General features: G+C 36.4%; 3 protein-coding genes and 1 pseudogene across 4 annotated transcripts in view; all 4 read left to right on the forward strand.

Moving 5' to 3' along the window:
• f (espin protein forked) overlaps positions 1 to 2,029 on the forward strand; it is a 15,495-nt gene extending 13,466 nt beyond the window's left edge. For both annotated transcript variants that reach the window (XM_018445243.1, XM_018445244.1), the window contains exons 10-12: positions 1 to 139; positions 406 to 596; positions 1,325 to 2,029. The exon at positions 1 to 139 is cut by the window's left edge and continues 37 nt beyond it. In XM_018445243.1, coding sequence (XP_018300745.1) covers positions 1 to 139; positions 406 to 596; positions 1,325 to 1,568 — 574 coding nt within the window. In that variant the 3' untranslated portion in view covers positions 1,569 to 2,029. The remainder of the gene's footprint in view (positions 140 to 405; positions 597 to 1,324) is intronic.
• Positions 2,030 to 4,698: 2,669 nt separating this feature from the next.
• LOC108720973 (putative inorganic phosphate cotransporter) lies at positions 4,699 to 17,221 on the forward strand. Its single transcript, XM_018445267.1, has 8 exons — positions 4,699 to 5,222; positions 13,160 to 13,461; positions 13,923 to 14,168; positions 14,378 to 14,462; positions 14,660 to 14,877; positions 15,099 to 15,248; positions 15,438 to 15,570; positions 16,462 to 17,221. Exons 1-8 carry the CDS (start codon positions 5,198 to 5,200, stop codon positions 16,902 to 16,904), a joined length of 1,602 nt encoding a protein of 533 aa, XP_018300769.1. The 5' UTR covers positions 4,699 to 5,197; the 3' UTR covers positions 16,905 to 17,221.
• Positions 17,222 to 34,225: 17,004 nt separating this feature from the next.
• LOC108720879 (uncharacterized) lies at positions 34,226 to 36,305 on the forward strand (annotated as a pseudogene).
• Positions 36,306 to 71,623: 35,318 nt separating this feature from the next.
• net (atonal bHLH transcription factor 8-like protein net) overlaps positions 71,624 to 72,089 on the forward strand; it is an 18,967-nt gene continuing 18,501 nt past the window's right edge. The window contains exon 1 of the mRNA XM_018445169.1: positions 71,624 to 71,960. Coding sequence (XP_018300671.1) covers positions 71,909 to 71,960 — 52 coding nt within the window. The 5' untranslated portion in view covers positions 71,624 to 71,908. The remainder of the gene's footprint in view (positions 71,961 to 72,089) is intronic.

Here is a 72,089-nt window from a genome sequence, read left to right on the forward strand (position 1 = left end):
TGCCGAATTGAAGCGCACGAAGGATATACCCGGAATCAAAAAGCTAAAGGTGGAGAGGGCACAGGTAGAGAAGACTCAAGAGCAGAATCTCATGTCGGAAATTAGCAAAGCGTTCAACGTTACGAATTTTGTTGATCAAGTAAGAGCATTTTATTTTTTATTCCTTGTAAAGATCCTTATAGAAATCTAATACTGGCCAATTTAACACTGAAAGACAGTAATTAATTACTTACTTGATGTAGGTACTAAAAACACCAAACAACATGCTTTTAATATACTTGAAATTAGATTTAGAGCGTACATTCTATTACTCTTTCTAATGTTCTCTATTAAATGTTTCTTTCTTCTTTTGGATACTCTTATAGCTCAGCTTCGAAATCTTGAATTATGGTTCTTTTTCAATAGATCCCCGAGAAGGACAGCTCAGGAAATGTAATACCAATCTGGAAGCGACAGATGCTAGCTCGAAAAGCAGCTGAACGTGCGAAAAAAGAGCTCGAGGAGCAAATAGCGCGAGAGAACGAGGAGAGGCGCCAGAAGGCAATTCCGCCATGGAAGCGACAGCTTCTCGCTAAGAAGGACACCGAGGAAAAGAGGTACGGAGATTAATGGATCTGTATCAATCAATCATCAGTGCAATGGAATGCTAGTTCTCGGCGATTGGAAAAAGCCATTAATTAGAATGGATTTTGCACTAGTAGAGAATGTTTTAACTGCTCGTACAATCAACAGTTGCTCACAAAATCGTGCTTGGATTGTATTTTTCAAAAGAGATTTCTCTCGTTCTATTTTACGAGATTTAACTCCGCGTGTTTTTAACGTACGCAGGCAGAAAGGGGAAGAGAGGCTAAGTACTCCAATTATTACGAGTATTACAATTGCCCCTTGTTGCAATTGGCTTCAAGTTCCTTCGTTTCGCGTTATATGCAAAATTACGCGATAAGTAGGATAATATTATGCATATTTTATGCGTGTATACTTATATTAAAAGATTAGCGTATCCAATTTGAAGATTGATACTCGGCGTTTCCAGATAAAAAGTCGTTAGTCAGAACATTTTAAATTTTCTCAAGTTTTCAAGTAGAGCAGAATAAAGCAAAAGCGAAAAAATGTTTAAAAGCAAGAAGAAGAGAATCTTTTATGTTTTATATTTTTCTCGATATTTTGTTACGTAATCTTTTTTGGTATTCTATTTCCTTTATTACGTCAATCATTACAATATGATTTTATCAATTAATTTTCTTTATTCCTTAATTAACAAAATATTAATATAAAAATTTTCACGTGCAAAAATTCAAGCATCAAATTATCGATTTGATTACAGACTGAATCAGACGCAGGTATCCGCATCGACGAGCACATCGAAATTTGAGGCAACGTCGGCAAACCCGAAGAGGGACGCCTCGCCGGCGGCGACGCAGGCGTCGTGCGTCATCAAGAAGGAAGAAAAATCCGAGGTCGAGGAGAAACGGGACGATCCTGTCAAGGACGATTCTGATGATGGTCAGATTATACCCTGGCGAGCGCAATTAAGGAAGACCAACAGCAAACTTAATATCCTCGATTAATCACTGCGCACCATTGCTTTATCTGTTTGTCGAAAGAGACGCGTTATATAAGTATCGTGTTTAATCGTTAAACGCGTGGGATTACGTACCATAAAATCTTTCCGAACTTAACGAAACTTACGCAACACGGAAAAATGCGAGGAAAACATATCTCGCTAGTTGAGATAATAAACGACCATATAAGATAACTCATGGAATTATACAGTGCGAAGCGTGTTCAATATTCTCTAAAAGTTATATGTACTGATGCTCTAAAAAAGTAAAAAAAATATTTTTATATGTTTCATAGAATGTCCTCGCAAACCTTCATAATTAACATTGTAATATACATATATACATCTTGTTCTTTATTTTTACGGAAACTATCCTGGAGCAAAGTGGAATTTAATGGTTATTTCAAGGTTGCAGGAATTCAGAAAAATAGAAAACTCAAAGGTAACTCGTCCGCTTTTTCTCAAATAAAACGTGACAAGAAAAAACTCTTGAGGATAAAAACTAAAATACTGTTCGCAAAAAGTATGATAATTGTTGAAACCAGGAAAAACAACTGAGCAGCTGAAACTGTGAAAAATGTTAATTATCACGTGTTTCGAAGTATACGTATAGCACTTTGCGATATATGTACATACAAATGTCTTATAATTCATTTGCATCGTAAAGCTTGAGATAATGCTATTCGTTTGTCGATCAGTTTATTACTACGAAGTTGAAGAAGTAGAAAAATTTTGTTCTTCACTTCAATTTTACTGTTTTCGGTTATATTTATTGAACTCAATGCCGTTCTGAAATCGTTTACTTCTTTAAATTGGTTACTTCAATGGAAATTTTATTTAATCTCGGAAAGTGTCCGGACAGACAGTTGGTGATTCTAGGTCTAATTAATCGTGTTAAAGAGAGCATCAGCAGTGTAGTGAATATGCCTGATAACTTCCAATTACAGTCATTAGAACGCTAAAGCAACAGATCAGTGAATTAATGTTGACGTTGATTAATCACTACTACGTCACGATAATGTCTGGCGTGTTACAACGTATTGCTCGAACAACAGTTATCTTCCGCTGAGAGATTTATCTCTTTGTGAAATAACGGAGTAAGGAATGAACACGAGATATTTTCAGCGTGGAATTATACTAACCTCTTAACTGCGATATCACTCAACACGAATCCACGATGTATTACCTAAGGAAAAATTGTATGTATATAACAATTGATATTTCTATATAATACTTGTATAATTAATAACATTTTGTGAAATTGTATATTATGACCGTCTAATTATTTTCTCACATATTACTTAAATTAAAAGTTCACGAAATCTAAAATATTAGGTGTACAAATAAATAATCCGCTATTTTTTATGAACTTTAATATTTACATCAAAACGTATCAACATGATTCAATCATCCGGTTCAATAAAAAAGATTGATCTATATTTGCGTTAAATTCATCAAGCTTTCTTCATTTCTTCGATATTTCTAAATTTGTTGTCATACAAAGCATGCATCGATCAGAACAAAGAATAATCTGGAAGGAAGATGCTAAGGTAGATCATAAATGTAATAAGAATAGACTACGCATTTCTATAATGTCACTATCAATTTAAAAAAGAGTAAAGTGGCGCCTACAATGAAATTTTAAAACTTAACCTTTAAACTCTAAGCCATAAGAAATTGACCAATTACAATCGAATGTCAGGAGAACACTTGACTATGATTGGTCGAGTTCTTCCGGTTTAGTGCTTAAAACTTAAGTTTTACACCTTAAAATCTCATTGTAGACGCCGCTTAAGGTAGCTTAAATCATATCTCTCTCTCTCTTTCTCTCATATCGAGTTAAAGAGAGATACTGATAGAGTCGAAAAGAAATGCTGATATGTTCAGTCTTTCTAACGGAACACAGATGTTAAGAGCCATGACGCACAGAAAAACGTAAGGCAGTAAAACGTAAGCAATAAGCGAATCGACCAATCACAGTAAAGATAATACAATAACGTAAATAACAAGTAAAAAATGATGATTTATTTACATCTTACATGTTTTGTCTGCAAACTTTAAGATCGGGAAATACGAAGTCTATATCTATTACGTCTATAGAGTAGAAGCAATAGACAATCAGACCGAAATGAGAATTTGCTCGACCTCATGGCAATAAATCGAGGCGAATCATATAGTGAATCAAAGCAATATAAGCTTTGAGATAAACAGAATTGTTATCTATTATGTTTTATAAAGAAAACGAAGAAGTAACGAGCATAATAACAGCTTATTTTGAAACAACAAACTTAAGAACTGTCTCAAAGCTTATATTGATTCGATTCACTCTGTAATTCGTTTCACTTCAATCTATCCTAACACCTTTAGATTTGTTTCGATCGATTGGTTGTGCAGCACACTTTATCTGACAAACAATTTAGAAACGTCGAAGAAAGAAAGTGAATTGATAGATTCAACGCAAGTAAAGACCAGTCTTTCTATCAAGTCCGAAATGTGTAATTTGGCTGAAAAATGCATTAAAAAGTAATGAGAGTTACTTTTATAATTAAACTATTCGATTTATTACGATAATCAATATTAAATTTTATAAAAAGTAATTGATTATTTGCACACTTAATTGCAAGAAGAAATAATTTCGATATATGCATTCGATATAATAATAGAAAATTAGTTTATAATTCATCTGTAAGTTAAGTAGAAAAAAAAAACCTGAAGATAAAAAATGTCATATTTTACAAAAAAAAAAAAAAAACAAAACTACAGGAACTGAAATGTATAGGATCATGTTACGCATCCGAAGGTTAATTTTTCAATCCCAAAACGTCTATATATTTCTTTTAATATTAAGAAAAACATATAATAATAATATGGCTAACTTAAGAATAACGTTTCTTTTTGGTTCACCAATATCTGAACCCTTGAATTTCGCCTCTCTCTGAATAGCAGACAAGGGTAGGAAAAACCATTCGATAGGGTACATCTTTCCATTCGCAACAGGGTACATTCATCTTCTCTTCGACGCGGTGAACAAAGCACGTCATTGTATATAACTGCGGACGCTTGTGACGTGCGTGGTCGTGCCCCTCTTTCTTTCTCTCTTTCCCTCTACTACCTCGTCATTTCATCGCACGCAGCCTTCGTTACGACATCGAAGAACGTTACGATGGAACGAAGCGAAACGCGAAGCGGGAGAACGACGCAGCCCGCGGAAGACGCCGGTGTCGCAAGCAACGCTGACGCTATTGTCGAGCCTCTTCCTTGCCTTTCGTTTCCGAGCAGCCAGCGCCACAATTTAGATGAGATTTTTGGCAGCGTTTAGATCAGAGCACAGTTAAAGCGCGGCAAGTGAATAAGGAAGTTGCGCTGCCCATAAAGCGTTAGTACGAAAAGCAAGTTTTCTAAAATCTTTAAAAAGGGTTGAAAGTTTTTTTCCTGTGTCAAGCATCGTTCGAGTGACATGATGATTTACACGTGAAGAGCTGTATTCAATTGGAAGAAATATAAGTCAATTCGTGCAAACGTAATTTAAAAAAGATAAATTAAAACTGAGTTTTAAAAAGTGCATTGAAATTAAGAAAAAGAAATACCGGTGAGGAACGTTTGCAATCATCATTACATCTGTCATCTACCGGCGAAATGGCATCCAATCGTAGTATGCTAGGTAAGTGACGGTGATTGACAAGACAAGAGATTAGAAGAATAAAAATAATTTGTTCTCTACTATCATGAATGATTTTGAATAAAATAAATGAAAATTAGCAAATGAAAATGAGATGTATATATTAACATGGCTATATTTAATATAATTATAAATATAAATATATAGTTATAAATATAAAGAATAAATACAATGAGGAAAGGTTAAACGTTACGTTATCGTAAATATCATTGAACATCATCATAATTATTTGAAATATTTATAATAGAATAAACGTAATAATTAATGCCTCACAATAGGAAACGTAAGACTTAAGACAGAATTAAAGCACACAATTTGTGTGATGTTTATCTTGCTCTAATCCTAATTTTATTGAGAACTGAAATACAAGTTTACATACATTGGATTATCAAGTTGCACAGTTACAAGGTTAACATATTCTAAACACATAACAAATGTCATTATCGTATTTATCGAATGTTTGAATTCGTGGAAGTTCAAGTTCCATACCGGTTTTATTAGATTTTTCATTATTAGCACGATGATATAACATAAAAGTCATAATTAGTTTAGGCGATTATGTTTGTTTCACACATCTCGTATTTTACTTGCACGCGTTTAGCTTTCCGATTTTAAACAAATACAACTATAAAATTGAATTCAATAATTTTAAGATAATTAATTAATACAATTCAACATCTACGAACACCGATCAAAATTAATTGATGATAAATTAACCGATTAAATTACTTAATGATAAATCGAACCATATTGTCCTATTCTAGAGCCAAAAGATCATTTAACTTTAATTTTTAACATCATATTATATTTCTTTAAATATAATTTTTTGTTTCTGAAAAAATCTACAGAGACATAACTTTCTTAAAAGAAAACGAACGGATATATACAAACTTGAGTTATACGGGTGTCTCGCGACGGACGGCAACGAACGCGGCTTCCGCTTAGACGTTAATATATTCTTTATTACGGGAAGGGATGATGATTCGTCAAGAAGCCGGCGCGTAATTCGATAAGCTGACGGTCAATTAAAGTAATAGAAACGTCAGCTTCCTGTATTTCCTATATTTATAATATGTAAATTATATTATATTATATATATAGGGGATGCCATTTTAATAATAAAATTTTATAAAATTTTATAAAATTATAATAAAATATTTACTACTAAGAAACATGCATGTACTATATAAGGTATGTTATATTTTCTGATGACTTAATGATTGTAGAAATGTGAAATATGCATTAAATAAATCAATCTGAGGCCAATAAAGAATAATTTTAAAGAATAATTTAAGAAAATATAAGTAAATTCTATATATACGTAAATAAATAATATTAATTTTACATACTTCAAATATAAAATAACGTAAGATGTAAAATATAAAGCACAAGATATTAAAATGTATAAACGGCTCATTTAATGCATATGTATAGAGGAAATGATCGTTCGTGTAATCTATGATCTCTTTCCGAATAAAGTTTACATGAAATATAAGTATAGTCTATTGCGATTGAAAACTCCCTATCGTCGTTTGTGCCTCACCTCCACATTGCTGAGGTTAATACGTATATCGTCGACGACTGTTGAACATCATATTTGTATATGATGTTCAACAGAATGCGATGCGTGTTGATAGTTCAATGCTTGTAGTCCACGCGACGACGCGCCACGCACCAGCCTCTAATCTTCGACCAATTAAACGCGAATGCATGCAACGACGAATCCGATAGATAATAATGCCATCGTTACTCGTATATTGACCCGAATCAATACTTCTTACTCTCAAATCTGCAAGTCATCAAACTCGACTTAAGAAAAGCACACAGGTGTTATTTCGGGACTTTGCGAAACGACGAAATCGCTATGAATAACTCATAGGAGAACGTGCACAGAGTTCTGGGTGAAGGTCATGATAGTGTTTGATCTACGACACAAACGATGACGCACAAAATGTCATGCATTTCAATGCGAGAATGCATCTCCACGAGATCGTGAAATGAAACAAAGATCTCGTTGCATACATCTACTAATGACATTTTTTCATACGTTTGAATGAATGGCTTATGTATCGTTTGCAATATCAATCATTTGTATTCAAAAAATAGGTCGTACGATATTTCGTGCACTATTCTGTTTAGCAAACACAAAGTTACAAGTAGCACACCTGTTAATTGTAATTTTCTACTCAACAATACAACTGTAATATGTATATTATATAACAGTTATATTGTTGAATAAGAAATTACAACTAATAAATACGTTACATGTAATTTAGTATTTGCTGAATGTGTTAATTTTTTATATCATGAATATGAAGGGAAAGGCGAAAGTATTTAATGTTTAAATAATATACTCGTTGCTTATGCGATTTCGAAACTTTTATTTTCGAGAATGTAAAGGTCATTCTGTACCGATTGTATTATATCGTACAGTCAAGTTTTCCGGCTGTAAAAACCAGTATCATGTTATCGAGGTCATTGACGATACAACCCTGTTCAAGTGAAACCGGCTTGATAATCAAGTATAAAAGCCGCCATAAAAATCGTGATTAGCGGCACTCAGTACTAGTCAAATTAACTTGCAATGATGTGTAATTGACAGATATTAACATTCTATACAAATTTACACAGAAATATGAAATTGACAAAATATGATGAAAAAATTATATCTTCCTGCAATAATATATTTTATCAATTTTATATTGCTTTTTGATTTAGTATGATCCGATTATATTATGTGAGTACAAAAGTTTACTTTTACTGTGTGTGCACATATAAAGTGGAATTAAAATAGAATAAACTGTCTTTTTCATGTATTACATGGGAAAAGAGCTATTTTCAAATTGCTACATCTAGAAAATGAAAAATCATACTAAAATAAAACAAGATGCATTTTAAAACTAAAAGTCGATACTTTCGCATAGCATTAATGAAATTTAGAAAAAATTTGCTGCTAGTGCTACAATAGCTCAAACATATTTTTGAAATCTTCAAAATCACCGTTTTTAGCTTCTTTGATGCTATTTTCTCAAGATTGTGTCGTGACAGCAAAATTGGCCAACGAATTCAGCTGGCGAAAATACATTGGAAATGACTATTCACACTCGTATCGCAAGAAAGGTCAAACTTTATCAAACAGTGTAATTAATAAAACAGTGTAGTTAATAAAATAATTCAATCAAACATATTATTTCTTGTTATATTAATATTTAATGTCGCTTTAATCAATTTAATAATGCGACGTACTACACAGTATTCATTAGAATTAAAAATAGCAACAGCTATTAAAGTTGATAGCATCTGTGAATTGACTAAACTATGTTAAATTGTAATCGACCTCAAACGATTTCTCTTCACTGATTTATTTATCTTCTTCGTCTATTTGTTTATCTTCTTCATCTACGCATATCAATCTCGCTATTTCGTTTGATAATCAAAATTTTTCGCTTTAACATAAAACTCGGATTAAATCGCATATTGTGCATTATTAATGCGTCGCTCTTATCAGCGAATGTTCAAAGTCGAATACTGATACAAATTTTAAATACTAAAAATGCGATTCATATTTCTCGCATTTAAAGTACCAAGTCCCATTGCTACAGATCGGGGAGCGTAATAGTCGCAATAGCGGTTAAGTGGATAGCACGACACGCGTGGCGGACAAGCTCTCGATTTACGAACGTCATTATTATATCGGTCAGATTGGACTTTTAAATAGACACTCCTCTCTAATAGTCCGAATTGCATCCACGGGGATCTCATCCTCTCCAAGGTAATCCCATGGATAATATGCATGGATAATATACGCGAATACTGATACGTTGAAATAAAAAGTACGATGTCGAATAGTATAACTGCTAATGCTACAATGTTAATTTGGTAATTTAGAGCAAACGTGAAGAAAGGATTTATGTAACATAAATATAAAATATAATAAATATGTCACAAAGTAAACATGTAAATACACAGATCATTTTTAATCGGTTTGATTATTGTCGTCACACTAGTGACGACGTTTCTTTGGCTACGTTTTATTTAACGCTCACAACGCTCGCGAGCATCATTTGTCCTTGTTTAACATTTGATAAATGACAAGATTGAAATGATTCCACGAGCGTTGTGAGCGTTAAATGGAACGCAGCCTTTGTATGACGTAGAGAGAGACAATATACACTCAAAAAAGAAATGTTTAATTTTAAGATATTAAAATGTTTTATTCTTGTTTCTGTTTACAAACACTCAAAAAGGAAGTGTTTTTAAATATTTGAAAATGTCGAACTTTTTCAATAAACAAAATATTATGTATTTGAATTTAAAACACTAAAACATTTAAAATTGAAATATCTTCTATTATTAAACATTTTTGTTTCCCAAAGATGTTTCAAACGTAAATATTTTACACACTGTACTTTTTACAGTGAAGTAAAACAATTTTTATCTTTTTCAGTTTAAAAATATTTTTTAAAACTAAACGTTTTTAAGCATTTCCAAATAATATACTTTAAAAAATTTAACATTTTTTAAAATATTTTTTAAAACTAAACGTCTTTGAGTGTTTCCAAATAATGTACTTTAAAAAATTGAATACTTCTTTATGTATTTTATAAAATAAAACATTTTACTATCTTAAAATTAAACACCTTTTATAAATGTAATGCATCAACGCAAATCAAATTTCCTCAGTTAAAAAGAACTAAGATTGAGTTTAGAAAACTAAGTTAATTTCGAAATTTTATTATATTATATATAAATAAAATTACAATTAAGTATTAAAAAGATTGAAACTACAAACCAACATATAAAAAAAATATATTCGTATTAAATGTAGATAGAAGAAATACTTTATTTACTATTGTACAAAATATATGTACATTTCTTTTCATATCTTTTATTAGTTAAGAAGCCAGCTAAGTGATAATAATAAAAATAATTAATACTTATTAACCAGCAAGTTAAAAAGTATTAATTATTTTTATATTAACTTGAGTTATTTTTATACACAAAGTCGGAAGAAAAATACGAAAATAACTTTAATGCACGAAATCGCTAAAATCTAAATAAATGTTATTTCCTCGCGATAAGAATGCACCTGCCTGCAGTTTCATTCGACCTTACTCACGGTTTCGGTTACGTCAGATACGATGGTTAAAGCACAACTTTGCACCGGCAACGCTGACATAGGTCCGCGTCGACGAACGTTTAACTCGTAAATTATCCGTGTCGCCTCTTTATTGCGATACTGCGACTATATACCTTTTCTGTTCAGGAAATCCTAATTGTACACGTATTGATGATTATTCCCTTTCGTCGTCGAAAACAGACACATACAATGCAATTATGCAACGAGACACAACTTATTTGTCGTTCCGCACGTGCTTCTCTGTTGTAATAACTGAATGCGTCAAAGACGAAAATAATTAAGGACAGAGTAAATTGATATTTGCTGACTTAACACCATCGAAGTAAATATGAAGTAAACTGTTATTTCTCGTAGATAAATAAAATAAAATTCTGTTGAAGAAAAGTTCACATGAAATCAACTTGCCTGCGATTACAATCTTATTGGCTATCTTATTTATTTATATCGCAGTAAATAAACTTTATTTCCAATTAATTCATTTTCAAAAATTATTTTCAGTAATTATTTGAAAATTACATGTTACTTTTAGTTTCAATTTCAATTCATATTTTCAGAAAAAATAGATGATAAACAGATCAAGGAAATTTGTCATTTGTTTCTATATCGGTTGGAATTTGATACTTGTAAAGCCTGATTTATTATGTGTAACATCGAATGTTTCTACGATAACCTCGGACGCAAATTCGCGATAAGCAAATTAACTAGTCGACTTTGCGAATACGATCATGTAGTGCATGCAAAGCGTAAACGACGCAAGGCGACCTAATGCTGACTATTAATATCGGGAACGAGGTGCGTCTGTTTGTGCTCTGCGATTAAATGTGCGAGCTTGTCCGTTTCTTCTCTCTGTAAGCTTCTTTCTTTGATATATATTGACGTAAAGCTTTGCGAAATTTGGAACTTTCGTAATTGAACGTATTTCCTGATTTGCGAAATTGCATGACGTGCGCGTGAATGAGGAAAGGAAAGGGAAAATAATTGGCTCGCTCATGTCGTTCTTGAAATAATTTTGGCGGTCTGCCAATAAATGAAGAAATTGTCAAAACGATCATGATTGAATAGTCTAATAACATTTATACGCGACTTATTAAAGCAAAACAAACGCAATCGGTCGAGTTATGAATTGGCACAATCGCGCTTTTAATTAATATGTTTCACCTAATTTACGTTCAAAGCGGAAGATATTTCAATTTTCAATCACGTAACTATATGGCAATTCGGACATTCCATTTATGATGTGGCGTTCAATAACCGAAATAAAGTATTCGGTTGAAACAAAAGTTCGTAATGTCATTCAATATTCAAGTAGCTGTATCTTCGTTAAAAATGAACGAAATTAAATTAAAAAAAAAAAGGTTTTAGAGGCTAAAATCACTATTTTCGAAAGGTCACTAAATCTTTAAGTTTCTATGACTTTAATAATTTTTATATGTACTTAGAAAATTATGATTGGATAAAATGAAAAATGTTCTTCTCACTTTGTGAATTTGTCACATGCCCAAAAAAAACTTGTGATAATTTTCGACTTTCCAATGTGAAAGCTTAAAGTTTTCCCTAATAAAATATATAAAATCGTTTTCAAAAATGTCCCTACGAAGAGTTATCATGGATAAAAGGAGCATTTTGACTTTGATTTTATACTTATGAAATCCATTGTAAATACTTAAAAATCATTGTAACGTAATTTAAAAAAAAACAGATTCTTCAACCTGATATTTTATTCTATCGAGTGATATAATTGCTAAATTTTTTAAAATGCGTATTAGACATGATACAAATAAAGTACCGCTATGAACTTTTGTTCCAGCCTAATGTGATAACTCATACGTTGGAAAACTTTTAAGATCCCCAATAACCCCGAGATGAATCGCGGTTGTCTACAACTACTACAATAGCACATACTACAATAGCACTGAGATCAATAATGGACCAAAGCTATAAGTATAAGTCGCGTGTATTGCATGCTAATGTTACGTAAAAATTGTTTACTACACTTGGAACATGTGACACAGACACTCGTCAGTTGACGCTCGCGTATATAAGTATAGGCATATAAGTACGCATATAAGTACGTCCTGTTTTCGACACACATACTGTCGACAGTAATCATATAAAAGAAATCTTGGAACCAGACAAAACAATGTCAATATAAATAAAACTGGCTGACGTCACTCGTGTACATAAGACGGAAATCGAAAAGGATGTGGTTTTTCTCAGATTTCAACAAACACATTCATCATGAGTTTTCAAATATATCTACATTATAGAAAACAGCTTAGAAAATTAAAACTTTAAATTTTAAACAAGATATGTATTTAGAGACTACATTAAACTACAGAAAAAATCGTAGAAACGTAACACAAATGATCATAAGAAAATGATAATATTAAAATATAACGTAATATTTTTTCTATATAATTATTTTATAAAATAAATATTTTTTTTTAATATATTAATTTTAAGAGCCAATAATTTTAAGGATTATTAGTACAATTCTTCTAAAATAATTGACTTTGTTAGATACTTTTTCCTTTCTCTTGTATATGTATAATTTAAACAACTTATATTTTATTTCATGTTATCAAAAATATAAATACTATAATTAATAAATAATAAATAATAAATAATAAATAATAAACCTTATTTTATAATTTTTTTAAATAATAAAAAAGAAACAAATAAAAACATTAAAATCAACCATTAATAAGTATCAGTTTAATAATCAACTGACTGTTTGAGCCATAGATCGTAAAATAAATGATCGCATATGTTTTTTCAGATCGCTTGACATGCAGTCAGGTACTGAATATTATGGTGATTCTCGGCTTCATGTTAAACTATATGCTACGTATAAATCTAACGATAGCGATTGTTTCAATGGTGATACCGAACAATAATAGCGGTCAACATTTACATTCCAACGGATCGGCGTTGGTGTCGGATGAGTGCGGTATCCAGGCGACGATGATGAACAACTTCACCCCGATGGACACCAGGACCCCAGCGATCGACGGCGATGTTAATAGAGTCAACGAGATGAACAATGGCAGCACGAATGTAGTGTTCCCACATTGGTACCGGGTTCGTTGAAACTCACGTAAAGTATCGAACTTGCATGGTGAATGACCTCGTCCATAATCGTCGACCATAACGAATACATCGAGATTTCATTTAAATACAAAATACGAAATTTAAACGATCGCGATAGTAACAGAAAATTATTATCATCCGTACAGCACAGATTATTCCAGCAATATTGCAGGAACATTGCAACGTTCCAGCGATATTGCAGTAACATTGCAAACGTTCTGCTTCTGTGCTGTATAGGTAGAGTCAATAATCGTTTTACTTTTATCAATCGTCAAAACTATTTAGATTCATTCAAATTCGTGTTTCATTGATCAAAGCGAGAAACATCTTAATCGGGATTAAACAATCTTTTTAACTCTTAATTTACCTCTCCTTATTACGGGATTTTTTTTCTTTGCTCATTTTCCCCGAGTCCTGCAACATTCTACGAATTCTTCGATTTTTTATCTCAGGAGGAACGAGTCCAGACGAAATATCCATGGAACGAATATGAGGTGAATATGATCATCGGCGGTTTTTTCTGGGGTTACATCTGCACGGAGTTTCCCGGCGGCCGGCTTGCGGAGATAATTGGTACCAAACGAGTTTTTGGTTACAGTATGTTGGTATCGAGCTTTATCACTCTATTAACACCACTGTCGGCCACTTTCGGTTACACCGTAGTCGTCGCATTGAGGGTCGTCCTAGGATTTATGATGGTACGTCATTTATTTCATCTAGGAATCATTCTAATTATAATAAATGTACACACCTCCGCCTCGTGAGAAACGATCTAACAAACGAAAATCTGAATCTATCGAGCATCTTTCTCTGCACGTAATCTAATTGCGCTCATCGATCGAGTTTCACGTGACTGCAAACGATCATTATTGACAATCTCTCAAAATTGATTCGTCTCGCAAATCAGGGTGCCACCTGGCCTGCCATCCAGCCAATGACTGCTCGATGGATTCCACCGACGGAGCGTAGCAAGTTCGTCTCTCACATGATGGGTAAATGATCATGATCTAATTCGCCACGCGATCGCGAAATCGAGGCCAATCGATGCCATAATCGTTTATCGCCCTCGTTCTTGAGAAACTACGAAACGTATACGCAAGAGAGACATAGCCGCGATGATTTTATAGTCGCGATGAAAATACGCGATTGCGTCAATTCCCGCGTCGTAAACTTGTATCATTACTTGCAGCCTCATCGCTTGGTGCCGCGGTAACTATGTTGATGTGCGGATTCCTCATTGCCTCACTTGGCTGGGAGTCAGTATTCTATGTAACCGGCGTGATCGGGATTATCTGGAGCGTGGCGTGGTTCTTGCTGATATTCGATTCACCGTCGCAACATCCGCGCATCAGTGCGGAGGAGCGGCATGCTATCGAGAGCGCGATTGGAACGACCACCACCTCCAAGGTTGTAGTAATACAAAGCGTTCATTTTAGTCCTAGAGTGCATTTTATTCTATTTCATTTTTTTCATTATTAATTTATTTTACCTTATTTAATTTTTTGAAGTAATGACATAAATCGAGACGAATTTATTTATTAGTCTCGTTTGAAAAATCTTCTGTTTTATTTCTTATATTCTGCGAGATCTTAATCAATGTTTAACATATTAATGCAATATTTTAACAGCATCTGCCGGTACCATGGCGCGCACTTATTACTTCAAGGCCTGTTTGGGCTATTATAATAACGCATGCATGCAGCGTCTATGGTTACCATACCCTTGTCAGTCAGCTTCCGACTTACATGAAGTACATTTTGCACTTCAATATTAAAGAGGTACATATCGTCGATTACATTAATAGATAACATTTTTTCATGTTGTTTTTGTGTCACTAATATACTATTCGATGAAAATGTATTTATTAATAGAATTTTATATACATATATATATATTTATATACTCTCTAATAGAATAGGGATATATACTAATGATAGAAATATATATAATGAAAATAATGTTTACAGAACGGCCTGTTATCCTCGTTACCCTATTTAGGCAAATACATATTTGCCTTATCAACGTCTACCTTGGCTGATTACTTGCGCCGTAATAATAAGTTATCCGTGACGGCAATACGTAAAATTTTCACGATATTCGGTGAGTAAAATGTTTGCGAACGATTGTAGAATTTTTTTATGTTTCTTATTTTACGATAATTATGACGCTAAGATCAGATTTTTTTAACTAACCAGGCAGTCTATATAAACTTTTCGTAAATATGCAAATCATCATGTTGTTTGTTCAGCAAACAACGTGTTAATTTATATATTTAAAAAATTTTACATATAAATAAAGAAAGAACGATTTTACTAAAGTATTTAAAAATTTAGCATAGATATAGATCTGAAAATAATTTTATTAAACTATCTATATAGAATAATTATATAGGACTCTCTCAAACTGATTGCTAGAATGTCAAAACATTTGCAGTATTGTTCATCATGCTTTAGTTCCTTACATAATTATTTTGATGATCCAAATTATTTTCAGATCCGTATTTACTTAAATTTTTACATACTTCAGCAAAATTATTCGTTCCGTGTAGATGTATCTTACTATATTATATCAGTAACCCACAGTAGAATTTTTATTATCATAAATATATAATGATTAAATGAGATTATCTTTATGAAAAATATGTTGAATAGAGCGCACATTTTATTTTATATTTCCAATAAACAAACTAACGTTATTTATTGTCAAGTTGTTTGTTGGGTTATTATATCCAAGTAATAAGACGACGTCAAATGACATATTTAACGTTAATAACACAGATCAATACATTACCTTGTTACTTGGGTAGCTACATATCATTAAAAATTTTATATTAAATGACATTTATTTTTTCAACAAGCGTTTGAAAAAAATTCAATAGCATTAATCATTATAATGATTAAAATAGTAATCAGCGTGTTGATAAAGTATCGATTGTTATAATTAGGCTAAAAAATCTTATTTTCGGCTAATGAAAAAAACTCTAATTTTTAGCTCTATTAGTACCCAGCGTCCTCATGGTGGTCCAAGCATACTATGGTTGCGATCGTACGGCGTCAGTCATTGTATTTACCATTGCTCTGACAATAAACGGTGCTGTGACAGCCGGTTACCTCGGGAATGGCCTCGATATCGCACCTAATTTCTCCGGAACCATATTCGGCATCGCCAACACCTTCAGCTCGATAGGCGGTTTCCTTAGCACCTTTATGGTCGGCAACATCACGTATCAAAATCAGATCTACAAGCAATGGGCCATCATTTTCTGGATTCTAGCAGTCATCTATTTCTGCGGTGCAGTGATGTTCGCTGTTTTTGGCACTGGCGAGTTACAGAGTTGGAACAATCCAACCAGTAATCACACGAAGGAAAACGGTGCCACCGTAGAAGATGGCATCCCGGAATCGGTTCCTCTCAAAACTAAAACGATTTCATAGTAGTTCGAACGAGAACGTTTAGACTCTGATAAGAGATTGCACATCAAACGTGGCGACGAAGGTTGCAACACAATATATTCCAAACGGGACAGTATTTTTTTTATTACGATGAGTCTCTCAACTTGGCAATAGTTTGCAACAAATTTTTCTTTTAACACGTTCTATGTCGTGTGGATCAAGTTATTTAAAATTGGTTCGACATGGAACATGTTATTACTTAGTAATTCCTGGATCAAAGATTGAAATGAGGCTTTTAATTCTCTAAATCGATATAATTTATTATAACTTAATGTTTTGCGTTTTTAAAAATAGAATTAAAAATTTGTTTGTAATTTGTAAAATTGATGATATTTTATTAGCTTTATCACAATTATCAAGTTAAGATTGCTTCTTTAGTTTTGCCAAGTTTAGGATTGAATGATGTAGAGAATAATTGAGTGCGTTTTTACACTCATTTTCTATTATAAGATAGTATAAGTTCGCACAGATACCAAAAGAAAAAAGAAAGGCACATTGCTAGAAGTATCTAACAAACTCAGTGTTCACTCGATGACAAGTTTATATATAAATAAATATACAATTTTTAGCAAAATCAAATCAAATGTTTTTAAAAAATAATGACTATGATATCAGCCTAGGGTAAGAATTTACATAAGAAAAAGCTTTATTAAAATGTAAATTCCTATTAAATATATTATGTATATTATTATCATAATTGATACAATTATTATCATAAATGACATCAACGTATAAGTCATAATAATTGTTAATATCATGATATGATAAGTTAATAACATTCAACTTAATTTCTATGGATTAGATCAAAAGAAGAATAAAATTTTTACAATAGGCTACATATTTAGTTATCGACGTTAGTAAAATTCTGATCAATGATACTAATGACGATAACAGAATCTTAATGATTCTTGTTATTATATCAGCACAGTATTTAACTAATCAGCAAGTAAAATTTTTAGAATGTATGTTGGTAAAGAGTCCTAACTTCATCAGTATCGCCATCTGCCATGAAAACATCTTATTGATTGTTGTGTCAGTATGCAGGTTGTTGCTGCAGAATGACTTCTTCGTATGTTCTTTGACCAAGAGGTGGCGTCGGATGTTGGATAAATACAGCAACGTAACTGCCCTTTAAATCAGGCATCAGATATAAAAAGCAGCTTTTTATTTTATTGTTAGCAATAAAATTTAAAAAAATTACTAAAATTTTTATATTAAACTAATAAGATAAAATTTAATAAGATAAAATTTGTAGATGTTCTCGATCGACTCTTATTCGACTATCACGCTCTAAGGTTTAAATAAAAATCCTATTAAAATAAAATCCACCTCGCTAAACCAAGAATAAATTTATCTCTCAAACGCAACTTTTTTCTCGCTCAAAAATGTCCCATTGATTTTTAAAGTACCTACATTTTAAATTTTCAATTCGCGCGTACTTTTAATTGCATCAGAAGAGTCGCCGAATGCAAAAACAAAATTTTTTAAAAGTTTTTATCGAAACTAATCGACTTTTGTATTTACTTCTAATAAATATTTGTACCTGCTCAAAACGCTGTTTGAATCTATTAGTAAATATTGGCTGAACAAGCTTCCGGATACTAGGAAGTTTGGTTTTCCTTCTGCTAAATAAGGTGGAGAAGAAATATCAGGATAGAATTCTATTAGGTATAATTTCATACCATATGCTGTATATTTGATCATTTTAACACATATTTTTTCTATATACATATATCCTAATAATTTTTCATATTACACCACATAAAATAGAATTTCATCCTGAGTTTTGATGCGAATAATAAATCGTCCAAAGCGGATTTTGCGTAACGCAAGATTGTGATTTTTGGCTGAGGAAAAAACCAGCTTCAAAATTGTTGTAAGATTCTTTAATATAATTGGTTTATACATTTAAATCCAGCGAGGAAATAAAAGCGGGATCAATATTACAGAATTTTATAATAATCGCAAAGCTACTTTTTTCTGTAGAACGCAGTCTTTGCTTCTCGTACTAGAGTTTTCAGACCAGTTGGCTTAAGGTGCTCGATCGTCTTGGCACACTGCTGCCCATCGTGATTCGCATGCCAAACGTTGCTGGACGCTCGATTCAGGGAGGGCGTCAGCGTCGTCGCAGCATCGCGACGATGGTCGCAGGAAGGAGTCAAAGCGCCACGGCATAGCCGCGTCGCGGTGGCCGGCGTAAGGGCGCCGCGCGTTGCGATGGTGCTCGCCGTGACGCGTGGCGCTGCGGCGCTGCGCCGATGTATCAGGAGATCAGCTATCCGAGAAGGTTCTCCTCGTATTTTCGTCTCTGTCATTTCTCTGTCCGTAATCGCTCGTTCTCCGTCAAACCTCCGTTATCCGCTCGCAAGTCAAAACGCCGGGAGAGTAGCCAGCTGCTGTTAGATATGACGGTAGAATCTACGGAATTCATGGACTGCAGCACCGAATTCAGTTGCTATGTCGCGTGTGGCCGGCGAACATGAGCGGCACGGAGCGCGCATCGCGCGCGCCAGTTTGCCGCGCGGGACCGCCCGCTCGCACGAGCCGTTACCGGGAGAACACGTGCCGGAGGAGTCGGATTCGTCGCGAGCGGACAGGGCAGGGGAGCACCGAAAGAAAACAGGGACATGCGCGCGTACGAGAGGAGTGGGATAAAACATCTGGAGCGGGAGACGGTGAACGCCTCTATCGCGAGAGCGGGACGACGACCTCCAGCCATCTCATGCTGGCCTGCTCGGTTGTGATTAACTAAGGTTTAATCAGCTTTACAAGCTAAACTTCCTTTGTCGACATGCACGCGCATGATAATCCGCCGGACTATCTCGCCGGGTCGGCCGGCGACGAAAACACCTCCGATGCGTCGGAGGATCCTACTAATATGAATACGACGTCGTGCGCGTCAACGAGAGATGCGCGTTGTTCCGGTCGCCGGCTTCGGGGACGAACCTCGTGGTCGTCGTCACTCTCGAGCACCCGTCGACCACTCGGCTGGGCTTCATACAGTCCTAATACCGAAATTCGCGGGATGTTGGATGCAGAGTTAAATTTGACTTGGGCATTGCGTGGCCAGCGCGCATCCGAAATAGACGAGCGGCAACGCGTCGTCTGGGGGAATCGATAACTGGCGACAGCACGCTCCGATAAACGTTAGACACGAGAGCGAGAGAAAGAGAAAGGGAGATATTATCTCTATTCATTTTTATTTTTATATTATATAAAATTGCTATTTTTATTTATGTTGCAACCTTTACTCCTTTATTCGATCACATGGCCTAGTTTACATCGTGCGCTTGATACGGGTATTAAAATTATATAACTAATGACTTTCTATTAAATTATCTTAATTGCAGCGATACATCTAAACATCATATGCATGATATGTGTATTTAATTAATCATTTTGATGCATATTATATCAACTTAGTATACATCATTTTTTAAATACTTCGCTAAAATAATTTAATAGAAAATTACTCTAGCTAGTATTATATCAAGTGCTCGATGTAAAAAGGGGTCAGTGACAGATTTTGTCAAATCGATATCAAATTTAGTCGTTAACATTTAATATTTATTTTCAAATATCAGAAAATATAAAATTACATTATCCATTCGACGATACATTCAATTGTCGACAAGTGTTGTCGAGAATGTATCATTAAAGTATATCGACAGAACAGTTGTTATAAATGATAACAATTTATCATTTTGAGCTTCATCTTGCGGAAACGTTACGAGTAACAAACGATACCTTCTGTCGACATTGATCTGGTGACGTGAATACCAAGAACCTCTTGCTTCACATTGCTTCCTGATTCATCCCATCGCGACATCGTCGCTCAATATTCGTCGAGGCGAATCGTACGCGGCGAGATGCAGTCAACGATGAAATTATTTACATTCCCTGTAACATCTGTTACCTTGATCATCCAAGAGAAACATTTTATAAGATAATTCTTTAAAGAATATCTTTCAACAATCGAGACTGTGAAATAAAAGTATTACGTGCTTCATAAATTAATATCCACCGTCGTTTGAAGCAGTTTTTTAAATTTATGAAAAAGACAAATGCTAAGTTTGATGATCTACAATCATACATTTATGATTCTTCGTTTTAAGAAAAATTTTTCTACTACATAATTTATTATACTTGTTTAAAATGGTATATTATAATTGTCGAAACTCTTCTAAAATCGAAAATTATTTATACGAGTATTGCCTATTGCTAAATTTTTTTATGAAAACATTGAAGCATAATAGGCTTAATTTAGTAGATTGTATTGAGAAGAACTCGAAACGAAGAGTCTTGTTTACATTGTTTCTTTTTTCAAGTATATCATTAGACAAAAAAAGTTATGTACACACTTTCATCCAGTGTCGATTCATATTGGCATTTTTATTTAATTTAATATTTATTTAATTATATATATTTGATTTAATTAAGTAGATCATTTTTTCTTTATCTTTCTTTTCTAATACGAATCAAACTTCATTACTGCTGGTGACTGTCGATGAAGTCTCAAGGTATGTCAGAGATTGCATTCGGACAACTGGCTACCGTGCACGTTGCTGGAGAAACAGCTAATCCGATAGTTGGGATCGAAGCGAGGAAGAAGAAGTGAAAGAAAGTGGAAGTCTCCTCGAAGGAGAGAGAGAGAGAGAGAAAGAAAGAGAGGGAGAGAGAGAAAAAGAGGCAGAGGTTAACTTTCGTACTCGGTTATTAAGGATTCGCGTAATAACGTGTTTGCGAGAGCGCGCGGTTGCACGCACCGCTCACGAGGTGGAACATGGCATGGCCCCCGGGTGCTCTCTCGGACCCAGCATCTTCCAGAGCCTACGAAAGCGTCGGCGTGGCCGCCCCCGACTCATGGGAACGTCCTCGGGGCAGCATAGGGTCGACGGGATCGGGCACAGCTATACAGCCGCCGTCGGAATTTTTCTTAGGAACTTATTAAAATCTAAAGCTGCCTCATATTAGAATTGCGTCGGAGTCGATCAGGACGATTGCGAGTCATTTACAATCCCCTAGATAGTTTCTGCGAAATCATTATAAACAGATTGCAATAACAGCCACGAAATGTAATAATAGTAATTACAGGAAGAATAATTGCCATGAAAAAAATTGGCGATTATTCATGGAATATTCTTCGCATGGAAATTTCACGGATGACAACTCAAGAATAAAAAAATTTTATCTGCGTGTACATCTTTGAAGAATTATCGCTCCAATTTAATTAGCTCCGTTCATGATTTTAACTGTACTTATTGTAAAGAATAAATAAAATTTACATTTAAAAAATGTTACTGAAAAGTCTTTTAATTATTGCCACTTATAATTAGAATTTCTCTGCTCATGGATACCAAATAAGGGATACATTATGCCCTACGTGTGCCTCTCACGGTGCTCATGCGAACATTCTCAACACCTCTGTTTCCCACTGTAGGACCAGAGTTCCATCCCGCTTTTTCTTGAGATCTCTTCTCTATAAGATTCTAATTCCAAAACACCCGGCATCGGCCGACGGAAGGTCCGAGAGTTTACCGGTAGGCAATAATTTCGCGGGAATGCGGCGGCGTCGGCGGCGGCACCGCGGCTTTCGTGTCTATGGAAAAGAATCCCGAACGACTCGATAACGGATCTCACGCCGGATTCCGCGCCATGAACAAATTGGACTCTCCCGTGCTCCGCTGGACTCCGCTATTCCCGGATAGAACGGTCGCTGCGAAAATTAACCCTCATCAAAGCACGGTGGCTCTCGCGCTTATCTCGCTAGAATGCGCATAAAATATACGAGACACGAACACGAAGATAAATTCATATAATTAAGCGTCCAATTTCATGGGTCCAGCGTAATGGCATTTCTATTATATCTACGCATCGCGCGGTATTTCATATTCCTACTTTCCCTCGTATATTATATTTCCGATACTTTCTTCTTATCCCATCTTAGAGAATCATCAAGTATAACAGAGATAAAAAAGCTTGCCTTATCAAGAATTCTTATCTCGTACAAGCACGAGCGCGCTAAGTAATTCCTAAGCGAAAAAAGAGAGAGGATGATGACGATCTAAAAAGAAGACGAAGAAACGGAAGGAACGGGAGAATCAAGAAGCCGAATGGTAATGGAATGAACGAGAGGAACAGAAAGAGCCGAAGTACCAGAAGAAGGGAGGGAGGAGAAGGTGGCTGGCACGTACATCAGGTATGCGGGTGAGAAACACCCCGGGGGCGCCCCTGCCGTTCCGCCCACGTTTAAGGTGCCGGTTGCGAGCGGGCCCCGCGTGCCCCCGGGGGCTCCGCGATAAACTCCTGGCTCGGACTCTCTCTCTCTCTCTCTCTCTTCTCTCCAGCTGCGAGACTCGCACGCGATCCACGACTCTCGAGGAATCGAACGCCCCCGCGGGCACACGCCATCATCACGCGAACCTGCAGGTAGAAAAGAAAGAGGGGCACAACAGGCCCTCTTCGCGCTTATTTCTGCGTTTCAGGCATCACGGGTAATCTCGTGCCTCGCCGCGGCCTTCTGTAATTTCCACGGGCCCGTTCCTTCTCTTTTTCTTTTGGAGTCTCAGACATTCCTCAATCTGTTCTCCGGAAAATGAAAATTTCTTGCATACATCGTTACGTTGCGAGAAAACGTGTGAAATCGTTAAAGTGCTTCGCAAAACCGTGAATTCTTTATACGACGAGCAATTAGCATAATAATAAATCATCAAAATTCGGTCGTAATTTGAAAGTCATTATTATAAAAAAACGATATTCTAATTTGTTTCCTAAAATACAGTTTCCTGAATTTTCTGTACGATATTCTTCGTCCTAAAATATACTGCTACTGAATATATTGCTACAACGAAGAGGAACAACGCCGTGCAACTGGCAACCCTACCATCGTCTATGTATTAGAACGCTCGTAGTTCCTATTACTTCTTCTAGATTAGAAATCCTACACTGAAAAAAATCTATTAAATCTTAATACATATATTTGACAATCTTGCGTTTCGCGGGTTTTCTCCGTGTTCAGATCCATTCTTGGAATGCCAACGTTTCGTGAACCTTGCAGTTCACTTCATCAGGGCGAGGAGCAGCCTGAACGTGAAAGCCTCAAGAATATTACATATATTTCTTTGAATAGTACTAAGCATTTATTTATAATAAATAAATATTTACTCAATAAAAAATAATAGTTAAATCAAATTAATGGTTTTTGTATCAAATAAATATATGTTTACATTTAGTAAACATTTATTTAGAACACTATTCATAGAAATATTTATGCGAGCGATTTTCATTTTAACTTATACTGTCTCACTCTACAATTTTAATTAAGATTATAAAGTGAAATAGTATACATATACAGGGAGAAAATATATTTTTTCTTTCTTGTAGGATTTTGACAATAATATAATCTTAATCATATGTATATAAAAAAAATTTCTTATCACGATATGTGAAAATGATCCAGGATATTTAAAGACAATAAACCTATTTTTTTTTAGCTGAACTTGCGCGGTTCATCTTTTCTCTTTTCTCTCCAATGCGAAGAGAAAAGAAAGAAAGATACACCGTGCAAGAACTTTAGCTAAAAAGAACAGTCCTAATATCGAGAAGGAATTGTTAGGACAAATATTATTTGTTATATCTTGCCACTATTATACGTCTCGCAAGATAATAAGATAGATCCTCTATAATTCCTCGTATCGGATGCAAAAAGTCCTCATGCCGATCTCGGGAGGCGGACCAACCACGCAGTAGCGCTACGCGCGATCTCATCCGCGAAGAAGAGTGCATTTTTTCCGCATAGCGGTCCCACGCTCTCCGGTGCATTACAGGTTCATCTCCGCCTACCGACCGCTCGCGGGGATACGGTGCATGTTGGCGATCGATATGCACGACTAAACCGAATCGATCGTACGTGTAACTTGTACTACCAAACGATCGCGCCACGAAAATGAAAAAAAAAGCACTCGGTCAATTACAAATATTGCCCGGAGATATGGAAGATCGATCAAACTGGATATGTGATGATTAAAGGATCGTAGAAATTGAAAAGTGAAACGCGCGCGCGCATTCATCGCGCAGACATCAGCTCTTTTTTCTAATTTTTCTTCAATAACGAAATAAAAGTCAAAATTAAACAAATCAAAACCCAATAACACTCAAATGGGAGGTTCATTAAAATTAATTCCCTTATTAATTTAATTTAATTTCTACACAAATGTTTCGAATTTTTTCTTGTTTTCTACTTCTTTTTAATTTGATTCAACTCGAGAATTGTCTTTCTTCATTGAATTCTAACGTGAACTCCAACACGCTCCCGCAATTTTCATGTAAAGTGCGCAATGTAATCCTTACGCGTGGCACGCGTCTCTTTCTCTAGGGACGGCCAATTGGGCCGATATCTCGCAACATCGGCGAGATCGATAAGCCGGACCCGGGCATTACCGGCTACGTGCACAGCCCGGCAAATTGCGCGCGTATATATGAATAGAATCGGCGGTTCTCGCTCGCACACGGCGATTGTCATTAATTAGACAGTTGGCACGCGCCAGGTGAAGCTCGCTCGTGTTCACCTGCGACGAGTCACACACGCGTTCGTGTATATTATTATATATATATAACACGAGCGACACGGCTTTTCGGCCTGCCGCCGCGCCGCCGCATTGTGGCTTTTGTGCGACGGCCGGCGTCGTTTATAGGGGTCGCCCACATGACATCTGACCCACATCCGGCCGATGTTCACCAGGCGTCGATATCGTCCGGGCCGTGCCATTAAGATGTCGAATAATTTTGAGAGCGCGACGTATGCGGGGGATTTACGGCGGATCGATACGTGCGATACCACGTTATCGCTGTGAGTGTCGCGCAACTTGCTGTTCCTATTATATCAACGAGAAAACGAGATTATTTTTGTTTTAAACGTATTTAGAATTTTTTATTTTAAACGTATATGTGATGAATACGAATGTGATGGTCAAATGCAATTTAATTATCTTATCTGTAAAATTAGTGAACTACTTTTATGACATAATTTATTAAGTCATTTATCTTTATTAAAAACGATTGCCCAGTTACAGTCGCACAAACTGTATCGTTTTAATACATTTTACATATTTTATAGCATACTTTAAATGCTTCTACACTGTTAAATTTATAGCGTCAGATTTAATCTAATTTAAGTCGCCACTGCTTCTATACTAAATATACCGTTATTTAATATTAAAACGGTAATTAATTTGACACTATATAATGTCAATTTGATACTGTATAGTATTAAATTTAATTCTTATTTTAGTATAAAATAACGATATATTTAATAGTAGAAACAGTGGTGACTTAGATTAAATTTAACACTATAAATTTAACAGTGATACCTTTTATAATTATGTACAGTGATAATAATAAAATAATATATAATTACAATTTTTACATAAAATAGTAAAATTAGCAAGTCCCAATCTCGCACACACCAGGTATTTTCTATATTTATTAATAAAATACTCGTATTTATGTATTTCATTTATATTTAAAATATTCTTTTTTCCTTTATGTCTATATTTGTATATTTTTGTGTAAAAAAGAAAAGTACTCCTGAAGCGAAAACAACTTCCGCGTAAACGATACCTGCTTCTGTGCACCTTCTGGAAATTAAAAGGCAACACCTGTACCACGTACACTCACACGCTGCCGCTCTCGCGGGCGATGTAACATAATGAGGCGAGACGAGGAGAGTGAACGCGCAAAGAAAGCGACCGGGGCCCGCCCAGCGCTCGATAATCGCCAGAAATTCCCGATTATATATTAAGCGTACAGGTGTTTACACCGGGAACCAATTCCGGATCTGCCCGAGACGCCTCCGAGGAAGAACGCCGCGCGCGTACACGTTCTCGCGCGTGAACGATTCATGAGGAGCACCCAACGCTGATCGAGTACGCGTTGCCGTTGGTTCTTGCAGAAAGAAATTCGCTTGAGTTGCAGCTGGTACTTTTTGCACCGTCCAAACTTTAAGATGACTGCGCGATAATTATGCAATGTTGATTTTATGACAAAGATGCATTACGTTCACCTCGTCTGTACAATTATATGTCAATTATAAAATGTTATATGTCAGTCTAAGATGATCGATTGATAATTCCGAATATCAATTAAAATTTACGTATGAATTCAGTGATGGTAAAATATCACTCTCATTATTTAACTTCGAGTGGACTTTCTTTAACAAGTCTACCTCGAGATTTATTCGGTATTTAATATTAGCGTTATTTAAAAATCTAATAGATATCAAATTGCGAAAAGACTCAGTCAGATAAACCAAAAATTGCATCCCAGTTTTATACGAAAAATATAACTATATACTTTGCACTTAAATACATTGGGGATGAGGAGCGCTTAGATGCAATTCGTTTCAGTAACATTTTATCGAATAAACTATAATTACCCGTACCTGAACGGGCACACGAGAATCGCGACTTTCCAAGATCGCGGATCAATTCGTTGTTGCGAGGTAACGCGCGCCGGCAGGCTTGTTAATGTAAATTTCGCTATCGTGCCCCCCTGTTTCACCTCCCTTTCGCTCCATCTTCCATCGCGAAGCGTTTCACCCTAATTTCCTGCCCCGTAGCACCTGACGGTGCACGAAGTGCAGCGCTGCTCGCGTGCTCACCCAGCAGCTTCCGGTTCCGGCGCGTGCTTAAGCATTCCGGCTGTTTGCACTCGCGAGCGTGAACACGTTGAATGTGCACACAAACATACACACACATATCCACCTGCCCGAGCATACGAACGTCCGCGACGTGCCGCTGCCACTCTACTTAGTGCCTTCTCCCTGCATTGTGCACCTGATGCATCGAGGAGCCGCGCTCGTAGATCAACAGATAGAGATGTTAATGATCGCGAATTGAGACAAGGAAAGGGCGCGCAGTTCGACAAATGGCCCACTGAAAATAATTATCGCCCGGCTGCCCGAAAATACTTTTGCGCACAAATCGTTTTGGTATCGACGCGATCGTACAATCGGCAAGCCGTAGGTATTTGAAGATATCTTAAGAAAGATGATATTAAATTGAAAAATTTGCCATTAAAATCTGTCACGAAAAGTAAAATATAATAAAACAACTCTTTGCAACTAAACACAAATAAATAGTGATAGATCTGTCTAAACATTTCAAATAAAAAAAAAATATATATATATAAATTCTTGTTAGAAAGAAAGAAAAAAACAGCAAGTATGCACGTATGTATTGAGTGTAATGATAAAAGAACTATAAAGGTGCATCTATCTACAGTATGCGCCAAAAAAAATGCGACTTTCTTTTAATCACTATTATGTTTGCCGAGTGTGACACAGTAACGCAGTGATTGCAATTAAAGGAAATCATATCGAATAAATATTTGGTAGAAGGACAAAATATTTGTTATAATCAAATTTGTCCCCTCACTTTATTTAATTAAACCGACAACTGAAATGTTAGTTATGAGAGTCGCATTTTTTTGGCGCAGACTGTACATCGTAACGCTTTACAAATCGCAAGCGATCGCGATGGTTATAAAGAAAGAAGCTATCGTCAGCATTGGCTGTTTACATAAAACCGCAATGCGTTATAACCTGTGTCGTACAACAACAAACCATTTGCCAACAGCTAATATTTTATATCGTGGAGAGGAATAAATTAATTATTGTGTGTGCTGCAACATTAATAATATTACATTTGCTGATAAACAATAAAAAATCGATAATGAAGAAATAGATTATGTCAAGCACAAACTATGTTCCAAATTATACTTAAAAATAATAGAATCACAAAAGGAGATAGCACTTAAGATATTGTCAATATATTTATAAATACTCATTTCTTCGCGCTTCGAGAAGGCTGCAGTCTCATTGGCTGTCATAATGCCAGACAAGCACCGTAATCGTAAGAGTTGAAGTTGAATCAACTCGTACGATGAGCGTTACGATCGTTGTAAGCAGCTTATATACGATAGACATTACGATGTAGATGAGCCTTAACGTTAACGATATAAAACATTTTGAAATGACTAAAAATATTGCCAAAAAAGAAAACGAGCTAATATAAGCGACTAAGGCCCAGTTTCACAACTCACAGTTAACTGTTAATCGAGGTTCAACTTATTCATTGTCTTTTTCTAATTCTAGAATTGGAAAGAGATGAGAAACAAATTGAACCTCGGTTAAAAATTAACTGTGAGTTGTGGAACTGGGCCTAAATAGAAACGACAAAAATCTATATATTCTCTCCAGAAAGATATGAAGATTCTCTTTAAGATATGCTTTGTGACACTCGAGGACGAAGAGATAGATCCTTTAATGGCTACGTCGCAGGTGCGAGAGCGGATCGGTCGGTCGTCCAATATTCGCTTCGCGTTTCACGGGCGAACGGTGACGCCGATTAACATCGGTGCGGGACGAGGGACGTGTTACACGACATCGGATTAACGCGTTACATGCCAACCAATGGCTTTCTAGCTCCGTCAGCTTTTGTGTCGTATCTTTAGAGTTCAACGAAATATTACTGCACTAAAACAGTACCTACTATCGTCACAAATAATTGCTTACGAATTTTTAGTCAATATCTTTCTAGAACATCTTTTCCAAAACGAAATTATTAAGAATACTATTTACATGTAATCACTAAGTTATATTTGAACGCGTCGTTTGTCCACACAACGTTACACAATTATTTTGCCTGATCATCCGAGAAATTGAAAAAGCATTAATTGACAAATTACTCTCGTAGCACAAAGCTGCTTCGTTCTTTCTTTGAGAGATAGACAAATTAAAGTATCGCATTGTACGCTTAACAGCGCGGAGATCACAGGTGAGCATTCAGTGAACAATCGGTGGAAACTGCGCGCAAGCTGGTGTCGGACAAATATTATCGTCGAAACACATCGGGGCGGTCTGAATGCTGGCAATTAGCGGTGGCAGGTGGTGATTACCGAGGCCAGAATGATCCTCCTAAACACCGGAAACGTCCCTCTACGTCGGTCGGGCGTGATTCCACGACCTCGCCGTATTAAGACCACGATGCGCAACCTGGGACTCTACGAAGGCGCAATAATTCACGGGCGATCGCGAAAGAAATTGCCGGTCTCGAGTCTCGTACAAGCGTTAACGATCTCTTCGACCAATTACACGTCCTGCGGGTCGATAATCAAAGTCCACTCCACGTGTGCGGCGATTAGCGTGGAGCTCTCACTCTGCAAGAAATAGATGAGCTAAGGAGAGAGAATTGCAAGAATTCATTTCGTGAGATTGAAATTTCTAATTTGCCAAATGGACGATTCCTGCCTCTTTTCTTTTGTCGCAGTTACAACCATATGGTGTTTCATAGAAAAGACCGAGATAGTGTCTTTCGCCAAATAAATGTAAGTAGTGCCACTAATTCGAGCAAAATATAAATTTGTACATACTTAATCCTCCGTCTGCACTCTTTTTTATTCAGACCAATGTTTTTTTACTGTTCCATGCTTTAAGAAAATGTGGAAAAATTCAGAATTACTTTTCAACATCGATGTTATATTACCAAATAATTTTTTAATTCAAATGTTGAAACCTTTTTATTTAATCTACTCTCCTTTATTTCAGAAAAATATAAGAATAAAATTTCCTTTGTGTCAAAAAAGACCCAGATTTGCAGACGAAGAGTTAAATATTTATTAATAGAATTTGTTATATTTTTATTATAAATAACTAAATTAAATTTTAAATTAAATTAATAAATCGTTAATACGCATGAAATATTGATGCTCTTATAATAGCAAAATATTTTAAATTCGCATCTCTGTATTAAACAACTGTGGCGATCGTTCAATAATTAGAAGCGAAGCGCGATCGCGCCACCGAAAGTCCGCTCTCGAGTTTCTCACCCTTCTTTCAGTCGGCGCGGAAGAACAGCGGGAGAGGGACAGATGGAAAAAAGGAATCCGACGCAAAAAGGGCATCTCGTTTGCGGCCGACGAGGCACGGAGACCGTGATTCGCTGCCTGGCTGACGCCATATGGTGTGCAAACCAAGAGGCTACTAGTCGATCACCGTTTCGCATTACGCAAACGAACGAGCCGCCACTCTGTCGGTCGTTCTGAACGTAAGTACCATAAATCCATGTAAACAGAAAGGACGGCCGGAACGATCGCGAGTAACGGTCCAGCTTCTAATTAGATCACTTCTGCGTTCATTTAACATGATGCACTTTCTACGCGGATTAGAAAACGGAAATAACAGAAATAAAATATTTTTGATCGGACTACATATTTGATCACTTGTCTTTCATCATAAAAATACCGTACAAATAATGTACAAAAATATTGTACAAATAATGTACAAAAATTAAATTCTAAATTAGCTTTTACATTTTCTATATTTTTGTTAACATTGTCAGATTTATCTAGAATAATTAAAATCGAGAATAATTAGAGTGGACCGTTCTTACAAGTTTATTTATATTTATAGCACAGAACACAATACGGACTGTTATAATTAGCGATTCTCTCGGGTCGGTATTTATTTCTTATCTACACATATACGCGTACATGCTTTTAGTATGTTTGTTTCTAATTTCGAGAGAACTCATAAAGTTGCGTTATATATCTTGTATATAATATTTTGCACATAAAAAAATCAAAATGTAAATGTCACTAAATCCAAAAATAAAAAATAAGGTATTGAAATCCTTGGATGCACTTTAGTGACAAATTGAATATTTGAAACTGTGATGTAAAAATAGTGACAAACTTAAAATAAAAAAAATAGATGAACAAAGTTAAATCCCTCTCTCATTACTCTGTGTAATCTATATTTTAATATTTAATTCATTTTTTATTTTCATTATTGTTTTTTAATGAAACTTGTTTTGCCAAATTTTTCCTCTGTTTAATATTTTATTTTGAATTTTTGACATAAAAGAGGAAAAAGCATTGTATTTTTTTAAATAAATAACTAAATATAGTGTATGAATTTTTTTATTAATAGGATAATACAAATATTTTATATATAAAAATTCTATTTAATTCAATAAAATACTTTATTTTTTCAGCTATAAAAGCAGTTAAGTGCATCTTAAGTGTATTTTTTTTAATAAATAGAAGATATATATTTCTCATGCCATATTATACATGTTTTGCTAAACTAATAAATTTTTAATGTTTCAAAAAAGATCTCATTAATAGCTTGAATAAAAAAATTATAGATTAGTAAGTTTTTCCGCTATCGCAAAAAAACATTTCAAATGGAGATAACTACGTTTGCAAATGGGGTACTCATATGTTTTCTTTATTCTTCCATTAGCACATGATTGTATAATATTTAAGTTGATTATACTGATGCAATGAGTAGATTATTTTGAAAACTCAGTGCTCCATCACATACTCTAAAATTCGTTTTGAAGCTGAATCTCGGTCATCCATACATCAATTTACGAGTCTATAGAACGTCTCAATCGCAAATTTTAACTATATCAAATCGTGGAAGATATCAATTTCCTTCTGCGAATCCGATTTCTAAGATAAGATTAGAAACTGAACGACAAGGAAGGCGAAAGGAAGACGATGAGAAAAAGAGTGCTTCTCTTTCCCATGGTCCATTCCAAGAAATGAAAGAGAAAAGAAGAGAAAGAGAGAGACAGCAGGGGCTGTGTTTCTCAATGGCCATAAAAGCCGAATCATAATCGCGGTATCATTAACGACGTCGTGCGAAAGAAGTAATTAAAGCGCGCGGCTCGTGTTCCTCGTGAACCTGAACCCGGCTAGCTCTTTCTCGGCTCGAGTTAACGGCTCCTTCACTCTTGCGGGGTTTTGCCGTACAGCTCTCGACTACACCACGTCATTCAGTGCGGCGTCGTGACATCGAGCACATCGAGCACAGGAGAGACACGCCGGAGGAACGCCTCTACCTGTGCGCTGCAAAAAGTGGATCTGCCGCGCCGGTGGAAAGGCTCGTCGGCGCCTCTTTCTCTCCCTTGTTTTTTGTATCATCGTTACTTACTTGTTAATCAAATTGCGAAGAGAATTTCAAGATTATTTCTACGCACTAAGAAGCGATAAGATTAATGTACAATCATCAGCTTGCAGCTGGTAAATTATAGTTTATATCTTCAACAACGAGAGGCAATTTCCAAAACATGCATATTTAAACGTTCATTATTTCTAATGGTAAAGTTAGCAACCATTTTAATTATTGCTTCAATTATTAAGATTAAATTACTTCAATTACTACAATTAAATTGTTAAAATCAGATCACAATCAGTTTCTTTTGCATTCTTTGCCATCATAAGAAAATAATTTTCTTTACTTATATATCGATACTTTAATATTTACGTATACAAAATGTTAAATATAAGATATTAATGATTCAAAAATTTAATGTCTAAAGAGAATCATCTTTTGTAAGTGTTAATTTTTATCGGGGCACCTGCGTTAGAGTCGTCTGTTCGGCGTTTATCCAAGAGGCAATATCAAATAAAAAAATTGCGAGAATTCGTAAGTGCATCTCTGCGTAAAAACAAACTGCGTAATAAAAACGAGCTGCCGCGGCTAACAACATAAAGCACTTAGCTGTAAGTGACTTTTCTTCGTACCTTAGATACATTTTTAAGTATCTAAATGCATTTTATGTGCGGATACTACCTGTATTATTCAGATACTGAAAAATAAAGAGTATCTTCTACCCACACCGACCGGTTAGAAGGTGGATCGTATCTCCGACACGGTGCGCTTCGACATCTCGTTCGTATCCGCGATGATAAAGGGCCCCAGGGGGGGCTCACAACAGGGCCCGTTCTTCGCCGCGCATCTCTTTCCTTCCTTCTTCTTCTCTTCGTTCTTGTTTCTACATACAGTAGCCGAGAGACGAGACTGCCTCTGAGTTTGGCTCGAAACTGCATTCCGCAGCCGGCTCCGTTCGAGTCGCGTTGCATTCACCGCCATTGGCGCCACACGCGCATTTCTCGGCGTCGCCCTTTTGCACACGCGCGTCTCTGCGTGTAGGTACACGTCGACACACGCATACGACGCCCGCGGATCCGACTTGTGCTCCTCGCATAAGCGAAGATACGCGAGACCATAAAATTACATCCACGTGATTGTTCGCGCGTGTCATCGCAGCTACCAGGGTTCCGCAGCCTCGTATTGCAATATGGGACGTGTCCCTAATTTCGTACTTCGCTATTCTCTTCCTCTCTCTTTCTTTCCTCGTAACAATCGCGACTTAAAATGGACACGTGTTCGAGAAGGATTGTACATATAATTGGCATTTCTTTCGGAATAGATACGGAATGACTTAAGTGCCAGAATGACGTTAAAAGACGACATTAGTGACGTCTGTAGCAGACCGAAATAGACGTCACACTGTGCCGCTTTTGACGTCATTCCGTTACTTGGAAAAACCATTTGATATTTTTAAAAATACTGATATTTTAACATTTTGATATTTAAAAAAATATACTTCGTATTTTCTTTATAATTCTGCGAATTATTATCAGAAAATTATGACATATTATATTACTTATTTAATTAAATAATTATTAACGTTTCATTACATCTCTTTATCATTATTCAATTTTTAAAATGGATATGCATGTGTGTAATAGTTACTTTTTTATATTTCATCCAAACTTAGAGATAGAATTAAAAAATTTTTTTAATCGCATCACAATCTCCATTCTGACGAAAATCATGTTTCTTTGACTTCGCCGGCAATTTCGACAGCACGTGGCATACAGGTAAGTCGCGTATTCCGAGTTTCGCGCTACCGACTCATGAATAATAAAGCCAGTCGTGTCGAGCGAGCAATCGTGAACTCGTGTCGATGATTCATTCGACACGAGGATGTGAAGAAGAAGGAGAAAGAGGCGAACACCCACGCAACGCTTTCTCCACCTCCGCTCTTAGAGAAAAAAAAACAACTGTTCTCGAACGCGCGAATGGAGATACATCAAATTAAAATACGGCCAAGTGTCGCGGGGACAGGTGTCGCCTGGCGAATGACCTCTTTCAAAGAATCGGGTCATCGCACGCGGTTTCTCGCGTGGGAGCACGACGTCGCGTCGACGAAATGGAGAACGTTCGATCGCATGGGAAAAGAGAGTTTGGAAAGAAAGAAAGAGTAAAAAACATATTCTATACTTCACATCGGGACGAGGATGTCGTCGGTGCAGTACTTCCTCCCTTCTGGGTAAGTCCGTGTTCCTAGGATTCATCCTGTTCTCCGATGCGCCTCGAACCGATCCGACAAACGTGCGCTGCGTTCGCATGCGATGCATAATAATGCAACACGAGCGCGTATGCCAATGCGGTTACACCGGGACTATCCACCTACCTATCTACCTACCTATACCCAGCTATCTAACTATCTACTTATCTATCTGCCAACCCCCGCATTCCCGAGACAGAGAATTTCGCGTCCGTATTTCGGGGAAACGCTTCGCTCTGCCCGAACTTATTAACAGCGAGGCGCCCAACGAGATCTCGAAAGCAAAAGACGCTGTTCGCAAATAATTAAGTTTCTATGCAATTAATCACAAACATTATTAATTACGAACAATGTAATTTTCATACTAATAATATTCGGCTTTTTGTGACGAAACTCATAGATGAGATGCATAGATAAGCTGAGAGATGAGCGGAATAGCAGTAGGATTAAAATATTGTTTCGATCTCAGATTCACTTAAGCGTCAATTTATTCCCAACCGAGAAAAGATCTGGGGACGGGACTTAAAATATACCGATGTATATATAAATGAGAGATTGTAATAAACAATCTGTCTCTTTCTTTTTCTTACTGTTATACAATTCTCTACTATAAATCGTCTCTTATACGTGACGTAAAATAGATCGCGGCTAATGGAGCCAAATTGGCTCACGGTTAAAATTAATTCGACGTTGCGAGAGTCGATCCATATTTTATTCCGAGCCATTGTTGTTTTCGCGCAGATGTCCGGTGCAAGGAAGAAATACCCTCGGCGTCGAATTCGTGCTACAGTGTCACCCGGACGACGAATACTGGGAATGTCCGGCCAGTATGGCGCCAGCCACACGTCGGTAACTTTATATCACACGTCTAAGTACGGCACTGGCGAGGGCCGACATACCCGGTCACGATTCAACGACTCAAGCCCACTGAATATATTTATACAACAGGAGACGCGGGAGCAGTGAGGAGGTGGTGGAGCACGGGGGAGGAGCGGGTACATCTGTTTCCATCCGGGCACGTGTCTACGGAATTAGAACGTTTCGAGGGAGACGAATACGCGCGGGAGAAACGACTCGCGAGGACGACAAGCTAGACTGAGAATACCCACCCATGGCCCCGCGACCGCTGGACCGACGACGGATTCTGGGATGCCTCGCGGTCAGCTGGCGCGAAATAACAACGCGGCGGGCAACATACTTGTCTCGAAAATAGTACTCAAAGCGATATATATAAATGGTACAATTTGTTAATTTTTCATTTTCATTTTTTTTATATCCGATGTTCTCTTTAACGCAATTGTGCTAGACACAAAAAGAATCTCTAATGATATGATAAAACATACATATCTCAACTGAAGTGAAAGAAAATCTTATTTTTCTTTATAATTTTCGATATACTAAAACTGCCAATGAATTAAGATTATAAAATATTAGAGATTTGCAAAAGTTCGTGGTGTCATTATTAGATGTAACTAGAATTTATTGTAAAAATTTTTAGTTATATTATTATCTTGTTGAATGCCCTGCATCAAATCAACTGTATTCTTTGATTTATCAGATTTAGTATTAACAAATATTTTTTTTATATTTAACAGACATTTCTGATTTTTATTAAAATCTACAGTCTTAAACCATTAAAATCACTTACAGTATAAATTTGCAGAAAAACAACAGATTCGCTAAAGTATCACGTACAATTCTTATGGCTTTCACTGTTCTTCTGCTGATTATAAATAAATAATAAAATAGATAAAGTACAATACATACTTTATATATCAGGCTCTATATAATTAAAACAATATTAAATTTGATAGCCAAGGAATACAGTTGATACAAAAAAACACTCAACATTATAGACACACATTACTAAAAAATTTTAAAATAAATTTTAATAATATCTAATGGTTACTCCACAACTGTTGCAACATTTAATATATAAACGTACGTAGGATTATATAAAATCTGATAAGATCGCCAGCTTTACTGCTTACGGATTGTTTTACATTTAGAATTAGTGGCCTTTTTCTTTACAAAATATTAGACGACTAAACGTTGATTTAGCCAAGTTAACAAAATTGTCACGAATCATCGCCCTTTGGAAAGGGGTGTTGCGCGTAACTCGAGACGAATGCGTTCGTTTCATCGCGCCAAAGCCAAAGGCTGCAGAAAACGACATCGTGGCGGCCCGACGGCGCGGCGATCGAGATAGCGTGGAATTCGTAGAGACTCGACTCTCCGGTACGTGTCACGGGGGTGACAGGGATGCCAGCTGGACGTCGGCGCCGTGGCGTCGTCGCAAACCGACGTCCTTGTTTTGTAAGTCGCGGCGACGCGTCACGACGTCGTAGTCGTCGTCGTCGTCGTTGTCGTCGCTGCGTGACACTTCGCGCATGACCACGCGACCAGACGAATGCGTGCAGGTGTTCCGCGGGTGGAATAGAAATGGTCCGAGTTTCTAGCGTTGTGGATGTATAATTAGAGCATTTTGCAGCGCTCGGCGAAGATGCCAGCTTTGAGTTTCTGACAAATGTCCCACAACTGACGCGGCGTTCCCGACATCAAACAGGAATGTTATAGAAACAGAGAAAGAAGCAAAATAGAAGGATTATCGTGAAAAACTATGTGATCTTAATATCTGCCTTATTTAATATTTTAAGGAGTCTCTTACATAGATCTAAATAACACGTGTGAGAGAATTTCTTTTTCTTATGAATAAAATCAAAGATTTTTTATAACATAAATAATAGGATGTGCCGTAGATAAGAACCGCTAATTAACGAAGAAAACCGTATAAAGAAAAAAGCACAATTATTTATATTATATAATGCACGCATTATTCATTAATTCCTAATGCTTTATAAAAATGTTTTATAATCTATTTTCTTTCTTTAATATTTCAAATGAAATTCTACAATATCCTCAATCAATTCGTTTTAATAACTTTTCCATCACCTGTTTACTCTATCTATTGATTATACCTACTTGGATTCAGATCTAATATTCAGATCTCTAAAACCATTCCATAATTGCGTAACTATAAGTGCTTGTAGTTGAAAGAATTGACCAAACCAATCACAGTCGAATGTTCTTCTCAAATTCCATTGTGATTGGCCAATTCTCGCAACAACTACGCTTACGTATTGTAGAATGGGCTCAATATTCATGCTTTTGTTTCAAATATTCCGCTCGTATACGCTGCTATTGTTCATTGCATACAGCAGACTGTAAAGTTGACTTTTCACGCACAGCACACTGCGGCAGCAAAATGCCATGTGATTCAAATTTTCGAGAACTAATTGAAAGTGATCACCTCGTGAAAAATTTTTAACCAATAATAGCATTTTGCTGTCGCAGCGTGCTGCGCGTGAAAAGCCAGTTTAAAGCATTAGAGCGAGAGCGAGTGCCGTTCGCCATCGGGTGAACGGAATCTATGCGGCCGGCTCGCGTCTCGTCTGGGCTACCAGGTCGTAAAGAGTGGGCGAGGACTCGATCTCCGAGCCGCGGCCCGCGATCTCCGCGAGAGCTCTTGGCATAAAACACATGGCACGTACGTGTGCGCGTGTGTGCGTGGCGCCAGATGTCGCGCCTCGTAATCTTTACGCCGGCCGGTCGCGCGGTCCCCGCAACCCGTTCCCGCAACGCGTCGGCCAAGCAGCATCGTCGACCTTTTTCTCGCTCTCTCGTTCTATCTCGTTCCGTCTCACGTATCCTTTTTATCGCTCTCGCAGACCCGAGAGGTCTGCTTTTCGCGCGAAGAGACATTGGAACCGCGTATCGTATTTCTATAGCCGCAACAATAACAGCGAGTTTATGCGCGACCGGTCGTTGGTGTCGACATCGGTAGCGATGCCTGTGGAACGAACGACCGATAAGAAATTGTCTTGACCTTAAAAACGTGTGTTTTGGAGTCGGAAAAACTCTTATGCATGGTCTACAATGGCAGTAGCAGTAGTGGATGAGACTGTAAAAGTAACAAATTGACCAATTACAGTTGAATGTAAGAAGAATAATCGACTGATTGGTCAATTTCTTACTCTTACAGCCTCATCCATTACTGATACTGCCATTGTAGACCACGTATAAAGGTCCAGCTACAATACAATTAGCAGTAGGAATAGTAAGACGCAAGCAGTAGCACAATTTCTATAACCACGTCTGTCTACAATGAAGACGACGTAGCGGTAGCTACGACATAAAGTCAATCAGAGAATACACTGTTTGAGGTTACATGCAAAATAGTGATCGAGTTTTCTCAGCAGTTGCAACAGTTATAAATTCACTGATTCACTGATAATATTGAAAATCGTCAAACATAGCCTCAAAATGACGCAAAACGTTTGTCGTAAGCCGTAGGACAGTACCGAAATGGAAATGGTTCATTTCGCTTACGACTACAGTTGCGACCTACTAAACCGGAAATACGTCTCTTACGCCTACTGTTACAGTTAAAACTCTCCATTGTAGCTGGATCTTAAATCCCAAGACACAATGCGAGAGAGTAGCGATAGGAATAACATGATTTCAACCCATCAGAAATCGGATATATCGGAATACTCAGTTTCTGATAGGCCGAAATCGTGTTATTGCTATTCCCTCGCATTGCGTCTTGGGCTTAACGGTTTGCCACATTTTATAAAAGATATCAGAGATTTTGCGTGTGTCGTACATTTTTAAAAATGTCCGATCGTTTAAAAAGATGAATAATTAAAACAGCTATATCGCAGGATTTGGATGCTCAGCGTGTAATTGATTATTATAGCGGTGTTGATAAAAAAAGGAATATTTCTGGGACACCCAGTATAACACAGTGTAACGACTCAAAGGATACTGATTGCCAGAAAGCATGAAATTGCATTAGTCACCGCATTTAACGTTCACATCTGGCCGTGGCGCGATGAAAATAACAGCTCGAGCCTGGCGACAGTATTAACGGGCGCATGAAACGCGTGAATTATTATTTTGCTACCGATACATGGATCTTGTGAAATTTTACGATTTACACATTTGCACCTGGCACGCTCGTTTACACGTAGTAATGACCGATCGGTCTGGTCGTTACTGCTCTTCGTTCCGTGAAGCGTCTCATTTGATTGTAATCGAACATCGGCTATATTCACGGCTACATCAATATCATCTGTACGTGTTTCGTATATGTTCAATCAATAGCTAAAATATTGTTCCACAGATTACATGATTTCATTTGATTCCATATAATTTCATTTGATTACAAATAATTTTCTTCACTACATATAAAGTTATTTGGTAAAATAAACGATTTTAACTAATATTAATGATTGCACATGTAATTATCGGATTATATTATACATGAGGATTTCTATAAATTTTGTAATGATTTCGGGAACTGTCCCACGATTACATTAAGTGATTACCTCCTCGATCTCTTCTCGAAAAAGTCGTCCTGAAATTTTTTTACACAAAAATAAATTTTTTTATTATAATAGTTCACGATTTACACATCGCTAATTTGTTACAACAACGACACGATTTGAAGAAAGTTTTTCAGAAAATGAGTTTGAATGTTTTGAATTATTAAAATTTTGTAATATTAATTTTGAAATGCAATTTTGATGTAATATCTGAGTAGAGGAATAAAGCATATTCTTTCTTTTTTCTTTATGTTTTTATTCTTTTTCTGTAAGTAATTAAAAAATGACAATTTATTAACGTCATTGTTGTAGCAAATGAGCGATATATATAAACTATAAATAACAACTTTCTATTATTTCAACATAAAATTTGCCAAAGGTTAAAAATTTTAAATTTTATCTTTCTAACGACGGAGAAATTTGTTAATCAAATTATAGCGAAATCGAATTGTAACTATTTTAAAACGAAATATAAGGCATTTAAATTTTTATTGAGTGCTACTCCCAAAGAGTAAAATTACGCAAATGAGTGGTTGGCAAAAGTTCAAAAGAGCAAAACATCTCTCTGATAAGATATTCGTTCTTTTATCTCAACTGACAATAAGTCGCGAACTGACGTCAGTTCTCTTTTCAAGAAAAACCGGGTATCGCGTCGATTCATGCAATCGGCGATCTCGCAGAACTCAACCAGTTCGCTGGCTTGAATGAAGAAATTATAAGATTGCGTATATCCGATAGAAGGCACATCTGTGAGAATGCCGATCTCCGAGCAATTTCCAGTTCATATTAAGAACGACATCGATGAGATTCCATGCAGATCGACACGTTAATGCCCCATAAACGTTCGCCAATGACACGTGAATCACACTTGCGGCGCAACGTTCGAGCATACGATAAAGGCATCGACAAGAAGGTATCAAGACGCAAAGTATCTATCGCCTCGCCGAGATATCGGATACGTAAATTAACATTTATGTGATATCCTTCCCGGAATCGATTGAGCCGCCGGCTATCGAGCCCGTTTCGAAAGAAAAGATCGAGATCGCATGCTGCCGACGAAGGTAAACGCCGATCTCCGCACGCTAACGAGAAAACAGGACCATTAAGTCAATGAGTCATGGAAGATAATTCGATTATCGATTATCACGATGCAGAAGCTGCGAGGCCTTGAAGGACTAAAAAGAAATCGTGCTTCCACATTTCATCCACTCAGATACAAAGTACCGAATAATAAGTAAGAAAAAAGACGCGCTCAATGATTAATTTAATAAATTTAAGGATTAAGAATATATCTAGACTAAAATTTCTTAATTGTTATTTAATTAACAAGTAAAATTTAAACTGTGGAGTCATAAAAGAAAATTTTTATTTTATCTTTGTTGTTATTTACAGACTGTGAAGCAGTCTATTTTCTTTCTGCGAGTAAGTCTAAATCCGCTACTTTGTTTTAAGAGAGTGAAGATAATATATAGTATATTCTAGTAAAGATAAGATTAAGCCAGAAACATGAAGGACTAAAGGTAATATATATTCTAGTAAATATAAGATTAACCCATTTTATCTAGATTATCTAGATAATTTTATTTAGATATATTAGTGATTGGTAATTAAACACTAGTGATTGGTCAATTTCTTACGGCTTTACGGCTTATGGCTTCTTAAAGCAAGGTTGCGGATCTAGATTAATGAATAATAAAAATAGAATGTTTATACAACGCTTGAGCGGCCAAACCAAACGCAGCCCATGTTGAACTTTGCATCTTTAATCTTTAACGTTGTCGAATTGCGATTTGGTTCAAGGTGCGGTATGGAAGATTAGCCTGAGGCGCACAAAACGATCGTCTGAATGACTTCCAGGCATCCGGTAGCATTGGTCGGCGTATTCATATGACGACGATAAACGCCTTCGCAGTCTCATTTTTTTTTGCGCGTGCCTGACGGCTCTTTCCTCTCACCAGTGTCCTCGCCGTCGGTCCCGCTTCCAGGAACAATTCAGTGGGAGCGCCACCGAGATTATCTTGTTTGCACGAGGTTTTCTCGCTATAAACGCAAGAACCAGGTCGCAGAAGGACCGAACTATCTTTCGGTGCATCGGCGGACAACTTAACACGATAACTCGATGGATTGCGGGGAAACATTGCACTCGGGCCAAAGAAACAAAAACAGTCGGTCCTCAATTCTACTTAGTCGATTTGATTTGAAAAGTCGATAATAACGTAATAATAATAACGACTAACGACTCAAACGGCGCGATTCCATTAGGGATAATGACACCCGACGAGGAGTGACGAACGATCAAGCAAAGGCCTATATAATATTATGTTCCCGGGTAATCCACGGTGCGCATAAACAGTCGCCAAAGACAAGCTCATCTGCCCACAAGCACGAGGGACTAATGACGGCGGCGCGCATCGTCGAGATATACGCGCGTTATGATTTGTGGAACGAGGTTGCCGCGGCGCTTTGTACTCAACGTAAGAGAACGATCTTCACGGATGATGCATGCGGTCCTCTTTATGCAGAACGAGACGCGTGCCATCGCGCGGGAGTATCGGGTTGCGTCTTTCCTCATTTTGTATTCCCGGACCCACGTTCTCTGGAATCGCTCGACTCCCGTTCTCTGGAATCGTCTTGTAAGATGCGAATCTCATGTATTTTGCGATAAAATCATTCTAGGAGATCCGTCTGTGTGTATATATAATTTTTACAAAGAGAGCGAGAAAGCTGAAAACACACTCGACTAATCTTTCCGTGTGGATTCAGGAGAAATGTAGCGACTGAACGAAGGCGCTGTTAATTAGACGGTCGGGGGAGCTGCAGGTAAAAATCTATGGTCCACTCTCTCGCGAGTGTAACCCGAGACTATCGCTTACAATTTATAACAGTCAGAAAAGTATATATGGAATACCGCGCGCGGTGCCATCGATACACAATGGTCGCGCCACCTGGGTCACCGAGTCGTCGAGTTGAGGACCCGGTTTTTCTTCTAGACTTCCTTAACACCTGTGTCTACTTGCACACAACATCGAGCCTCCTCTTCTCTTTCTCCCGTGGAACAGAATGAGAAAATGAACGATACGATATTAACGACTGAGATCCCGACCGAGGTCGTTCTCGTGCGGGCTTTTTACTGATACCTGAAGTCTGAAGCCCTTGTGGTTCAGCCCTATTCGGACTCGTCTTTGTCCCATCTATCTTATAAAATAAAAAAATAAGACCTATAACGATTTAGAATTTTAACTTTTATTCAAATACAATTTTAGAAGGAACAGAGTTTGTTTATGAGATATTTAATTAACGTTCAAATATTTTAGTCATTATTATACATTAAATTATTACAATAAGGAATAAAGAGATTAAGCGTGCGCCTCAATATAATTCATAAAAGATATACCGGAAAAATATTTATAAGAGAAAAAAAAGATAATAAATATTAAAATTAAATTCTCAAATGTTGCCATGAATTTACATATAAAAAAAATAAAAGAAAGATACTTTTTACTAAAAATAAAAGCCATCGAATGACAATATATAAATCTCATACCTAAGAATTCAACTACGATAATAATCACTATTGCTTATGTCAAATTAATTCAAATTGAACGAAATCAACGCATTAATACTTCATTTTTTCAATATCGAAAAATTCCATTAATTCCAAGAGCGCAGCGGAATATATTTATCTTTAACTATCAAAAAGTTCATGTACATTTTTCGAAAAGCTAAATGGACTTAGCACTTGTCTCAAAGGCTGTTTTCTTTGCATAAACCTAAGATAAATCAGATAAAAATGTCTCGGTAAAGAAAAAGCCCCTTGCGCAATGAATCCAGCAATGTAAACGATTCAGGATTATTCGGAATACCTCGCCGATGTAGGCACAGCGATATAAATTCTTTCAGACGTAGAATGGCGTCGGTCGACGCGACTAACTTTCGTGGTTGGCGGGACCCTTGCTGCGTTTTGTAACGGATACCTACCTAGAATCCGTTCAATCGCACCTGTTCAGTTTGCCACAGCAGGTCACTCGAGAGGCGCAACTAATCCGGCAGTTAAAAGCTCTTTTGAAAGGAAAAAACTTTTCCAGGAAGGTAGGGCAAAACTATTGTATGCGTATCGTAATTCCCTCTTGAGACTGAAAGTTAGATTCTTTCTACGGAAAAATGCGAGAAAAATTTAAGACTCTGTTCCAAGAATAACTGTGCAGTTTTTTTTTCTAGCACTCTTCCTAATCTCCGCAAAAATAATAAAGATAATATCGATAATGAAATTGAGCGTATCCATTTAAAATTTTGACTCCAAAAAAGCTTTTAGACATTCCTGTAAAACTAACAACATTAATCTTTGTCGAAGAAAGATAACATTAATGAAAGACTCATTACATATTTTTTTATACAACATTGAAATTTTGGAATTTAAAAAAAATGAATTTTCATTCTATCTTGTCTAAGGTAGAATGGAATTTTAATCTTTCTTTATCGCTCAATAGGAGTCATTGTACGTTGATAATAAAAAATCCTCTCTATTGCTGAACCATAAAAAATCTTTCTTTATACTCTTTACATCCATGACAAAAAGTATAGGATCGAGAACAAATCCTTAAAAGAAAATCTATAAATCGTATATAACGTACGAAATAAAGCGTTCCATTTCATTTAATGGAAATTATACACAAAGTGAATACAAAAACAATCACATTTTTTAGCCAGTTCGAGATATACTTGAACAACATTTTAAATAAAAGCTTACTTTGACTAACGTAGACTTTTATCAAAAATTAGAAAATCACATCAAGCGATCGCTTTTATCGAACTTTCTCTATTGACACTGGATTTGAAAAATTGTTATTACAATATACGTTCCTGATATGTGATACTGTAAGAAGGAAATCATCAAATCTTCTTCATTTTATGCTAAAGAAATTCGTCCTCCAAAAAATAGCTCATAATAAGTAATTCGAAGAGTGTGCTAAGATTAACGCCGTATGAAAGGAAGAAGAAGGAATACATGAGTGAATTTCTATAACGGCTAATAGGAAAGCAAGCAAGAGGAACTAAAAAGATGATGGCACGTTTGCAGCGCCGAGGGCTCTTCGCAAGCGAGAGGTGAGAAAAGGGATGAAGGAAAAAGATGAAACGAGATCGCGAGAACTGGGGGCTGAGTGAAGAAGAGCAACGAAATGGCGGAGGGGGAGGGAGAGGAGAGCAGAGGGAAATAAAGGCAATGAATGATGCCGCGGCAGGTGCGTCGTGGCGTGTTTAACGAGTGATCCGGTCCCAGGCTCCGGCGCACCTGTAACACTCGCATCGAACAAACCGGGTCGAAAGAGGTCCCACCATTACCAGAGAGACGTTTTCCATTCTCTCTCTGCCTCTCTCTCTCTCTCTCTCTCTCTCCTTTTCTTCCTTCATTCGATGGCGATCTTCTTGAAGATAAATTACGCGGCCACGAGTGCGTAATCGCAGCGCCCCTGATTTACGGCTTCGCGGAAACGCGTATCGAGGTAGCTGATGTGTAATCTCCTCGAGGTGCTACGGACCTCTTCTTCCGCCTCGTGTAATCATCCTGCCGAATGGGCCAAACGCGCGGCGATGATATACTTCTCGCAATCGAGACCTCTCAAGAAGAACTGAGCCGTCCGTGAGACATATATCAATTGCGACGACGTCGTCGTGGATGGATACGGTTACTCGATTAAAAAAGTACTCAGAAGAAGATTAAATAAATTATCTTCATACATCCGGTGGCGTCAATAAATTGTATATATTTATACACAAGAACTGCTCCCCCCCCTTTAGCCTGTCGAACTAAAAAATTTATTTCAACAATTTTGTGATAAATTGGCATTCAATCTAAATTCATGCTAAAGTAAATAATACATTTTATTTTTAAAGACATTTTTTTCACAAAAAATTATGCAAATGATATATTTCTTTTATAAATAGTTAATACTTTCAAAAAATATTAATCTCTCAAAAATATGTTCTTTTTTTTCTAGAATTATTCTAAAATATTAATCCCTTTAGACTTTTAATGGACTTAATTTTAATGTTAAAAAAAATTTTGTTTAATTGAATTCATTCGCACTTTAATAAGTGATGCATACTAAACAATTAATTTTTTTTCAAAATTTTGATTATTTTTTTAATATGTACATTATTATGTACATTAGATTTTAGATGATATCGATAGAATTAAATAATTTCAACGAATGTCTCCAAATTTGATGTACATTACAATGTACGCAGAGTCTGTAGAAATTCTATTAATAAATTGTTAATAATTTGCTACTTGTGAGACTGCAAAAATATCGGTAATGCAGTCGAGCTATTATGCGTCTCATCGAGATCCGTAAGTCAGGAAGCCGGATGGCTTTAAGAACGTGAGAAATAAGCGGTATCGCGTATGTGCAAGAGATGAAATACGATCGCTCCAGCCGAGCTCGGAAAAAAGCTATTTCAGAGAGCTATGTGTGAGTGCATGCATACCTATGCCCCGCCTCGCCTCACCTTGCTTCGATTCGACTCTCATTCCGCCATCCGATACCCACCTGTTGATGCACCAACGGTTGCTCCGACCTTTCTCGATGATACCACCTACCTACGAAAACCTTTTTCTCTTTTCATCTCATCTATTTAAACAACGCGATCGATATTTTCTCTAATAAGTAAATAAAGCTAGTAAATGGTTCAAATTAAAAAATAGCATTCCTTTTATTAATTAATTATTGTAGAAAATATTATTGGAGTCAAATAAAATATATTAAAATATTTAAATGCCCAAGTTGTATATATTTAGATTTATATCACATATATTTAAGTAGGAAAAAAGATATTATATATTTTACTTCAATATATCAAAAATACTAGATATGTAAATATAATATTCGAAAAAAACAAATTTTTCTGTTTCTAAGATATTTTATTAAATAAATATTGTGAAAATATAACAGGAACGCATTACGCGATTTAACATTCTTGCATTCCCCTCAACAATATCTGAAACCAAAAAATCCGAGCAGCTTTCATGACAGGAGACGATAATCTTACGTATTTCAGCGAATTTTATTATTGTAAAGCCGATTTACACGAAAAGAAAAGAAGCGGTCAATCTAAAGCCGACGAGACGCGAACCTCATCACATAGAAATGTCAAATTGGAAATCTCTCTCTCTCTCTCTTTCCAAAAAAAAATGGCAAATACTTAGATGAAATCGGTAATATGGGATAAGATGATCTTAAAGACACGGTCACGTAAGTTCCAAACTTGAAAGACGTGAAGCGCTTCAGGTGACTAAAATCCACTATAAACGAAGAAATGGCTTTTGTGTCGGCGCACCGATGAAGTAGATCAAGGAGATAGAAGTTGAATGCGCTCTGAAGTCTACCGGAAAGATATAAAGACAGAGAAGATGCTTATACAGAGTGTTAAAAAATTACACGAACATCATCTTTTAGACTTTTTAATTGATAAGTCGATAATTTGATCGAGAAACTTAAATTTAATTAAATATATCCTTTTTTTACATCTTTTTAATTTCCAACGTTGAGTTATAATTTTTGATGATTTTACCTACAGTTGAAATTTTTTAAATAAAGCTTACTTAAAATTAAATAGAGAATAATAATTTCCTATCTAGGAAGAGGAACAATTTATTTCAAGTCATTCTCTTCTAAATTAAAGATAAAAGATTTCTTTAAATTTACATCCAATTCTCTTTTTCATTTTGTAATGCTGAAATATGCATGTATGGTTTCTTGGCACCGTGTAGAGAAGACTCGATATAGCGCGGCGCAGAGACAGAGAGAATAGAGAAGACGTGGTAGACCGCTGCGCCTGGGGCCGGGATAAGGAAAAGGGAAATAATAGGAACGATAGATGGAAGGAGGAGGGAGAGACGGGCAGGCACAGGTGTGCTGGCACCGTGTAGGCGCCAGGTCCCTCATCGGACAATCCCGCCACCTTTTGCTTACTTTTTTCTCATCGCCTCCATCCGGGAGGGGTAGGACATGGAATCTTGGATCGTGGAGAGTCGATCGCTACGCTGCTGTGAAATCCTTTTGGGGAAACAGTCTCTCGTTCGAGGAATCATTTTATTTTTGCTCCAATTCGATATTGAGATACCCTATAAACATTTTAGCAAAAGATAGAGAGAGAGAGAGAGAGAGAGAGAGAGAGAGAGATTACTTTTTAATAAAAAATTGATGACTTATACATAATGAAAAATTATACTTTAAAATATTTTAACTTGTTTTCTATGTGTCAATCTCTCGTGTCCTTGTTAACTGGTTAAGGCAAAAGCGCGTAGGTGGCAGATTGAAAGGAAGGTTACGCCGTCACCTATATGTATATAACCGTAAAAAGGAGAGCATAAGTCGTCCTTTACTGTCAATTACTTGTCGAAAAAAATCGGATCTTTGCATACGCGAACGACTGTGCTTCTCGAATATATTGCGCCGATAGAACGCTTAAATCGCATCTTGTTTCATTACAAGCAAGAGTAAATAAAGACGGTAAAATACAGATGTTATTAGCATAAATTGAAAAACAGGAGATATATAACTCGTTTCTTGCTGTCGGTTATATTATCGAAAAAATTGGCATTCTGCATATGTACACGATCGAAATAATTATATCAGTACAACCATGATTATATAACGTGACAGATTAATTATTTAATAATATAATATAATAATATAATAAGTCGTTCTTTAAATAAAATTAAATATAAAAATTCATCAAGTTTCAATAACACGTAGAAATAGCGCAACATTCTACTTCTCATGTCAGACATAAGGATTTTAGGGATATTCACTTAAGGATCATCCTTGTCCATCTCTGTGTATTTTCACGTAAGTAAACACGTCGCGACATAAAGCTAGTTAGAGATTTTTACAATGCTTGTAAGCGAACGTGTGTATTTTTCCCACGGATAAAACTTGTGGGTCTATTAAAATTTTCGAAAAGTCAAATTCCCGGAATCGAATTCTCATTGGTAAGCACTCTTGAAGCAAGATATACGATCAATTAAACTTTTTCAAGATTGTCGTAAAGAATGCGAGTTATATGTGAATAAAATTCTTCTAGACAACGCTTTACTCTACACATTAAATTGTAATATGTTTTATATACCGTATACTTCTTGCGACTGTCAGATTATCGCGAAAAAAAATCGAAATTTATACAATTCTCCCGATTTAATTAATCTATGATTAAAATTTACGCTCTCCCTCTATTTATCCGAATAAATTTCAGTAACAATGAAACTTCCATATTTAATTTTACTATAAATATATAGTAAAACGATTAATGATATATGTCTTTGCATAAGGTTGACATAGCGGAAAAAAGTCGATCTTTGAAGGATTAACCGGCACAACTACAGGATACCAGGATCCGCTCGTGATCCTGGACTTTAATCTCGAGATAGTCTCGCGGGCAGCACCTTGACACTGCACGAAAAGGACCACTCCTCAAGCCGGGCAATCCGGTTCTCCTTGACGTGCATGTGTTAGGTGCAAATGCCACTGCCACCGTGTGTGCACTCATGTGGCTCGACGGCCGTTGGCTGGAACGGCTCCGAATTTTCGACGGGAGTTAAGCCATCGCGCGTCTCATTCTATCTTTTTATATATTGATTAAATGCGCAACGATTACAGGCATTAAAGCTGCGGGATGTATCGTTGGATTTGCATAAAATTTCAGGGGGCGTGCGCTCCCCCAATGAATTCAAACACGACTTTTCCTCGGCGATGGATTTGATCGGACGACTTTTGAATTCTCAATGTCGAATATTTTAACGATCAAGCTTTAAACTAGGACTTTGTTGGAAAAAACCGGGATATATAATATATTTAAAACTAATGCGAAAGATTTTAAGAAATTATACGGATATCTAATAGGTATTTTTAACAAATAATCAGAGTATAATAATCTTTTTATCATAGTACTGTTCACATTAAAAGTTCACATCAAAAATATTAAATAATATTTAAAAATATATATATGTATATAATACACTAATCATTTATTAAGTACTAGCAAACTACTTTATAATTTCATAGTGTTGGTCTAGCCATTTGTCCGTCCGATTATTCCATCTACAAGATTTCTCAGTAATAGTTTTTCAAATTATGTTTTCAATAGATAGGCATTTAAGAACCTTAGATCCATCGAGAGGTAAAGTATGAGTCAAATCGTTAATCAATGATGTTAAAGTTCAATTTTAACAAAGTTTTTCTAATAGTTATAGGTTTTCGCCACACCACTTAATTACATCCGTTGCAAAGAATTTATTCCAAAAAATACTAACAAGATAATTAAAGAATCGTTACTTTGAATTCACATCGCAGCAGCCTGCTAAATACAGCACTATCAATCTCAACATACTCTTCCGAAATTATACTGTCGAATTTTTTCGATAATGTGATTCATCAGGATGCGTGTCGACCGGAACAGCGTGCGCTATTAGAGAAGGTCGATGAATCAAGTCGCGTAGCAAGACGAGAAAGAGGCAGCAAAAAGATTCTACTGGTCCATTATCACGTAACTGCAGCGAGCGTGAGAGAGTTTGGAGGCTTCCCTCCTTCGATGGAGAGAGTCAGCCCGAAGGGATACAAATTACTAGTATAAACTTTTAATGCTAGCTCGCGCCGCCGGCTAAACCAATTCCGCACGCCTGCGAGATGCGTGTTGCGCGCGTCTTCGAATTCCGATAGGGCGAACGGAAACGCCACCGCTACTGGAATGCGTTCTCGCCACGGGAGCCAAGTGAGACGTCGGCAGATCGGTACACGAAGGGTAACCCGGAGGAATGGAATGCCATAGAGTGGATAAATTGGAGATGTTACGTGTTTTGTTAAGATCTTCAACAAACAAAGTTACATTCTCTCAAAAAAGACAAAAAGGAAGAATTCTGATATCGATTCAGAGTAATGAAAATTATTTCGACGCGTTGCATATTGAAAACTAAAAATGCAAAGATATATCTGTACATAGAAAACATAATAATACACTGAAAAAAAGATTGGCTGCAGCAGCCAATTTTTGATTGCGTTAACCTATCTGCAATGTCAGTATAGAATTTCGATAGACTAACACAACCAAAAATTGATTGCTGCAACCAATTAAAAATGCTATGCCATATTTTACCATCTAATTTGCTGCAGCAGCCAATCTTTTTTTTCAGTATAATTTTAAATTTTACTCGTTTAACGTTTTAATAAACTGATTTTAAATTTTGATCTAATAATTTGCTCGTATGTTGACTCTCTACTATCATTATTATTTCCTATTTGGATTATCTTATTTGAATCGTATTTTATTTTATACACTGAAAGAAAAGATTGGCTGTTGCAGCAAATTAGATGATAAAATATGGCACAGCATTTTTAATTAGTTGCAACGGTCAATTTTTGGTTGTGTTAGCCTAGCCGCAATGTCAGCATAGGATTTCGATTGGCTGCTGCAACCAAAAATTGGCTGCTGCAGCCAATTAAAAATACTATGCTATATTTTGCCATCTAATTTGCAATATTCAATCTTTTCTTTCAGTGTAGGAAACAAGATCGCGCGCGCGTATGAGTAAATTAGTAGACAAGGCAAGATAAAGGGAAACCTCTAACCACTCGATCGATCGCACGTTCACGCGTTTGTCTTCCATTGTCTCGTCCTTCCTGAAATCTCGCCTGCTTCTATTCAGAACCGCGCGAGAAAAGGAACGGAGAGAACAACGATCGCACAGGTGCGTCGACTAAACCGCGATTTTGGAAATCCTAAAAGAGAGGGTGGAGGAAGAAGGACTGCGCTACTCGCGATGGTAAACGCGGTCTGGCGAGTGCGGTTTCGAGCAATCGCCTCGACAATTTACAAGAGGCATTAGAACCACGATGTACGAATAGGGTGGTGTATATCGAACGTGTGCATGCATAACGTTGCCCGCACATACACATACATATCCGTGACCGCGTTACACACGGCGGTGCGCGGTTTCAGCTGTTGCTACTTTCTGGCGAGCAAATAAAAGCTCGAGCACCTGCGACCGCAACGAACGGTGGCGGCAGGCGGCGCTAATTAGACGGGAAAATACGATTCGTGTAGCGTGTCCCGCCATTCGTAGTCCTCGGCTACCGATGTCGTGACATCCCGTGGAAACTCGCACCTAAGCGACGTAGAACTGATAGGACACCCACATCCAACGTGCCTCGAATTTCTTACGACAGTCTCCTCGTAAATTAGAAAGCGACTGTTTGCTATTGACACCAAATTAAAATAGTATTTGAGACGGTAATAAATAATATTAATTAAATTATATATATTTTTTAATAATCCGATATAATCAATTATATATATATATATATATATATAAAATTAAAGTAACATACATAAACTGCAGTTATATACATAAAATTGTATATGTATACTGTAAAAAGTAATATATTTTGTTCTTGTCCCTATGTTTTAAACACTTAAAGATGTTTTAAACTTTTTCAATAAACAAAACATAGTGTTTTAAATCCAAATACGTAGTTTTGTCTATTGAAAAAGTTTAAAGCTAAAACATCCTTAAATGTTTAAAAAATGGAGACAAGAATAAAACATTTTAATATCTTAAAATTAAACACTTCTTTTTTCAGTGTAATAATTTCAATTAATATGATTGAAGAAGAACTAAGAGGAAAACAAGCTGATCGCTCGAGAAAGTTTCGCCAGACAAAATTCGGATTCGGCGTTAATTTATTATATACATATTCGTTCGATCTCCAATTACTCTTCGATCGAAAAGAACACACCTGACATCTCAAACACGTTCAATAGAGCGACAGATGGAATGAACCTTGCGATCTTCGACAGATAATTCGGACGCCTCGATGACATGCCTATACGCACACACACATACACACACACACACACACACACACACACATCCCACTCTCTTATTCGCGTCACTTTCGTGAGGAAACAACGAATTCGGTGGTTCCGAGTTAAATTGAACCACCTGCCTCCGAATGGAAGAAGCCATCGACCGGAATGATTGAATTGGCTAAAACTTACTGCTTTAATTCGCCGGCACTTGATTAACCCTTACGAGACGCAACGCGTCGGGATTCCGAGTACCGATTAATTATATGTAATTGGCGTTTGAACTTTTGCTTGTTCCTTTAACTACTTTCTGACTGAGAGTAGCGCAGGGTGTACTCCGAATCTTATTTAAAGTTAAATTTGAAGCTCACTCAACTTGATGGGATCACGTACACAGCTAGGGTGGTCTAATTTTTTTTTAGACGCGATTTTAGAGACTAATGTTCCGATATTTAATATATAAAAAAATTTTGAATTTAATTCAGATGTAAGATATTTTTATGATAATAATCAAGATGAAAATTTGTTGGTATTATGCAGAGCGATCCAACATTGCAGTCTATTTCCTATAATGTTCGGGTTTACATGTGTGTATTCCATATAATTACAATTTTTTTATACATCCTGAAAACCCTCGGTTATAAATCAGAAATAGCCAGATGCTTAGGTAAAAGTTATTCTTTTCCAAAATATCACACACATATGGTAACCAACCAACATATTTCAGCGCAGCTACGTCTGGTAACTGGATGGTCTATCGGCAATTTTCTATCTGCATATCGGGGAAACTCTGCACATGTGAAATTCGACCGCTTTTTTCCGCAAGGACTGTTTTGGGTATGGTGAGAGCAATCGTCGGCAAAATAATAGAGTCTAAGTGACAGGGAAAACCTGAATGAAAGAGTCCGACCGAATTGCCTTGTGTCGAGTACTCAGCGACACGTGTTTTCAATCCGGTAATCTAAGAATCAGGACATCTCGCTCGTTTGTGCCGACTACTTGGGCGTTACGTAAATCAGAGACAAATAATAGAAACCCGACTGAGTAAACTGAGTTCCAGGTGTGGCGGGAAAAGCGATTAATTTAATCGCTTTTCTGTATGTATGTGTGTATAAGTCTTAGAATTTATATAAAATTTATATATAATATTATTAATCTTTAAAAGTCTGCTTTGTAAGATACATCAATTAAAATGTAAGAGAAATGTTTAATTCTATTAAAAATATATATTTTTTTAATCTCACTCATTAATAACACTTAATTAATAATACAAATTTGTTTAATGATCTGATGTATTTTAAAATATTCTCGAAAGTGTTCAAACTACATATAAAGTATACGTTCACGCATGGTTTACTATTCCACAGACACATGCTGCATTGTAATCGCGAGTTCTTCGCCTACATTTCACAGGCTTTGCGATTCATATACTATTGTGTATATTATAAAAGTCCGTAGTTTTTATGCGTTGCATCACTCTTGAATATGTCGAACACATGTTTGCGAGCAAGAAAGGTCGAAAGTGACCTGGCACTTTACGTCCCAGAATTATTACACGCTCCGTGGCGAAAATGTACGCGCATGCATTTAGTATTCGATGATGTATGGTAGCTCGATTCGCGTCGTCGAGCACACATTGCACGCATACGAAGTATCGATCTCTTTAAAAAATTCAGTTAATAAAATTTGTTCTATTTTTTAACGTTCACAATAAAAGTTTATCATATAATTATAATTTACTGTATATAAGATATATCTATTCTTAAAATTGTGAAAAGTATGATTCTATCTATTGACAATCTCGAGAGAATTATAAAAATCCATTATGCTTTTTACGTCTATATGTATATTAACATTAGAAATGCCAAACAATCATTATTTACCGTTACTATTTTTTTAGATTAATATTATATTTTTTTGTGTAAAAGATAGGAATTTAAAATTCTTTTTATGTTCAATTGTGTCTTTTATATTGATGAAATAAATGATCTTTTATCACTTTCTTTATTTTCATATTAATTTATTTGATCCTTTTAATGACTAAGAAACATTGAAATTTCTAGTGTTAAATAGTTTAATAATCTTCAAATTAAAATTATATTACAATACAATTTTAATTGAATAAAGAATGACCTTTCTCCAAATCTGAGATTAATTAATTTCAATAACACAGAGGTTTAGCTCGTAATTCGGCTCGTAAAATAATATTGAATCAACACTGTCCCCTTGTTTTCCATTACACATATATCTCCCTAGTATTTGTGGACAGGATTCGCGGTACAATACTTTTTGGACACCGCGTGCATGCCGACGCGAATCCAAGCGACGCGAAGCGCGATCGCGTTAGTATTCACGGTGATTTGTCGTTCGTGCGACGGATAGCGTAAACAAAGGGGAATGTCATCGCGCCGCGCGTTGACAATGACGACCATCGTCAATGGGCGTCCCGACGTTTGTACGTGATTGCAAACAACCGCCGTTGCTGGCTCCGGAGGTAAATTTGATGTCTCTCGCGTGCGTGTGCAATGTACCATCGAACGCGCGCGCGGCGCATACGGATGAGACTTCTTCCGATTAATCGTTGCCGCTTAAAGTTATTTTTCGAACATTTCTCCTGGACCTTAGGTGTCTATGACTGGCACAGACAAATTAGGCGAATATTCTGAACGAACTAGTAAATTAGATTACAATTTTTAATAGCTAAATATTTACGTCAATTATATAGGTACTGAGAGAAAATGTAGTCATAATTTTAATTATAATTTCTAAGATCTAAAGATTTACGACGTTATGTATTTTGTCGCATCTAAGAGAAATCCCGAGAAATAAGTCGAATAAGTCTACTTCGTTAATAAAATAAGATAAAATAAAATAAAATAATATAATATAATGATTTAATTAATATAATATAATAAAAAGACTCATCAAACAAAATAATGCGCGAATATATTTTTGAACGTTTTGATTTAAAAGCTAAAATATCTGCACCAACTGACGTCATATTCATTAAAATAATTATAGTATAAAAATAAATTTAACCATTGATCCTTCAAGGTTCAAGTTGCGCAAACAAGTTCGAAGCAGCCCTCTCTTCTTTGATTATTTCAACAAGGCCAGGTCACCACGTGTCATTGTACTCGGCTGAAAAAGAGGGTTGAAATTCGCTCTCCCTGTTACTCTCTCGACAAATCCCGCCCTTACGGGATTGTAATTGAAACAGCACGTGTCTCTCGCGACATGCGGCGAAATAATGGCGACATCGTGAGCTATCAAGGGCGAAGGAAGCAAGGGGGAAAGGGAGAAAAACTAGAACTCTCTCATGGTTGCACGTTTCTGTTGTGCCCTTTTCTGCGGGTCGAGTCGATAATAATGACTGCTCATTTTGGAACTAAATTCCTTTCCTCAAATAGAATAAAACGCTATTTTTAACGAGACAGTTTGTACATTTTAAATGCTTATATTTCGAAAGGATCCCTTATGTTAGTTTTGTTACGCAGAAAATTGAATTATTAACAAAACTAAGAAAAGAGTTGAGATACAAGCAAATTGGTCAAAATAACATTTAGGAAAACCAAAGAAATATACAAAAGTTATTTAAGTTTGTCTTAATTTCGCAAAGTCTCATATTATGCAAAGAATTTACATATTAAAAAATTTTAAAAATTAGCAATCATCAAGAGATCAATAATTATAAAATTATTTGATATAAACAGAATTGAAAAAAAATTAGGCAAATTAAATTTTAAAAGAGCAGAAAAGAATTTTCGATTTTTAAATAGCTTGAAAATAATTTCAACAAAAAAATTTAAGAATATATAGTTACTAAAATATACAGTTTTAAATATAAAAAACGAATCAGAGAAAATAGAATATCTACTTTATGCAGAAGATATATAAATACTTCTTATAGCATTTATGTAGTGTGCATGTACTATAAAAGTAAAGCGTCGATATTAAATCGACTTCATCAGCTGATTCTATTTTCTTTTCATACCACGACCTCGTCTCAAGATGCTCAATAAACATTATCGCGCGGCGGAGGCCGCTGCCGCTCGTTGTTTATCGCAATATCGGCGTACGAGGTTCGCAACTGATACACGAAATTCAGATCGCAGATAACGAATGTGATGTGGTCTGGCGTCGCGATTCCCATCTCTTCGTCGCAATCGCACGATTCTATCGCACGCGCGGATATCGCGTTACCCGAATTAAACGGCGACCGCGTACGTAGCCGGGTATGTGAACACCATCCGATCCGACCGGCCGCGTCCGTTCATCTATCCATCAAATCCGATCATAATTACACGCGGTACAGCGATACAGTTGGGATCCGGCCGGCCAAAGCGTATCCACTGTCACGCGAGCTGTCGGGCTCGTCCCTCGCGCCGCTCTTGATTTACGAAATTTCGTGTACACACCATGAATTTCCAACTGGCGCGCGTACGCGTGTATCGCGCCAATCGCGTCACGCCCTCGATCAAATGAGCATAATAAAGAGATCCCGACCCCGCTGTGTAATCTTCCTCCATTTATTCCGAATGAAAACGTGGCGAGATGAATGGTTGCATTCAGCAAGAACAATTTACCAGAAAAGCTTAATACCTAGTTAGAGAGAATTTCAAACAACGAAATTGTCTTTGGAATGCAATGGTTAAATCAAATTTTTACAGTGCAGTAGTGTGAATAATGTCAGGGTCACTCCATGTATAATGAAGAACAGCGAGTATATATAATAAGAATTTAAAGAACTATATATCGAATTTTGGCCTATTTATTTTTATTATTTAGTAAATTTCATATTTGTAGTTCCAACTACATAGAAAGAACGGTTTTGCTAAAATGTCTAAAAATTTAACTAGCTACGAACCAGAAAATAAATTTTGTTAGGCCATTAAAATAAATATGTAGGACGCTCAAGCTGACTGCTAGAATGTCAAAATTTTTGTAGCATTGCTCATTATATTTAAGTATTCCGCATAATAATTTTGATAGTCCAAAATTATTTTTAAATCTCTACACAGAAAGAACTTCGTTGAAGCATCTAAAAATTTAACTAGATACAGATATGAAAATAACTTTATTCGATTATTTGGAGCAAAATAATTATGTAGGACTCTCTCAAACTAGTTGCTAAAATATAAAAATTTTTTACAGTGTTGCTCATCATGCTTGAACTTTCTACACAAATATTTTGATGGTCCGGTAAATTATTTTCAAATCTGTATTTATATATAGAGTTAAATTTTTAAACATTTCAGCAAAATGGTTCTCTCCGTGTAGTTAAACTTTTAAATACTTCAGCAAAATCATTCTTTCCATGTATAATACATATTAATTACGTAAGTGGTACTTGTGATAATTAGTGTAGCGGGATACTTTCGAGATTGCATCGTGTGTGCTCAGGAGTGCCGGCACTCCTTCGATTTCCACGCGAGTTCTCGCGAGAATCGCGAAGAAGGGGGTCAAACGCAGGCGGCGTGGCAAGAGGGGTTGGGTAGGACGGATTAGATACCCGAGAGAGGACATATGGTGGAGCTTTAATAATTGAAGCCGACACTGGCGCAGATGCGGCCACCATTCGCCGACGCTATCGCGCGTGCGACGCGCGCGACGGTCCGCCTATCAAATATTTAGAGATTATAAACTACACACGCCGCACGATGTGCACACGCTGTGTGCACTGCCTGCTTTCGTCCTTTCTGCGTTTTTTTAACGCGCATATGCGCGTCGCTTCTGCCAGTCGCATCGGAAATGCGCACGACCATAATACCGATACGAGCGACGCGGACGATACGTTCTCGTTTCGCAATGAAACTCGACGGGGAAGTAACTATCGAGCTATTCGGTTCAAAATACGATAGGCTGTAAGCTCGTTCTCGTCCAGATAAATATTAGAAAACTCTGGTAAAAAAAATCCGTACACTCTTAAATTTATAGTGTCAAATTTAACCTAACGTGAGTCGCCACTGCTCCTACTAAATATATATCGTTATTTTTTACCAAAATGATTAAATTTAACACTATATCGTGTCAATTTGACACTATATAGTGTATTGTATAAAATAACGACATGATTGAGAAGAAGCAGTGATGACTCACGTTAAGTTAAATTTGACACTATATATTCAACAGTGTACAGAGAAATAGAAAAAAGATGAATACAAGTTTGAAAAAAGATATTTTTAGCTTAGAATGTTAGTTAAAGACAAGTCGATTGCAGACCTGTCGTTACAATTAAATTGTGGACTGTGGAACTTCTGTGTATCCTACAAATTAATAAACTTGACTAAACATAAATCTGTCACTACATATACATATATATATATATATATGCAAACGTGCGGTTAAAATACATAATTCTCAGCGAATTACAGAGAGAGACACAACATGATGTCTTCGAGAAATACGTTAGAATGCCAATGTTACAAGAGCCACTAAGAGATTACGGTCGTTTCTCCGGGTCTGCGGGTAAGCGACAAAATTTATTAAGATAACGTGCGGGCAGATGAGAGCAGCGAGCAGGTGTACCTTGGCCATAGCAACCAGTTACCAGACGAATCGCGACACATTGAAGACGCGAAACACAGTGGAATGGCATTGCGAGATCAGACGAATTCGTCATCGCGTAATTTTGACTAGACAAATAAGCGGAAAATATATGCATCTGTATGCGCATATTATGCTATCAGATTTGCATTAATCATCGGCGACCTTCACATTTGTTATTACATAATTTTATTATACACTGTTAAATCTATAGTGTCAAATTTAACTTAATGTGAGTCGTCACTGCTCTTACTCAATCATATCGTTATTTTATACTAAAACAATGGTTATATTTGACACGATATAGTATCAAATTTAATTATCGTTTTAGTAAAAAAATAACGATATATTTAGTAACCACATTACGTTAAATTTGACACTATAGATTTAACAGTATACATACAAAATGTACAGCGATATAACTTAAGGCAACAACCATTATCTGGATGGCATTATTAGGATAATCATTTAAACAGAGACGTTTACAAGAAGATGTAATAACACACTTTCAGTTTGGAAATAATTTGCTTGAACGCATCAGTTCACGGAAAATAATAAATCTGATCGCCGCTCGAGTGGCTTCATAATGAATAGGCGTCGAAATCGTTTTCTCTCTTTATTTATCCCGTCACAAGAAGGCAAACGAAAGAACAGGAAAGAACGAATCTGACTGGTGCTGCTTGTCAGGTGGCGCAGGATTAGTCGAGGACCTGCCATCTGGTTACCCTCGAAATCCCGCCGGATTAGCATGCCGTATCCTTCACGTGCCATTCGCAAGAGGGTCGTCCTGACCGTCGGTCGATTGCAGGACGACGCCAGGATCGCGACGAGAATGGCGCAGAGGATGGCGGCGGACGGAGGGATAATAGAATTTGAGTGCCCCAGCGGGCGGTCGACTTCAGACTCAGACAACCACGGAATGTCAACGCGATAGAACTTATTGTGGCATCAATGTATATCTGACTGAAGTCGCCAGTGTAGAAAAGCGTCTCAGACAAGAATTTTCCTATTCTTTCCTTCTCAAAATAAGTCACTCTAGGACGATTTTCAAGTCGCAAAAATTTCGGCTTTTTAAACATTTCGTCGATGAAAATGTTTTATATAGTTATAATGACAGTTTATTATGTATGCCGCGTACTGCCAGATTTTGTATTCCTTGTGAAAGCTAGTATGTAAATGCGGGTTCATATAAATCGAATTGATATGCATTAATATAAACATAAATAAATACAAATTGTTTAAAAAAAGGTAATGTTATACAGTCAATATAATATTTCTCATATATTTTTTACTCTCTCTCAGATTACAGACAAACGTAATTTGATTTTGCTTGTAATCAATAATTATTGTAGTCCTTCTATTGCTTCTTTATCTTTGCTCAGTTTCCTACACGAGAAAAACAGATTTAAATGTACTATTTGGTAATTTTTTATAACCACGGAAAAAACAGTTTTGGTAAAGGATCCGAAAATTCAGCTAGATACAGATCTGAAAATACTTTTGTTGGAACACCAAAATAATTATGTAGGAAACTCAAGCATGATGAGCAATATGCTGCAAAAAATTTTGACAACTAGCGTCCTACATTATTTTAATAGTCCAATAAAATTATTTTTATATCTGTATATCTAGTTAAATTTTTACGTGAATTGGATTCAGCAAACCATCGTTTTGTATAATAAAGAATTTTTCTAATAGAACATTTAAATCTGTTTTCGCACGAAAATATTTAGAAAAAAAGTCCTATATCTTGAGTTCTTTATTAATATAGGTAAGCACTCGGAGCACTGAAGCTGAACAACAGAAAGAGATGGCACTTTGCGTGCTTGAGGCATGTACAAATGGTCCACGAGGCGAGGGCGGCTTCGAGAACCCTTGGGAATTTCCTTGGCCCTTTTAGGGGAACATCTGGCCGACACGCATCGGGGCTGCGTGCGCGCCTTGTTTCCCCGATGGTTTCGACGCACCCCTATCGGTGCATATGTTTCGTAGATACCGCGCGCGATGTGCCCGGTGTATAACCTACGCGCGGCGTCGCAGGGATTCCCCCGCGAGTCAGACCGAGCCTACGCATTATTGCACCAACTGTCATTCGCAATCCGCCGAGAAAAGCCAACCGCTTCGCCTAATCGTGCCCGTGAAATCGGATCTTATTAAGCCGGCCTAACCTTTTTTGGTGGTTGACATGCAATTTCGCTGTACAAACGCGTACGCGCCTATGATCGCATCTCTTGATGCTTTTCTTGCGAAACAGGATTTCACAGGATATTTTATGAGCGTAATATTGCCTAGAAAAATTAAAGAAGCAACTCATCTTCAAATTTGTACGATAAAAACTATCAAAGAGAGCATAAGCATTATTATATAGACTAACAAATACGCTGAAGCGAATAAAAAAAATATTTTTTCAGAGATAATATTCTAAATTGAGATAGATATGTGATAAAACTTGTGCAGTTTTATTTTAAATATGAGTAAATTTTATATTTTATTATAATTCGAAATTAGACCGACGAGAATATAACATAGATACATAAATCAATTAAGAGTAATTCTTGGTTCAATTAAGAATAATTTTTGATCAAAACGTATCTTAATGCTTAACCCATTAAGGACCGCTGGTTGATTTTTCGACCAAATAAAATAGATCAACACCAGGGTGAAAATTTTTGGCAAGTAGACTTCTTAAGAACATAGTAGCTTGCCATTAAAAGGATTTTAAATTTTGAGGAAAAAAATTTGTCTTGGTTCTCTTAATGGATTAATAATACTAATATGCAAATTTTTGCAAATACAATCTTTAGTTTTATAAATTGTGCGTCTATTAATTTGTGCGTCGATTTATTTCAAATTAGATTGACCTTCTTTTTTTAATAAGAATACAAAATTAATCATTCTCATTTTATTGTTTAATAATGATACTTTAATAACGATGCTTTATATTTTATAACAGAACATTTAGCTAAGTTTCAAAGTTGCATGAACATTCAAAGTTGAAGATTTAAAAACCGTATTAAACAACAGCTTCGAATTCCTTTCGATAAAATTGACCTTCGATCGTCGTAAAAGTCCATCAAGAAATCTCGATCTCTCTGGAAGTAGCGGAAGGACAGATTCTGTATAAATAAGCTGTATAGGATGTCCCAAAAGGCAGCGGTGATAGCCGAGTAGGCAAATGCAGGAAGCGTGTGTCGCGCTCGCGCTACGATTACTTTCGCGGGGTGAACGCACGTATGCATGCATGCACGCGCGCACGCATCGTTACGTTACCGCCACCGTAAATATAGAACGACACCCCGCTGCGGCTGTCGGCTATGCCATAAGGCACCGCGACGTGACTCTATATGGGGCCGGGCCGGGGCTGGACTTCCGCGCCACATGATGACGCGCTAACGACCCTCTGTCACGCCGAGTCGATTGGTCGATTGGCTCGTAGGTAGGTCATGTACGACCCCCATCATCGAAAAACTGTCATGGTCAATTAGTACCGGTATCACTATTCGATATTCCTAATTACCGAGGATGTCATCAAAGAAATAAATATTACACAAATTTTTAGACAAAAAAAAAAGATTTTTCAAGCTTCATCTTAAAAAATCGTGATTATATACGATATGTTGCGTAAATATGTAATGAGATTTTTTGAGAACTCATATCATACAATAAATGGATTCTATTATTTTCTATAAATTTTTCACTAGTTTTGATGGAATAATATCGAGATATGTTCACGAAGCCCGCGTGAATCAATGAACTGACGAGATAAGCGCGAATGCGTAAGAGATAACGTGTTAAATATTAGCGGATGTGTCACATGTGCTGTCTTGGTTTGTGTTAAATCTGGAAAATCGATAAGCCAAGGCTTTTCATACGTGACACGCTCCAATTGTCCTGTATATTCTGTCCGAGCATTTGTCAGGGAACAATTACTGCGTATCTATACAGGTTCTGGTTCGCGTGGGTAACTTTCTCAATTAGGAAGTTCTCGCCTCTAAGTGAAAATGACATGAAGTAGAATTTTATGCAGTGTGTTTCGTTATATTCAGAGATGCATCCCTTTTAAAAGAAATGTAAATATTTAAATGTCAGTATTTTATACACACAAACAAATATTTATATGTTATTCCGTCTCTATTTTCTCTTAAATATAAAAAATGTAAATAGTTAAAAAATATTTAATTCTGTGATAATCAATTCTATGATAATCAATTCTGTAATAAGCTTTTAATTTTGAAATTCTGTATATAATTTTAATAAAACAATTAAATATATTTCTTTCAATTAGCAGACTGCAATAATTAGAAATATTAAAGCAGAATGTAATAGATTCTAAATTATTGGACTAATTTTTAAAATTCCCAAATCTCCGCTTGAGATTTTCTCGAGAAACACGTCTTAGCATGTTTAACGAGATCTGAGAAAAAATGGGATAGAGTCAAGCCGTGAAGTATCGAGTGCACACATAACTCTAAAAACGACACGAGTAAATGCAGCGCACTCCTTGTACGTCCGTTAACAGTGATTTCTTTCATTTCGTCGCGCCGCTCACGTCATCTGGGAAAGGAAAAACCCTTTAAAACAAACTCTGTGTTCTCGAATACGAGTATTTTTTCCTCTTACAGAAAAAAGACACAACAGGGAAAAAGCGAAGTCGACAATTTTGTCTTGTAGTCTTCACAAACGGTTGAAATAAATAAACGTGAATAGATTAGCGAAGATTCTTTGAGAAACTTGTGGAACGTTTTTTTGCTCCGGCACATTTTTTTACATAACTACCTAAATAATACAAAGTTCAAAATTGAAACATATGACGCTTTTTAAATATCTTTTAGATTTATTAGATAGAGGTTCTCGCAAAAAATATCCATAAGATATCTTATATCCCGATTCTAGATTTTTGTTGTCTGGATATACATATTATAATGTTATCCATCTGCTAATTACATTAGAATAGAAACAAAACTTAAAGAAATTATACTTGTAATTAAAACTTTTTTTACAATTATAAATAACATTACAAATGTAAATATAAAACTTTAAAGTATAATAAACAATTAAAAATAATTTTACAATATTTTTTTTAGAATAGCTGTAATATCTTTCAGTATAATAATAAGAGAAAAGATTTATATAAAATAACAATCTTACATAAAATATATATTATTGTTCAACATTTGTCACGGAAGACCAAAACAGCCTCCTCAAGCGACTCGCGATAATAACGAAGCGCAAATAATCACGACGATAACATTCCCACGCAAAGATCGGACTAGATCGTTTTCGATCTAAGGACTGATTAAGCGATACCACGGGTACAGTGATGAGTAAGATCGTTATCCGGCTCGCGTGCGTGCACTCGTGCGTGAGTACGCGAGCACTCGTACACCGATCTAATAGGTATACGGTTGTATGACGGTTATCGCGTAATGCGTATCGGATACATTTAAGCGTCACGCGCCTCACGATGTACACGATGTAAGCTTTTATCACGCACGCTCGTATAAAAAAAAATCTCGCGCGATAAGAGCGAGACCAACGCTGATTCTGCAGAAATCGATTTCGCGCAATTCGCTTTTCGATGGAAACGCATATCTGACGAGCATTCGTGTCACTCGATGCGGTATTTTTAGTGCCAGCGTTTCCTCCCATCATTCGAATATTATTGATCATTAATATGGAAATGTTTTACGTGACGAGCGTGATTTATTCTGCAAGAATAAATTCAAATTCGCCATATAAATATTCATCCCTTCATGTCGAATATTACGTTATTTTTATTTATGTATTTTATCAAATATTTTATATATTGAAATTTTTTACCGATACGCACGTGTATATTGAATAAAGTATTTGTTTATTGCAGCAAACCGGACTAACTTTCGCGTAGTGGAACACAAGCTAAAACGCAATATGGACTGATAAAAATATTACAGTCTCTCCCTCCTATAGAGTACCATATCATATGTTCGACGTACCAAAAGTGACGTGTCGCGAGAAAAGATAAAAGCCACCGCTCGTCGCGCGTTGACTGTTAACGTAAATTACATGACACTCCCCGAGTTAGTGCCACACGCCTTTAACATAATCATCTTCACCGTTTCTTTCTCTCTCGCTCCCGTATCCTCCCCCGCAATCACCAGCTGTCGTCTGACTTCCGTCCTCGAGTGGAGCATTACTATTATTACAAGGATGATCGCAATGCCGAGATTGAGGGAGTAAAAAAGCTCTGTTGCTGTTATTTTCTATACAATGGTATCTTTAAGAATGATAATTATATCACACGATAATTTAAATCGTGATTAAATAGGTAATTTGAGATCTTGAAATATATTCAAGTCATACATCATTCGTCATCATCCGTTTCAGATTCAATCAATTCATAAAAATTATTGGAAAAAGTAAAATAATCAGTTAGTTAATACAAAATTAATTAGTAACACAAAACGCTCTTGTAATTAAATACCAGATATGTAACTTTAACTTTAATTTTTAATTCAATTAATATATAAACTTAAATTTTTTTTTTTTCCTGAGTTATAAATTCTTTTTGTTGCAACCTTTGCACTTTACGAGCGAAAGGAAATGAGAGATCGACCGTGTCCGCGCTGAGGTTGCTTTTTGAATCCGATGCGAATTGAAAGGCGACCGAGTGCAGCACGGGCGTGTCTGTTTCGCGAGTTGACTCGTGTAATTGCGCGCGAAATTGCCGGCCAAAATAACAGTCATTAATGGTCTCTTTTTCTCGCGCGCGTGACCGATATTCGCCGCGATAGAAAACTTTTTACAACGCGCTGTAAATACATCACGAAGAAATGAAATATATTTGACAATTAAGCTTGGTTTATTTGTTATGGAAAATATGATTGCGAGATTATCAGTGAATTCATAAAAATGATCTGATATTTAGTAGATTAACCAATTCCCCGATAAAAAAAACAATGTATCGACAAAGAAAATTATCTCATTGACCTATCATTGGTATCTTTGTTTAAGATACCAATTTCATATAATAAAGCTTCATTTTTTTAAGTAATACACACTCGACATGCAGTAATAATATAACGCTCTAGGATACACACTCGACATGCAGTAATAATATAACGCTCTAGGATACACACACACACACACACACACACACACACACACACACACACACACACACACATAATAAATGTGAGGTTAGCAAAAATATTTATAAGTGTAGTCTTTATCGATATCAGATCACCTATCCTTACTTTAAGATATACACCTTAGTCACTGATAAGTAACTCAAAAGTAAGTCAATAACGATAGAATTCTTGATAACAACTTTAACCAACAGGTGACACGAAGAATTTTATCTCGATTAACATACACTTTATCGATAAAAAATCTTCATTGAAATACTCAAATCCCGAGCATGTCGCTTACTAGATTACGCTTCTTATATAGAAGCTTGAAAACAGTTATTTTTTAAATTTCTCGATGGAAAATTTAATCATAGTCCCCTTTCTGCATTCAATTGATCGACTTGAAATATATTAAAGTAATTGAACACGTGATTACGTTGAATTTACATTTATAACTCCATCGGAAACAATTATAATAATTTTTTTATGTTCAGACCTTAATGTTCACAAAATAAAAAAAAAATGAAATATTATGCATCCTGTTAAAATTGAAGCTTTTTTAATGAGATTTTTGAATAGCCAATAAGTGAATTAAAAGAACAATCAAAAGAAATATTTTAATAGTCAACGTTTTAACAATAACGCTCTTAAAGTTGTTTTGTATAAATTATCTAATATTTAACGTAATTTAAGATAAATAAGATATCTGTAACGTATCATAAAATTTTTTGTTTTTGAATGCAGAAAGGGTATTAATCTAAATATGAAATATAAATTTTTCATTTAATAGATAAGTGACATTTGAGAAATCAAGAATGTTTCAAAAATATTATTGAATATCTTACTTAAATTCTCAAAAGTAATTTTGTGAGTTTTTTCACTGGAAATAAAGTTAAACAATTTTTTTATGCTGAAAAATTTAATAAATGTAACGCATTTTCTTTTTGCTTATCGATTCATTTTTATTGGATTTATTTTCTCGTAAAGTATTATTGCTTGGAATTACATAATCAAGATTATACAAAAATTTCCTACACATGTTTTAAACTTCGTGTTTGAAAGTGTCTGCGTAACTTAAGACTTCTGACCAATTCTAAGGCGGAGTAAAAAAAAGAATGTGGTGAATCATACTTAAGCTTATCACCAGAAGCCACCCAATCGTTTCGAGAGTGCAGGTGCATTCCTTTACTTCTTGATTTTTATACTGACAAAATGTCGTCGGTGTGTTACTACTCAGAAGGAGATAGATCCAGAAAGTGCGGTAATTTGAACTACCAAAAATTTCATAATGCGAAGAAAAAATCAACACGATGCAGGAACGATGCCATAATGCGAGCAGTTTCGCAAGAGAATACATCAACGCGCTTGAGAAAGAATGTTTATCAGTGATTATCTATAAATTCTAAATTAAAAAATAATAGTATTTTTTTCATCTGTCAGATTTTTCTAGTTGTAAGTTGTAACTATTTTTATTCTTTCACATTTTCCGCGAATTTTGAGCATTGCTATACTCAGGATAATAAAGAAATATAAATAGCTAAGATGACAGCGTGTTTCTCCTCAACCATTTCTGTATACAAACATGAATTTAATTTCAAAAATAGTCGTATTCTATCAAGAGAAAGAATGTCAAGAATATTGAAGCATGTCAAGATTATGAAGATTATCGATAAGTGATAATACTAAAAATGATTAAAATGACAACATCTTATAAAATCTTAGAAACCCTTATTTATTTTTTAATAAATTATATGATTGATATAACACAGATAGGTATAATGCATTCATATTTACATTTTATATGCTTTATGTATCTAAAAAATTGTGTCGCGTAATATTTCCCTGTCAAGCCTCATATGCATATGTATTATTGAGTAATTAAATTTAATTAATAAGAGAAAAATAACGAAAGAGCGATTACCTTCATTAATTGTACATTTAATCAGAGAAGAACTTGCAGCTGTCAATTAAGCGTATTATAACTAATCGGACAAAAAATCAATTACAAGCGCCGTGAGAAAATAATCACGCGATTAAATAAAAGTCCCGGATGGCCTTGATCGGTTACGCTCATTAATGCGCGGTCAATTTCTGGTTTGACAAGTCTAATTACCGTCAAGACGAAATACGTTGCACAAAAATGCGGCCCGCAAAATGTTTACACGCGTTTAAATTTCTGTGACAGAATTGCTAAAAGAACAAAATTAAGAGATCACGAACGACTTCTTTTTTTTCTTCATCGACTTCATCGATAAAAGTTATAAATTGAAATTTAAATGGGCTAAAGAAAAATACAAGCTTAATAATTTCGTTTCATACACAAATTAAATAAAGCAGGGTGACAGTAATTCCGTCCTTTACAGCGCAAAACACACTAATCCTAGCGGATTGGCCATATGGATTTGTGGAGTCTCGAATGGAGAACATACAGCTGTGTCTACAAATGGTGACCACGACCACGTGGTAATGTATACTAAGATATTTTCAGACTCGTAAAATTGGCGAAATAATGGAAAGACTGACTATTGTCTCAAATCGCTGCTTGACTCATAGAATCCTGAATGGGCATCGGTATTAATTGCATATGTTGTGCAATAAAGTCCCATATTTTGAAAAGATGGACGAAAGATGTGTACAATATGTTGACAGTATGCAATTCAGTTGAATGTGAAAAGAACGTCTAAAGCTTACATGGACGATATAATTATTTTGATTTGTAACCATTTAACAATTAAAAACAAAAATATTAAAAAATATAATATACGTATATTAATTGTTTGTATTCTTTTGATAAGAAACGTACATCCAAAGATACAATAAAAATTTGTTTTTTTTTTTATATTATGCCTTTTTATTATGGTTCTTCTTTTATTTACTGTTTATCTCTTACTTTTTGTTATAATCTTTGCCACTTATATTGATAAATTTTACATAAAATATAAAATACTTTTTTAAATAGTATCGGTGAATGATCATCGAATTTATTTATTCAGAAATGTAGTTAGCGAATATTTGCACCGATACTATTAATTTATTAGTATGCATAGCCTATTTTTACAATAAATTTCGATTTTACTGCAATTATTTCGTCATAAAAATAAAAATTACCGTTGCAAAAATTGCGTTCGCACGGAATTCATAAGTGTTTACGATTCGGCGGAACGGTGATGTGCTCAGTGAATATTATAGCGGGCAAGGTTGCTTCGCCACCGCCCCCGAGGAGAAGTGCCCCTAATATCCGCCCGTGCGCAATACGCCCGCGGGTGTTTCCCATGGTTTTGGCGTAGTGAAAGCATTCTTTGAAAAGGACAGGAGTTGCACCGGGTCTGCTTGCGTCCGGCAAACAGGAGAGTCGCCATGATTAGCGGAGGACACGACGAAAGGAAGCGCAAAGGGCGAGGATGGTCAAAAACGAGGGGGCGGTAAAAGAAATAAAAAAAAAATTCGGAGGTCGAATCTCCCGGAGATCAACGCTGGTAAACGGCCTCCGCCTCGAAACCTGGGGAAAGACTCCTGCGGTGGTCAGTGAGTCCCATAAACTCGCGATTCTTGGCCGCCCGCGGCATCTCCGTACGCATACATGCAAACGCACACTCGCACATTGGAGAGTGCTACCACTGGTGGGTGGGCAGAGCGGCTATAAGGCACGACGAAAGAGAGACGAATGTAGAGAGGAGAGAACTGTAGGGTCAGCGGAGACGGAAAACGAGCGAGGGGACAGGCGCAAGGAGAAAGAGAAAGAACAAGCTAGTGGTACAGAGAAACTGTGAGCTAAACTCTCAGCCTGCTGGCGCCGCTCTGTCGGCCCCCGCTGATTCCCGCCGCCAACAATGCGTGCATTTCTCCTCCTCTTCCTCCTCCTCCTCTTCCCCGTAGCCATCGGCACCACCGACGCCAACGCGCTGTGTCGTCTAACATCTCGGTGGTTACCAATACTAGTGGACAGCGACATCAGCATGATCAACGGCGCCAATATTAGATGCCAACGTCGCATTGAGAATCATTGAGTGATCAAGAATCAATAGGAGTCATTTAGAATCGTTAAAACCATTACGTATCTTAACATCGTTAGGAATCAAGCATAATAGACATCGTACTATCAGCCATTCACTACCCATCAAGTAAACTAGTAGGCAGACCAATACTCTTACTGTTATTGTCATAAACCGCGCCTAGCATCAAAGTGGAGTAACACATACCTATATCTACTACTATCACTCACACCAACGCCAACGCCAAACGCCAACGCCGTGCCGTTCTCTGTCACGGGATCTTTTCCGGCGTGATCTCCCACCCATCGCAATATTCTCGTATGCCACGTTTCGAGTCGACAAAGCTTACGGGTGAGAGGGAGAATGTATTCACGGCGACGTCAGTCGTTGCTGATAGTGGTGGTAATACAGGCGGTAGTAGTTCAGTAGTACTACTAGTATTGCTGGTGCTGATAGCGATTGTGTAGTGGTGGTGGTAATTTGTCGGAGTGGTGGTGGTAGCAGCGCAACGACGTTACTAGTGGCGGTGGTAGTGGTGGTGGAATGGAGCACGGACCAGTCGAGCCTCCCTCGCAGGCTCGCACACGTAAGAGCATGAAACGGAGTCGAGAGTACACGAGGCGAACCAGTTCGCTGTCGACTGCGTTCGGAACAGGACGTGTGTCGACTCACATTGAGTTTGTTGCTTAAACATAGACTCGCGAAACTTCTTTAAACATCGCATTCGTTCAAACGGAATTTTGGGATTACCAGGATCCAACCAGTTTTGTTTTATACGTGTCGAGATTTGTGGATCTATACTACGAGGGAAAAGGAAAAAGTGTATTTGTGCGTGAGGGTGCGTGAATCGAGGAAGGAACCGGTGAAGTGCCGGTGGTCTATAAGAAGAAAATGACCGATCACGTGGTGGAAAGTACGTTCGAGCTTTCAGCTTTCATGAAAGGTGAATTTAGTTTGTAGCGCGCGTTCACAGACTTAGATTGAGGGATGACACGAAAGAGATGACTGAAACGAATGTGATCACTTTAGATTGCTGAGTATTTCAACTTCAGTTTAATCTAACTTTCCCACA

This window comes from Mycetomoellerius zeteki, unplaced genomic scaffold (genome assembly GCF_001594055.1).
Source record: "Mycetomoellerius zeteki isolate Tzet28-1 unplaced genomic scaffold, Tzet1.0 scaffold156, whole genome shotgun sequence".
Taxonomy (NCBI): Eukaryota; Metazoa; Arthropoda; class Insecta; order Hymenoptera; family Formicidae; genus Mycetomoellerius; species Mycetomoellerius zeteki.

Coding starts and splice junctions, on each gene's coding strand:
- LOC108720973 (XM_018445267.1), top strand. CDS start 5,198: ATGGCATCCAATCGTAGTATGCTAG. Junction 14,463..14,659: donor GTTCGTCTCTCACATGATGG/GTAAATGATCAT, acceptor CATTACTTGCAG/CCTCATCGCTTGGTGCCGCG. Junction 15,571..16,461: donor TAAAATTTTCACGATATTCG/GTGAGTAAAATG, acceptor TCTAATTTTTAG/CTCTATTAGTACCCAGCGTC.